The 72,089-nt window shown below is 40.4% G+C and overlaps 2 protein-coding genes and 1 long non-coding RNA gene across 3 annotated transcripts; 2 read left to right on the forward strand and 1 right to left on the reverse strand.

Moving 5' to 3' along the window:
• Nucleotides 1-15,343: 15,343 nt before the first annotated feature.
• On the reverse strand, nucleotides 15,344-30,762 carry LOC114354813 (uncharacterized). The gene is made up of 3 exons (XR_003656053.1): nucleotides 30,506-30,762; nucleotides 29,742-29,823; nucleotides 15,344-15,386 (listed from the first exon to the last, which is right to left on the reverse strand). It is a non-coding gene; the product is annotated as an uncharacterized LOC114354813 (long non-coding RNA).
• Nucleotides 30,763-30,981: 219 nt separating this feature from the next.
• On the forward strand, nucleotides 30,982-46,093 carry cnk (connector enhancer of ksr). Its single transcript, XM_028307376.1, has 15 exons — nucleotides 30,982-31,205; nucleotides 31,274-31,437; nucleotides 33,982-34,157; nucleotides 34,847-35,012; nucleotides 36,129-36,314; nucleotides 36,840-37,018; nucleotides 37,460-37,600; nucleotides 40,203-40,299; nucleotides 40,629-40,712; nucleotides 40,870-40,999; nucleotides 42,636-42,804; nucleotides 43,503-43,718; nucleotides 44,745-44,883; nucleotides 45,708-46,020; nucleotides 46,065-46,093. Exons 1-15 carry the CDS (start codon nucleotides 31,148-31,150, stop codon nucleotides 46,091-46,093), a joined length of 2,247 nt encoding a protein of 748 aa, XP_028163177.1. The 5' UTR covers nucleotides 30,982-31,147.
• Nucleotides 46,094-47,762: 1,669 nt separating this feature from the next.
• Nucleotides 47,763-57,288, forward strand: LOC114354809 (uncharacterized). The gene is made up of 12 exons (XM_028307377.1): nucleotides 47,763-47,815; nucleotides 48,542-48,736; nucleotides 49,239-49,337; nucleotides 49,506-49,655; nucleotides 49,984-50,322; nucleotides 50,780-50,902; nucleotides 53,573-53,670; nucleotides 55,136-55,244; nucleotides 55,657-55,724; nucleotides 55,874-55,949; nucleotides 56,459-56,605; nucleotides 57,277-57,288. Exons 2-12 carry the CDS (start codon nucleotides 48,560-48,562, stop codon nucleotides 57,286-57,288), a joined length of 1,398 nt encoding a protein of 465 aa, XP_028163178.1. The 5' UTR covers nucleotides 47,763-47,815; nucleotides 48,542-48,559.
• The last annotated feature ends 14,801 nt before the right edge of the window (nucleotides 57,289-72,089 follow it).

Below are 72,089 nucleotides of genomic sequence, written 5' to 3' on the forward strand. Positions count from 1 at the left end.
AGGTTGTTCATGTCCTTCCCTATTAGCACAAGTTGTACTCGGATCTTGAGTCGGCCAGTCTGACACGTTCACCGTTCCGCTAATGCCACTTCAAAAACTCTATGACTATGTTTCCGCGACTTCGTACGCGTAAAAAACCCTTATCACCTGAAAAATACTTTACTACCTACTGAATATTACATATACACACAAAATTTCACAAGAATCGGTTGTTTCTGGGGAGTTTATTACAAACACTGACAGTTTTATTATTAAGGCTGGGTTTTAAACAAATGTCAAAAGTACTCATATAAAAAATACCCGTTATGGTTATAGTCACGGCTAAAATAAAATAAGGTGGTGCAACTCGGCATAAATGTGTAAAATAAACACAAATCTAAATATACAATTAAGTTATATAACTCAAAGGTGACTGACTGACTGACTGACTGACATAGTGATCTATCAACGCACAACCCAAACCACTGGACGGAGAAAGGATTTTAAGAAACTCTACCCCTAAGGGGGTAAAATATTACCCCCTTAGGTTTGAATAAAGTCCGATATAGACGAAATACTTCTCAGTCTTTAAAACTTTGGTACAATACAAGTAACTACCTCGCTTACAAATGAGAACCCATTCACTCATTATATAAATACATTATGTAAATACAGGGTGTTTCTCCTAAGAGATAATTATAATACCTGATGATTAAAAATGTGTGTGAACACTCACAGAAGAAATGAATTCAGTGTATAGATTAGCACTGGATGCAAGCCCCAAGTCCTGTCACAAGTCCGTTCAATTGGGAGCGGGACTTTTTGCGGCGTGTCGAGCGGCGACGTCTTTGTGCGCGCCCCCACTTAATTAATACGACTGCTGGACCGACTCACCGGCAAACAAATTTGCCTGCCTGTCCCGCTCCCCGCCACTCCCCGACACCACTCCGAAACGTTTAATTAAATTTATCGAGCTTATCTCTCGACATCTTGCGCGCCCGATGGGAATCGAAAGCGCGAGCTCTCCCAAAAAGATTTTTAAAATTCTGAATTTCGTGTGAACCTAACCGAGTGTGCGAACCGAGTGAACGGTTAAATTGTACGTAAAACGAATTCGACGGGCGGGATCAAGTGATACAACAGAGGGGACAGGTAAACAATTGAACAAATTGTAACAAAAACGCAAGAGACATCAAGGTTCAAGCTGCTTCGATTCCCTGCTCTCCATTAAGTGAGATTAACTTAAAAAGTTATTGTTTGTACAGTTCTACATTGTAACAGTCGAGGAGAAAGCTGTATATCGCTGTGTATAAAGTATTAATTATGTCATCTGTGGTTTATGTCAGCAAAATACAGCCCTAATAACCCAGTATTGATAGTAGCGCCCTATGTCATAATTAATATGGGACACAATTCAGATTTGTCTATAAAAAATCGGTACTGTTATTCCAGTATGATAGTAAGGGTGCTACTATCATACTGGAATAACAGTTGTCAATGTCATTCTAGGACACTTCGGTATTGTAGGTATATCTATACCCAGGCTAGTTAGTATGACTGTTTTCATTGTGCAAGTATCTGTAGGTACTGATCTGTTAGCGTGATGAGTAAGCAAAATCTGGCAGTGATGTCTATTTTTTTGTGATTGGTTCATTTTTCATCAGCGCAGGAGCAGTGACAAATGGTTACCTAGCGCAAGATGCGGGGCGCGGGGGAGGGGAGCTGTGGTCCGGTGGCCGACACGAAGATTGATGTCGCGGCGAGCGATACCGATCTAGTGGTTGTGTTTTATCGAGGCGCAGGTTCGGTTCTCAGGCCACGCCGCGGGACGCCGCGCGCCGTCCATTCGTCTTGCACTGTCACCACGTCGCGTCGCCTGCGCAGCTCCATACGAATTAAGTTCGAAGTACCAAATCTATGAGTTTTTGTTGACCGGGCCATCAGAATAGTCACTTTTTTACCTTTTAGGCAGATCGTCATCTTCTGACCTATAATTTTGTTTTAGTTGTAAATATAATTATTTATTAGGATAAACTATGCAATTTATGTATAAAACAAAATAAAATAAATGAATAAAATAAATACAAGAAACGTAAAAACTTAGAATACTTAAAAACTAAACAAAATTTTACCTATAAATCTACTATATAAAAATAAGTCGGGTTTTCCTTCCTGACGCTATAACTCCAGAACGCACGAACCGATAGCATTATTTGTTCCACTAATTTTGAACGTAGAGACCTTGAGTTTGAGTCGATTTTAACGATTTTTACGTCATCAGTCGATTTTTCTTTCTGTAAGTTTACCATCAGGTACGATACAGGCCATGAGCTTCCTCGTTGTGGATAAAAAAAAAGCTTCTTTCTATGGGATAGGAGGCAAAAGCGCAGACGGATCACCTGACGGTAAGTGATTTTATCGCCGCCAATTAGTGTCACTAAAGACATGAAAGAAAACAAAATTCAATATCGAATCTGCAACTGTTGGTCTATTACCTGTAATATTTAAAGAATTATCCACCAACTCTTAAACGTTAAGGAGTTTTACCCTCCATCACCAGCTCATGATCATAAAATTAATACTACCTGATGCAAACACAATATTTTACTGTACTTCCTACGTATCTATAATATTTAAAGAATTATACTTCAACTACTATGCGTTGTGAATATACAGATAGACCACACGCCTAGGTGTAGTAAAATGGTGTTCCCGACGTGATAAAACCTTTATTTGGTAATTATATTTTTATAAGCTATTTTTTTTAAGAAATATTATTATTAGTAATTTAGTATCTATAATTATGTATTACTAGCTTTTGCCCGCGGTTTCACCGGCGTGAAATTTAGTTTGTCACATATTGTCATAAATTGTAGCCTATAATGTTATTCTGGGTTATCTATAGTACCTACTTATAATAAATCTGTAGAGAGGTCAATTCTGTACATGAAATCATGTACCTGCTACTGCTATAGTTTCTGTTTATTTGTTCTCAGCACTTGCCAAATGTTGTTCTTGAAGCGCTGGTATTGTAAAAAGATTATGACACATGTAGAGGCTCTTTAAGAGTAAAATACTTGACGATTTGTAACTACTATTTAAATAGTCTATACAAATAAAGAAATGTTGACTTTGACTTTATGTGCACAACTGATATAGGCACTACACTAGGCACCCAATTAAACGTAAACACATTTAAAATGAAACGGCAAATATATAGAACTAACTACAAGGCGTTATTAATGCGGCGGGACGTGCGCGCACTGCGCTGTTGACAATAAATCACGCGTGAAATTAATAAGTGCCGAATTAATGCGTGCCCGGCCGGCCCGAGATGAGCCGGATTACAGGCAGTCAGTACCCAATAATTGAAATGAACAATCGTAATAATACTCGTATAGCCACAACTATCTAGGATGGGTTCTTATGGATTCCATTTTCCAAACCTAGATCCAAGATGTAAAAAAAAAATGATTTGAGAATTGGATTTCGATTCTTAAGTACGTTTTTGGTATCACTTAAATATATATTTTTTAAACAAATAACTATGTTTTAAAAATATTTTAAGCGCGAAAAGTATATTCAGTTCAGTATTATTCTCGTATGTAGATGGTATCGGAAGCTAATAACGAAATCAAATGTTTATAAATACGAGTACCTGTGTAGCTTACATACGTTTTCTCAATCATATTAAATATTCTAACTGCATATGATACTGTCCTGTTTTGTATACCTAATAAAATAAATAAATAAATATGTTCAAGAAAAATAATAATGTAGAGTCCGTAGTGTAATTCGGGAATGTGTTATGACTGACTGTTATGAGACTTAACTACAGGAGGATCAAAAGATAATCCTCAATGAGTGTAGAGACACAGTAAGTAATGATCGTGAGATCATTATAGAATCACATAAATCGAGCTTATCGCCCATATCTGAGGACTTATTGAATCTATTTACACATCATATGTCAACAGCAAAAAATGTAGTAGGTGTATGTCCCAAGAAAGATTCAATAAACAAGTTCGTTTGATACCTTGAGATCTGTTAGATGACCAGTCTTTATTATTGAATAGGTACCTCCGTGTGTTTAGGATTCCGTACCTCAAAAAGGAAATGGATTTATTTATTTATTAGGACAATACCTGTCCTGAGCCTATCTTGTGTCAGAAAAGAGCTATTTATCTATATGCTTTTGAATGAAATAGGCAATAAGCATATTACAGGGTGGAATTTTGTAATGCCACCTGGAGGGAAAGTACTCTTAGTCTTAATACTGTAGATAGAAAACTTTACTGAAACAAAACATTCCTTTATTTTTGAAAAGAAAGAGAACTGCATTCAAATATTTTCGTAATTTTTTCGAAAATTCACTTCCATAGATACCATACAATTTTCTGTAAATAATTAAAATAATTTAAGATTTCATGGTTTTCCTTTATTTTGATTTATCAAGTTTGTTAGAGAGATTTAATTTTATACATAAACCTGACGATCGATGCAATAAAAATACAGGGTGTAATTTTGTATGTCTTATAGTTGGTTCGATTCCCGGGTGTGGCAAGAAAATTTTGGGAAATCTCTAAATGCAGTTCTATTTCAACAATTTTGTGTGATTGTAAGTGGGTAGGTACTTATATCTAGTAATGAAAATTATTATAGGTAGGTGGTATGTATCAGTAATACAGCAAAACAATTCTAAGCACAATTGCTTTTTAATATCGTACTTAATTGTATCACCTGACACATACTAATGAGATGCGACAACAAGATTAAGTAACAAACATCAAAGTATTTCCATTAGCTGAAGTAACGGCTCAATTTCTTTCATTACAGTTTCGGGCCGCGTCGGCGGGACGACACCGCGGTGCTTGAGGCGCTTTTCATTTACATAATTGTGCACTACGCTTCGGCTCAAGTTTGCAAAAACGATTTGGAATAATCGCTTGTACAAACAATGTAGTGCGTTTTGTAGAGTAGTATCAGAGTACAAACTAAGTACTTCTGTATTGAATTTTGTCTCTCTAAGTGACAGAGATACTGAGATATTTAATAGGGTCAGTCATTTACTTCAGACCACACAGCCAAAGCGGCCAAAGACCCACGTTTACAAATTAATGTCATAAATTAAAGTAGCAAACCCATAATAAGCAGAAATCGTTGAAACACATGGCGATTTGAGCTTAACACTAAATATGAAACCCAATAAAGAGTACCCTCTGCACTACACAGACTACACTCGACAAATTGCGATCTGATTTCAATGCAAACAACGATATTAAATATTTGCCCTCTATTAAAAACGTTATTCATCCCGTCCTGCACAAAGGACAAAGGCGCACTTGATGATCGCACGTGCTCCGGGAGCCCCCGCGCCGCGCGGCGCCGGTGCTCCTAAACAGATTAGTACGTCGAGCGCCATTTAACTAATAGTGGAGCACGCGGACAATATTAATTCGGTTTTATGACATGCGAAATTGCTCTCAATATATTGTGCATCGGAGATAGCAGGTCCGACGGGACGGGCTATCAGGGCTGCCACGACATTCTCTGCTGACAATACAACTTTTATCAATTTTGTTGTTTATCGTATCGGTTCAGAAAGAATTTGTAGTAACAATTTTTTTTGTTGAAATACTATTGTATCATCAATGCTGCTAACATTAATAGAGAGGAGAGATTTGTTCGTTTATTTGTATTGAACTTCTGGACCGATTTAAAAAGATCTGTCACCATTAGAATTTAGAATCTACAACTACATTATTTCTAATTCGAAGTTCGAAAGGGCAGCTATTATAAATAAACAAAAAGTGAAAGCTTTTGGAACATTATCTTTTAGGTACATTTCTAAGATCTAGACTAATATTTTTATTTTAATAGGATTTTTTTGTTCAGTTTATGAATAACTGTTCCGAGGCATCCCTAGTGAAGGGACAGGCGCGGCGGGTAGGGCGCACACGTGCGGCGTTATTAAACTTTTCATTACCCCCGCGGACAGGCCGCGGCCCTACACTTGTCCTTTAGGGCTGCCTGCCCTTTGTGTCACATGTTTTGCTGCCCCGTGAACAGGGACCACTTGTTCTTTTGTGAAACAAAGTAAAAGATAGAGATAAGTCTGTGTATGTAAGGAAAATATTTATTTCGTTTACAAAAGTATCGTAATAAGTATGTAATTCGAAACTTTATATGTATAACGTAACATAACGTTCAGACGACAGAACACACACCACAAAAATAGGTATTATACACAATTACATACATGTTTTTAAGGAAGTTTAGAACTAATAAGCATAGTAACTCTATAAGGAAACGGAAGTCGCCTTAAACGGCAACGAAACAAACAAAACACTCAACCCTACTCGTCGACAAGTGATAATACGGGTGACGGGGTCTAATTCGCTATACACAACATTATTTGATTTTTAATTCGGCTCGGTGCAGCCGGAATGCGCTTATTGACTGGTCGAGGGGCCCTCACTGGCGAGGCGGCCCCTCTCGAGAGATGCGCAGCGAGCGTATGTTAGGGCGGAAATTTTCTGCGATTTAAATTGAGAATCTGCCGGATGAATTAGTGACGGTAGGCAGCGAATATTCAGCAAGATACATCGCATGCCGGAGCGAGGGCGAGGCAGGAGGGTAGCGAGACCGATATATTTGCGCGTGTAATATGGGCTTTTATTAGTTTTTTCGCGGCGACAGCCCCCGTCCCGAGCCGCGTGCCCGCTTTGAAGCCGCCCTCCGACCCGCGAGCCCCGCGTCATCGTCGCGCGCACCCATTCATCTCCACTGTATGCGGACTCGCGCGGCGGCGTCGCCTCTCCCGCGCGCTGAGCGAACGCTGCGGACGGAATGTCTGCGATGGCATTCTACGAACTCTCTCAATTAACGTCGTCGTTCGGCTGTTTGGCAAATTTCTAATTGAAACAGTGAATATTTGAAACGGCCGGCGTGTGATGTCGTGATGTACGACCTAACTCTACAATGGGATTGTTGGCAATGTTCCAGCACTGCACTGACCGCTCGATGTTGCGGAGACTCGAACCGGTCGACGCGACAGCACGTTAATAATAAACTGGCGAATGATTAGCGCTGAGGACGTGGGAATCGATATCGTTTATAAATTGAAATCAATTTTCGATAAAGGAACGGCCGCCGGTTCTGAGAAAGCTGCTGAGACTTGAAATTAGTCACTCGCCGCTGAATATAAAAGCGACAAAACGGTGTTCTAGCGTCGGATTCCTCCGAACTGTCGCAGTTTGCATGTATAGCGCGGTCGAGGTCTCGTTCTCCGAACAGGATAAATTACTACCGATCGCTGTCCAATCTGCGGCCTATAAATCTGTCACGAAATGAGAATAGGGTTCGTTGCTCCGAAAAAACAAAGCTTCGCGACTAGAATTCTAATTTAATTGCGCCATCTCTATGTTAACGCGTCTGTATTATTGTATAGATGGATATATCTAGTGATGTTTGGTAAATTATAGGCATCGAATTAAATGCTCGCATACCACTTAGTATTTGCGGAAAAACAAAGCATGAATGTGTCGCGCTGAAATACGAGCGCTGGGCGCGCAGCCGCAAATAAAGCAGCCCGCGGCCGCCTTCGACACGCCGATAAATAAAGCTTAACGCAATTAGATAATAAAACATGAACTCAGCTATGCTGTGTTTTTAATAACTGGATTATTTTAATTAATACTACTTAAAGATTCAAATAACAGCTGTGCCTGTGACTTGGTACGCGTGAAAATCGTTTGAGTACTCTTCTGTTTTTGCAACTTTCCAGACTTCAATAAAGGAGGAGGTTCTCAATTCGAGTCTGACGGAATGAGGATCAGTACTGTTGTAGAAAATTCAATAAAACTAGTATCTACGTTAATCTTTAAGACATAAGAAAGATATATCTTTTTGAATTATCCAAATCGGACCATTACTTACGAAGATATTAAGTAATAAACATAGGCCGTTTTTGCCGCTAAAAGTCAACGTACGCAAGGCCGCGTGACGTCATTATATCCGAATCGAGCGCAGCCGGCGTACTAATGGGATGGAAAATATTTTTTTCCGGCTAAACTATCAGTTTTAGAAAAAAACTTTTAATAACATTTATTCTTCAAAATAAAGTAACCTATCGACCAGTAATTTTTAAAAATAAAAATTGTGAAAAAATTAAGTGTACATCGAAATGATTTTCATAGCAATGTCATATTGTAAGAAGTTATACCTTATTGTTAGAAGTAAATAAATTAATACTTATACATTTTTATATTTTACTTGGAAGAAGATATGACTCTAACAACACTTATGTACACTTTATTTGAATAAATCGCCAAATATACCACCGCGGAGACCCCAATCGCGTCTCTGCGTGCCATTGAATCGTATGAGCGTATGGATTTTTTGCGTTATTTTTCACAATTTCCATTTTTAAAAATTACCTATCGATAGCTTACTTTATTCTGATGAATAAATGTCATTACAAGTTTTTCTCTAAAACTGATAATTTGGCTAGAAAAAAATATTTTCTATCCACGCAGTACGCCGGCAGCGTTCGGATCGGATATAATGACGTCATCGTCCCAGCGCCGGGCGGTCAGTGAACTTTTTTAGTAATTTGGCCATAACTTCGTCAATTTTTGTCGTAGAACAAAAATTTTTGCACTGTGTTTTAAGGATTTCTTAGCCCTATAAATCTGCATTCACAGCTAAAAATCGAAATGATCCTCATTGACGACGGACCCAGTTGCCGGAAAAAAAAATCAATCCGGTGACTGGTGGAAGTGGTCCCATTGTCACCAAGTCAGGATCTGATCCTGAGGAAATGGAGGGCAAATTTTATAGGTCCGTATTACGGTTTTCATAACTTTTTTCTTAAGTTGTTCAAGTATTTGCGTCTGGATTAATAATAATGTGTATGACGTAGTTAGATTACCTACATCGTCGTACAATCTTTATCGTGTATGTTCTACCTAGCTCTGTATCATTTTATGTAGCATGATGTAAATAGAATTAAATTTGTATCTGTATAGGAGACGACCCGTTAGCGAAGTATTATTATTCTGTGCCGTAAGTATCAATGACACATGGGTTACGAGATATAGCTAAAAATAGCTTGTGACGGCTATTGTGAAGTAGGTACTTTAGAAGTATTGGTTGTGGGTGTGATCGAATCAATCACTGCACTTGTAGGCGAGCCGGCATGCGTCGTACGACACGCTGCGCCGCGGCGCGGCCGGCGCGCGCGCTAGAATGCCGCGAGTGGCCGGCGTTTGAAGTCGCGCGTCCATTGATGCGGCGGCCGTCCCTCGCGCGCCGATTGATTTACCGCCTCGCGGTAATTTATGCGCGGTTAATTAAAGTATCAGCAGCCGGAAGCGCGATTTATAGCGGAGTATTTGCGCGGGCGTTGATGGATCTCTATAGACGGCCCGGCACGACGGCCGTGATGACTGACATTTGAGTCGGACAGAGACGAATCCACCGATTTTCTGGATGATTCCCAATATTTGCACACTAAGTTTAGGTTATTACTTGTTAAAAATGTTTTATAACTTAATACGTACATAATATTATAATATCAAATGCGAGTGGAGTTAATCTCAAAAACTACTGGTCCGATTCGAAAAATCTATTTTATATTGGAGAGAGTTTATATTGGAGAGCCCACATACGAGTATATCACGCTACGACAAATACGAGCAGAGCATCATAGAAAAATGTTGCAATAATGGGGATTAATGTTTTAAAACTGCTAGTTCTAGATAATAAAACGTTTTTGACTGTTGTTCAACAGTGCGGCCATAAACGAAATCTGTGTGACTCTACTAGGATAATTTTAATGATGGTTCTTTGTAATGAATTGGTCGTTTAGCGATTAGGTATAACTTCAGTAGATAAGTATTGGTCCTTTTATTTAGTTTCACCTGTCCGGTGTCTGTAATGAGATATTGCAAGTTAAAGACCCACTTTCCGTGTGTTCTTTCAAATGGAATGTCGCAAGCATGTATAAATCGCGTGACAAAGCAATATTATGATGACAAGGAGCTGATCTAATAGTAGAATGGAAGATGGCCATAGAACACAACTCCATCTAGTTTTGCTCAAAACAAAAACATTATCATGTGGGTTCTACGAATTATTACGGACTACGGAATAACGCTGCTACGAACTACGCCGTAGTAAATGCCGCATCATAGATACTAAAAAGTAAAAATAAAATGACTTGTTTTTTAACATGCTTTTATATGGGTATCCTTCCGTTTGGCCAAATTACTTTTCGCCAAATTTCACTTCGCAAACAACTTATCGCCAAAGTTTCATTTCCCAAATTAACTTTTAGCAACTGTACTTTTCGCAACTAATTCATTTGGTCAAATTAACATTTGGCCAAATTTTACATGGCAAATGTTTATATAGCAAATGTTTTATTTTGCCAAATATTATATCCCAAATAATTTGCTTGGTCAAATTGACACTTCACATACTTACGAGTACCCACCGTTACCCACAAATCAAAGCATAAGGCACATGGTCATGGTTTTCACAATAATTTTATGTAAAACAGAGAGATTGCAGAAAATAGTATGGTTGCAAAAAGTAGGTATTGTAGAAAATAGTAGGTTAGGTTAGGTTAGAACAGTGACCCTTAATGCGCGAAGGCGAGCGAAGCGTGCCGCGGCAGCGGCCGCCGAGCGCTAGAATCATCTCTATTGTTAATGAATCATTTGGAAATTTCGATAAAAAGAATGAAATATGAAAATTTATTTAGAAAAAAATTATATTAACTACCCACTAAACAAAATAATAACCACAAGCTAATTTGTATTCCATTTTATGCACCAATCAAATTGTTTTGTAAATAGTTTATCGTGAAATATTTTTGCCAAATGAAACATTTGGCAAAACATACTTTGCCAAACAATAATTTGCTAAACAATAATACGCCAAAAACGACATTTGCGAATTAAAAGTTTGCAATAAGTTGTTTTGCCAAATGAGAATTTGCCAAATGAAAATTTGCGAAACGTTGTTTGCGATGTGATAATTTGGGAAACGTTTTTTGGCCAAACATTAGTAATCCTTTTATATGATTTACTAAAAATAATATAATAATATATAAATTCTATCAAATCAATGTCAATTTATAACATTAATTTCAATTTACCTATATGATCATCACAATTTGTTTGAGTAAATAAAAATATTTACATCTAAAACCTTTTGCTATGAAACAATCGTGGGTGGCAGATCCTTGAACGGGTACGGAATCCGTCACTGCATAGAAATTTATTTAATATCGCACTGAGTCTCCGCTGGCGAATCTGACGAGCGCTACATTGTACCCATTCCGCCCATCGTTATTCTGTCGTCGAGTTAATTGCGGTGACAAAGTCGAGCGCGATGATTTAGCACCTGCGACGAGTTCTACAAACCGCGGCATCTTTTACGTTTGCGACTAGAGTCGATATTAGTTTTTATTTATTTGTCAAGACCAACCAATCCATTATTCTGTGTTTGGGTGGAAGTTCAAGCTTCCGTTAAACACACACAGTAAACATTACCTACATAGGCCTACGGTACGAAATTGCAGATTAATAGAAATTGAAATGGCAGGTTATATGGTATCATTTTGATACCTATGCAGAGCATGGATACCGCTTTACATTTCAGACCGAAAAAGCACTGCGACAAATCTAACAATCAAATCTTCCTATCTAACAAATCACAAACCTGCGACTTATCGCAGGAAAAATCTCAGCCCTAATGAGGAAAATCAAGGAAACTCTTACTTAGCGTCGTTCCCGCTCCGAATTGTTCGATAACTGTGAAAAATTGAGGCCGTCCGCTAACGGTGCAAATTGAGTGAAGTAACCTGGCTGTAATACAGCGGGATCGACAATCGGGATACCTGATATTAAAATATGTTTGTAATCGTTAGCCACAGAGCAGTCGGGTGGCGTATACGTGTGTTGTGGGTATTGTAGTAAACAATTATTTTTGACGATAATATTTCATACTGTGACAAGCCACTCCTGGTGGGTGCCGACTCCCCAGCCAGTGGGCGGCTGCGCGGTGGAGGCGATGGGGCGGGCGCGGCCGGGCGGGCGGAGGGCGGGCGGAGGGTCGTGAGCGACGGCTGTGAAATTGATCCGTTCAAACTTCATAATCGCGGGATCATGCTTCGCCGCAGATATTGTGCTACACAATATTTACGCCTTTGATCAGTTAATGCACGCTGAATTTGATAGTGCTGAATCTAACTCTACACGGATGTGTTGAATAAACGACTTGATATTATTATGTTTTATGAATAATTTACTGGTTTTTATTTTTGAAAAAGAAACGAATATGAAGCAGTTGGTTGATATTATTATTTTCTAATTTAGGAAACTAGGTCAGCAAGTGTATCGTGAAGATTGACAGGTATTACGTTTCTAAAGAAGTAGATTTCACCATTTAGGAACCTTTTACCTATTTAGCAAGAGCAACTTTAACATACATTTTATCTACAAATCAAATTAAAAACGGCGTAATTCTCTCGTAATGCCTTTAAGCGTGGCTGCATGCTGCATCCCATAAACCTAATCCGGAGCGTAGCGCTAATGTGTGCGCATAGATCGCGCATTATGCCCTTACACGGCGCGCGCGCTTCCGCGAACGCGGGAGATATGTTGGACAAGTATTATCGACGATATGCCATTTTAATTAAACGATTCACATTATCTATTGACATTGTAAAGTCCTATTAACAACCTGTCATAAAAATCCATTGCCATTATTCATCCCAACTGTGCCTTTATTGACCTATTTTATTTACTACTTGCGAGTCATCACAAGCTCCTATACCTAGTATTACTTAATTTATTTTTATTTACTTAAGGCAGGGTACTGGCTTCAAGTAGACCGAAGTAAACGGCATCTCCTATCGGAGGCCAAGACACACTTTGGGTCGCTGACCATATGAGGAGTATGTAAGACAACGCAAAAAGACAATAACTTACGTCATGTTTATTGCAGCGAAGTTTAGAAGTATGCAAATATTACCTTTACCATTGTTGAAAACTAATATTGTTAAAATTGCCAACATGAAAACGAGTAGGTAAGCATTTTTCCGCGATTGATACCTACCTTATGTCACAGAAGTTCGCTGAGCCAGCTATTGTCAAATATGTAATAGGTATCAAGCAGGATACGTTCTTTGAGATTTGTATATGTTACCGGCAATGTTTATAATTCAGGTATTCTATAAAATAACTAGGTTTTTTATAGAATGCCTAGGGCGTCTGAGCAATGTATAAAATATTAAGAATATTATTTTTTCCATTATAAAATTCTTAGCTATTGTATAGAATACCGGCAAGCGCAAGGCGCAATGTGTAAAATAAATATATTTTGACCTGTATACATGTAACTACCCAGTTAGATAATTTTAAAGTTGCCGACCGTTTCCGGTAACATATTATAGATAAGTAAGACAGCTTTTTATTGGCGGTACGAAGTTTGCCGGGACAGTTAGTAACCTACAAAGTCATTCAGGTTTTTCTGTCTTTTTTGTCATGGGATTTTTTATGTGATAAAGTCAGGGATACGAAATATATAACCCTTTTTTTCAAAGATTGTCGACTGATATGAGTAGGTATATCCCGTCGATAATAGTATTGATGTATTCGCTTGAATAAGTACTTTAGTATGCATGTATTCGCGGCATTGAATGCGGATCTGGCGCGGCGCCGTCGCCTCTGCATAATGCTGCGCAGAAAAAACATCCCTTGACTGGTGAGGCGTGTGTTGCATTGACGAACTTCTTACAAAATGTAGGGACTTAAATGAGTATTGCCGTCTGACATTAATTACAAAATGCTTTATAAACGGAGTTTCTAATGAGTCTAATGACATGTAAAAGACATGTACCTTTCAAACGACTCCTACATTTTAACCCCCGACGCAAAAAAAAGGGATGTTATGTGTTTGACGTGTCTCTCTGTTTATCTAATGCTATTGCATTAGGTCTGTAACCTGTAATGATGGTGTAAATGTGTGAAAATAAATAAATAAATCTTCTTGTCTTTGTGTCTGTGGCAACGACTGAAGAAATTTCAATTTCGTAGAGAAACACCACTTTTCATAGGGCGCTGTGTAACTTTGAGCTTCCTTTATAGGGCCTATAGTAAATAGTAAAAGCCACGCTTCAGTACCATGATGTTATCAATGGTAACACACACTGAAGATCTCGACCGACCGGCCAATTTGAAGTCTATCATTGGAGAGGCCTATGTTCAGCACTCGGTTCAGCAGTAAACCGATAAACTGTGAATTTGTTTTTTATTCGAAAGTTACTGCTAGTAAAAAAAACATATCCACATCGACTCGATTTCACATTGTCCTTAATCACCTTCTCAATATGGTACCACATAGAAAGTTAAACATTTTCTACTGGGAAATGCAACAAACTCGTTAAGTGCTACTTAGTTATATTCTCACTGCTGAATAGTACTGTTGAGTCATGTTTTAATGAAGACAAATTATGCTATTGTTCTGGGGCCGGGGATTGGCGAAAAAGCGCCTTTCCCACTGACGTTTGCTACAGACGCTACGTTGTCTACACGCGAAGTTAGAATATGAACCTCGAGGCTTAAGTTCAAAGAAGACTGCAAAGTCGATTTTGATGTGTTAGGTACTGTGACTTCAATGATGTATGTGAATCGACTTTTAAATAAAGCCTTTAAAAGAAAAACCTGTTTTAAATCCTTCGCTATACTATTCACAAGCCCCTTGCATCTCTTAAGAGTGATTAGTAAAAGGTAGAGTTTAGTCAATGTTAAAAATGGCAAAGAGTGTTTTTTTTCATTACTAGATTTTTAAGATCGACAGTAAAATAACGTAAAAAACGATTAAATCCATAGTTATATTACTGTGGTGTGAGTATTTTTGAAAAAAATCGTTGAACTCGAAGGTCACGCGTGTCATGCGCATGCGTTCTTTCGGCTCGGCTGTCCGAGCGGTCAGCCGGCGCGATCGGCGATACCGCTCCCAGCTGGCGCGCATTGTGTGCTAATGCCGCAACGGCCGCGGCCGGCGCGAGGGCAGCACCCAGCGTGCAGGCCACTCGATATACTCAGATACTTTTAACTTCAACCGAGTACCTACCTACAAGTTTCAGTTCTCAACGCGAGCTAGCAGATGATTACAGTTGTCACCTAGATGTAAGAAGGTAGGTATTTGATGCAAATGATTTTGCTCTACAATAAAATAATCAAAAAATATCTGTACCTGTACATGTTATTTTGCAGACATAATTGACGATTGATAAATCTAATAAATAGCTTTAAAAACTTAAATCTAGCACTTACCTCGCTCTCTACCCGGGACAGCAGCAACAGCATCGCGGAGGGGAGTCTGGTCGCATTCTGGAACAACACAAACCATTCACTGACGCACTGGTGTACATATAAAAATAAAATGCCAATGGAAAAACGGATAGATGTGATTAAACCCTACGATAAAAGCAATTTTTCGCCTTTTGTACCTAACTCTAATTAACACTTAACATCAGGTGAGATTGTGGTCAAATACCTGGCTTGTAAGTAATGCATAAAAAAATGTTTTAAAATTATAGATTTCAGGTACGAGATACTAACTCACAATTTATTTCCAAAGGTAATAATGTTATAAATGATGATTAACTTAATGCTATTTCAGTGTAAGTACATTTTTTTTAAAAAGAGCTCTTAATATTTGTTGAAAAATGTCTTTTCTTCGAATTCTTCAGAAAAAACGTCAATTTCATAGGTACGGAAGGCTTTTTCATAGGTACGTTTTCACTAGAATTGGAATGCCTTCTTGAGTCCATCCCTGCGCTCCAATCGGCAGCCGGTCTTACTACAAATGCCCTAATGAGTCCAAAATACAAGCTATATCTGTTTTTGCCTCCATCCGATGTATTTATCGCTGTTTCTATGTCCGTTAATGTGCCTGGCATTCATACAGTTTCGAAAAAATATTTTTTTTTGCTTTACTCCAACTTTATTACCTGCTATATCATAGATATTTGTATTAAACCTAGATGGTTAGGTAGATAAGCATGAAACTTTGTCAGATAAAATACAATTTTAACACTAATACTCGTACCAGTTATGAGTATAATATATTCGTACCTACTTGTATTATAGTGTTGAATTGTGATTAGAATCTAGGTTATGCTGTAAAGCATAAACTAGATCCTTAATCACAAAAAAAGCAAGACAACGACATCATAACAAAAGCAACTTAGCCAAGATAGACCGAGAATAACAGAGGGTATTTGTAATCTAGGTCCAGTCCAGAGCTAGTGTGGTGGTTATGCCCTTTGGTGTAATCGGATTGCGCTCGTGCCGCTGGGCGCTAATGGCCCCAGTCGATGAAAGTGGCTGCATGCAGGTGAGAGTAAGCCACAGCTTCATTTACGCAATAGCAGCAGACTACTAGATACTCTGCTCAGTCTAAAATCAAAGCTTGATTGATGTTCAGCTTGGTATCGAAATAACTTATACTTAGTCACCAAAATTTTATTAACATACGAGTTAAAAATAAATTATATTACCTACTAAAGTTATTTTGAGTGCTACCGCCATTGCCTTGGTCTGAATAAAATAAATATCCAATACCTGGTATGGGCTTGTTGTTTTACCTATTTTATGATTGCTCTACAGGTCTGTGTTCAGAGTTATATTTTTACTCTACCACTGCTAACCATCAGCTCGGCAACAGGAATCGTGTCGCGTGTCATTATACATATTATTTATTATCTGTGCTCGTGTCATTATCCGTATCAAGATAATTATTGGTAATCAAGAACTATTCAAAAGTCCCTTTATTATAAGTACATAATATCAGAAATGGACAGAATATGTTGCGTCGAAAAACTAGATAACAAATAGAGCATGCAGACCACTGGTATTTCCGAGACGGCACCAGAAAAACAGAAGGCCAGAAACAAATGGAAAAACGACGTTCGTCTAACTTCCCTAAGGTTAGCCTAACATGCTGCAGAATACATTACGTTTCTTGAAACTTTGAAGACAGTTGGAGAAAGCCTACCTAAGAGCACACACTGAATATAGAGACATTTTATAATTTAACAATATCAAGGCGAAAGTTCGGAAATGAACATGCTATTTTAATGGTTACATACATAGGTAACATAAATGGGGCCGGTCGTTGAACCATCGTTGGTCGTCCGACGGCAGGTGGTAGCATAGAGCACGACATAAATATCAGCGAAATACGCGAAATATGGAGCGGCCAGTGGCGGCTGCGCTCACGCATCGGTCACTCGATTTAAAAACAATAGAGTTCCGGTTCCGGTGGCGCGGGCGTCGCCTGCGAGACCACGCGGCGCCGCGCACCAGCTGGCTGGCTCGCCTGTCGGCACTCCAGAGTATAAATATTGAACTTGGAGCTGTAAAAAAAAATAGCGCGATCCATCCGAAACATGATCTGAATCTAATTGTCCCTAGAAATCGATAAAAAAAATCATTAATAAAACATTGTATTGTTAGGTTGTTTGCTACTTGGATGTTTTAATTTTAAATAATAAGTTTTAATACATACTGTGTAATGAGGTATATTTAAAAGCATGTACCTACCTACATATTATTTATACTATACAAAAAAGCAAAAGGTGTGACTGTCACTACTGTCAGTGACTCATTCATCATCATTATTTTCAGCCATAGGACGTCCACTGCTGAACATGGGCCTCTCTCTCCAATTGATTTCCACTGGGCTGACTCACTCACTCACTCATCACGAAATCTCAGAAACTACAAGTACTAGGAGTCTCAAATTTAGCATGGGGGTTCCTTTTAAAACGTAAGTGCTCACTAAGACGAGATTTTGCAAAATTCAACTCCTAAGGGGTAAAAAGGGGGTTGGAACTTGGAAGTTTGTATGAAGGTCCTCTGTTTTTTAAATAAGAGATTTGAAATTTAAAATGTATGCTCTCTAGATGTTATGAGATGTAGGTACTAATAATGTGTCTTTAGAAATCAAGGGTAAATCCCCCCTAGTAAAAGGGGGGTTAGGAATTTTGTATGAAAGTCCTATGTTCTTAGAGTAAGAGATTTGAAATTTTGAATGTAGGCTCTCTAGATATTATTAATAATCTTAAGAAATCAACCGCCCTAAGGGGGTAAAATGGGGGGTTAGTAGTTTGTTTGAAAATCCTATGTTTTTGAAGTAAGAGGCTTGAAATTTAAAATGTATGCTAAGAACGGATTTTACGAAACTCCACCCCTAAGGCCGGCGACACACTTGACGGAAATGACGTCGCGGGTCTTTTGCCAATACAAGATATTGCTATTCCGCAACGGCATTCTCGTCAAGTGTGGCAAAGTCCTAAGGGGGTAAAACAGGGTCCACCTCCACGCGTACGAAGTCACGGGCGGGCCGCTAGTTAACAATAAAACGTGACATCAAGAATGTCTCTGTTACTTCTGAAGCTCATCCAATTAAAATTAGATTTCACAAAAACATTTTTCAAATGCAAAATTTTATGGTTTCCTGTCCAAATAACTATTTAGATCAATTAAGAAATAGATGAAAGCTTGTCCGCATTTCGCGGCCTAGCCCGCGGCCGCGCAATTACTCTGCAATTAGTGATGTTGCATGACGAAAGCGCGTTACTTTTTTAATTTCGAGAAACGGCGGGCAAAATATGGAAATATTTAGCAATAACTCCACGCGGCAGAGTAATTGGCCTTTGGAAAAAGTTTCCGGAATGTTGCGCGCGGGCTGGGCTAGTGACGCCTCATGGATACTGTAGCGTCCCATCCCACTACAACTTCTCATGATCGTTTCGTCCATAATATTATATCCTCGGAATTCACGTTATCAATACAAAATTGTAGGACCTACTTTTATTACATTCAAGCACTCGTATAATATGGGCAAATGGCGAGTAAATTACTGAATTATTTACTATTTCTTTTTATTATGCAAAACCGTAATAACAAGAAAATTGCAATTTTTGTTAAAGTTACTATGTTACACTTGGCGACTGGTTTATCCAGATAGAAGAGTAATTCGCCTGCGCAAACGAAAGGTCGTGGGTACAATTCCCGCATTTAGGCAGCTAGATTTTTTCAAGTTATTTGAATTAGTATTATTAGTTACATATTAGTAGAGAAGTAGTTATCTTTTATTAACACGAATTTGTGCACCAGTGCCTGGTAGGTGTCCTGAAAGACGCAGCGGGACACCCCATCACTAGGTATCAGTATCAGGCGGGGATGCGTGCGAGTCATGAGTATTATTAATTTCCACTTGAACTCGCAAGTTCGCTAATGGAGCGCGGATTAACTCCCGATCCTACTCGGAGTAATTATGTGGACGGAAACTTCACCTGCGAGGGTCCCAGTTTTTAATACACATCTTACGTTGGTATACGCTAGCAGACTAAGTAATATACGTATCAAGTTAAGTGTTTCAAACATTTGAGGGAGTGGTGAGTAAAATGAAACTCAACCATAAAAATAATGGTTTATTCTACTTTCTTTGTTCACCTGGGTGATAGGTGATTATCACCCAGGTGAACAAAGTGTAATAAACCAAAATAAAATAATAGTTATGTTACATATTTAGAAGCAAAAATCAGCCTGTTGCAGGTTAATATTCGGAAACTGGAGATCGTTATCTCCAATTAACAATCATCAATGTTAACTTTGAAACAAAACAGTAATATTAATTTAATTTTATTGATTGTCATTAAGTACCTATGTAAGTAGGTATTTTAGTAAACAAGGTTCTATTTATAGGAAGAACTGAATATTGAAAGAACTTCCGGTTTAGTTTCACTTTTTAGAAAACCAATGATAAAATAATAAGAGTCATCAATCGCTAAAAGATATTACCTACACAAATGCTTATCGGTAGGTAGGTAGGTAGGTAGTTATGTCATTTTGAGGACAATTTTATAATTTACAGAAAATAATTTGTTACAAACAAATAATCTTAAGCGGCTTAATGTGTTTAACGATCCTGTTAATGGCGTCCCTTGAGCGAATCTGTCTTATTGGCAAAGTATGTTAAACAACGAATTCCTAAAGATTTTGGTGAACAATAAAGCAGCAGCCTAAAGTACAATATAATAATTATCCCTCAGGAGCGGCATTGTCCCGCCGAGGCATCCGATTGTCTCCGCGCGCACGGCTTTGTCTCGCGCGGCGCGAGCGCGAACCGCGTACAAAGGGTGAAAGCGGAACACGACACACACTTAATTAGTTTTATTTTCACGGTAAAAATGTATTTACATTCCACCCGCGACCCGATTGCGAGCCGCGATCTAAGACACTTTTATTGAGATTAATATGAGCAATAAACTTTATTTAATTAGGAATAAATATTTGCGTCCGCTCCCACGAGGGGGCGGGCCGAATGCTTCGAAGTGTTAACTGCTTTGTTTAATTTTATAATATTAATAAAAATTCTCAGTTTTATTGCGTTGCAAATAAAATATAATTATGCTCACATAAAACTATATATTATCATATAATAATTAAAATTACATAACTGAAATATTTCTTCCCAAAAAGCGGCTGACATGACGTAAATGTTAGTTAATTATAAGTAATTTAATTTAAATTAAGTACTTAAAGTATGTAAGTAGGTACTATTTTTGGGGTAGGTAGTGGGTAACACAGGGAATATCTCTAACATTATACAGACTTACCTACTCATAGTAGGTACCCATGTAACCCATACAAACCGAAACCGAAATATTAACTCAAACATATAAACAAACAAGGCAAGCTATAAAACCGATTAAAAACATTTCAAGCACTGAGTAAAATTACGACAAAATCTGATTGCAACTATAATAAGTACTACCTTAACATAATAATGTAATTTGTTTTTGTAAGCATTTTAAATCCATTGAAAGCATTCTGCATATTAACGACGCCGGCACAGAAATTATGAAGCTTGTAATGAACATGATATTAATCCTCTACATTATCACGGAATTTGAATGCCTCCTCCGGTTAAGTCCAATGTTCATAGCATAACAAAGACTACTGTGTAATCAAGAACTGCTATCGATGCCGAAATAGATGAGCATTCAGAACACGCGTTTCTCCAAATCGATTAGAACTAATTCGATGTAATTAATACTCGATCTTTGCCGGCCGTTTCGGCTCCGGACCGAATTCCGATAGTTTAGATAGCCAGTATACGTATGTGTACATTGTCGTTCGTGATGGTGGTTCTTTGTCGGCGCGCATTCCAGGCGCGGGCGCAGCGCTCGGTGAGGCGGGACGTTTGATCTCGCCGCGACACGCCTACTGCCATCGCAGTATCATGGCCGAATTACCGTGAGCGTACAAACATTAGCGCCAATTTAAAAATTGTAATAACCTCGTGAGTTAAAAATAAAAATTAAAAAAAAGTTCTTACGTACAAACCTGTAACTTACCCAAGAACAGAAATAAAATTTTAATGTAGCTAGCTCTACTTAGTAGTTACGCGTGAAAATAAGTCCTCTCAATGTCTTCTAAATCCATATTAATTGAACGCGACAAGTTAAAATAGTCGTCAAGTTTTCTGAAATTTTCAGATTTTATAATAACCTTAATTTTCCGGAAGCACAGATTGCCTCCGGAACTTCTAGAAAGTCGACTTTTTTCACACCTCATTTCAGGCACAAGATTCAACCAGAGCGACACCATATAGTGTACCTTCCCATTTTAGTTCAAACCAGATATATGACCAAACGGTTATTGGCTAAACACTGAAAGAACCAAATATAAACCGTTTGCTAGTAAGTAGATAAGTTTCCGATAACGAAACGATATTATCTGCGCCCTAGATATACCAGTGATAAGACATGCGACTCCGCCGCGCCGCGCTTATGGTATAGTATTTTATTAGTGACACAAAGTATTAAAAACTTACAGCTCAGTAGTTTTTGCGTGAAAAAGTAACTTAATATTATATTTTGACTAAGGTGTAATAAAGTTTGTTTAGTAAGGGCGTGTATGTATAAAATATACGTAGTAGTTACAAGCTTGGCTCTACATGTTCGTTCGTTCGTTTCAGCCAAATGACGTCCACTGCTGGACAAAGGCCTCCTCCAAGGTTTTCCACAAGAAGTGGGGCAGAAAAGTTCTCGAGTGGCGACCACGGGCTGGAAGACGTAGCGTGGGCAGGCCTCCTACTAGGTGGACCGACGATCTGGTAAAGGTTGCGGGAAGAGCCTGGATGCGGGCAGCGCAGGCTCTACATGTACTTCATATATTTTATTTATAACTTTTTACAATGGGAGAGTCAGTAATATGATCTCGTCTTGGCAACAAACATTCAGTTCTCATAGATAAAAATATTACATTAAAATTTTTTGACTTTCTATTCTATTTGTAAGCTGTTATTATTAAAATCATATTTTTATTACAGTACCTACTTATGTCCGGGAATGTAGTTGATCAAACTTTAAAGGCGTGATCTATGGACAATTAGTTCTTGTTGTTGTTTCAGCCGATTGACGTCCACTGCTGAACAAAGGCCTATCGATGAAAATATGTACTTAAAATCTGGGACTAGACACATTTCTCACTAAATTACAAGGATTCAAGTTTTTAATTTTTAGTTTTTACCTCTTCATTATAAAACAAGTGATAGCGTGAGCACCTTAACACTAAAGCAAATATTTTATAATTTTTATTTCATTAGAAAAAAACATGACAATTCTTTTTCAGTTATTTTACAACACAACCGCGCTGTGGAATCGCTGGGAAGGGGTATCTTTGTTCAACAATAACGACTGATAAAAATAACTGAAAAAGTCACGTTTTTTTTCTACTTAAATCCAGTCTTACTCCCTTAAAATGTATGAAACTTTTGTCTGTTTTCTATTTCTACCAATAGATAATTTTCATGATATAAAACTAGCTTTAGCCCGCCGCTTCACCCACGTGAAATTTAATTTGTCACAGATCGTCATAAATTATAATAGCCTATATGTTATTCTAGGTTATCTATACTTATAATAAATCTGTAGAGGTCGATTCTGTACATGAAATATATTTTCAAAATAACTATCAGGAGGTGATTAGTGATCGATACTGATGCCAAAAATGCAATCAGTAAATTTTTTATCTGTCTGTCTGTCTGTCCGTCTGTAGGTATGTTCCTTATAGAAACAAAAACTACTCGACTGATTTTAACGAAACTTGGTACAATTATTCTTCATACTCCTGGGCAGGTTATAGTATACTTAGGAATTCCCACGGGAACAGGAATTAGCGGGAAAATCCTTTTGTATGAAAAATCTACACCGCTTAAGTTAGACGCTTGAAATTTGGCATGCAGATACCTTAGTAAACTTAAAGCTTAGTTACAACAGAATATTGCAAAATTCCCACGGGAACGGGAGTTAGCGGGAAAAAACATTTGTATGAAAAAATCTAAACCGTGTAAGATAGATGAAGGAGGTAAAACGGGATCCACGCGTACGAAGTCGCGGGCGGCCGCTAGTAAACAATAATACTGTAAAATTTCATCAAATCCGTTAAGTAGGTTTTGCGTGAAAGAAACATGTTAACAGACATCTAAACATTCATAAAAACTTTCACATTTATAATATTAGTAGGAAGACTTTGTTTTTGAAGGAAGAGGTGAATATTAAAAAATAAAAACTTAAATCCTTGTAATTTTGCGAGAAATGGGTCAGAAGCCCCTTTGAAGTATTTTTAGCAATAAAATTGTCCATAGATTACGCCCTTAAAGTAAGTTTGGATTACTACATGCCCGCACACACTGTATAGGTACTATTATAGGTAATATGATACATTCAAAACTCATCCGGTCAAAAAACTCAGCAGAAAAAAGTGAAAAGTGGTTTTGTGTGATTTAAAACTCAGACTCGGTCAAAATTCACAACAGCTTATAGGCTATGTATACAAAAATATCTAAAAAATTATATAACTATAATAAGATGGATATAATGTTAAAACATTTGTCCATCAAAATGTAACGCTCACTTGCCCAGCTAGCTTGTAATATTACTGCGTCATCTTCATATTTTTGATTCACTCAACATACTGTTTGTGTACCTAACTACCTACCTATCTAGATTGTTGTAATCTACTTTCATTACTGTGTGTATGTTTTCGTGTAACACTTTATGTCAATAAAGAATTTATTTATTTATTTAAAAGTAGTAGCTACGATATGTATAATTATGAGTACCTATTGAAAAAAAAAAACTTTTTACTCTAAAGAATAATATGGTTACAATTCATAAATAACTAACTACACTGGACGGCAAAGAAAAAGGATTGGTTAGAAAATCTTCAATATCTTCAAGAGTAGTGAGTACCAAGAAAAACATTTAAATATACGTTTCATTTTCAATAACTACAAAATGTTTTGTTTCATAAAGCTAGCTAAGTAGTTCAGGTAGGTTTTTAATACAGTGTGAGTCACGTTAAAGTGTACATATGAAAATAGATGAAACTAGACCTAATTTTATCGACAAAAAAGAGGTCAAAAATTTTTTGAGATTTTTTTAAAAATTTTTATAGAATTTTTTTTCTTCCAATTACTTATTGTAAAGAAAACGTAATAACTTTTAAACTAAGCGGTATATCCTGATAAAATAAAAACAGAAATAATGCTAAATAACAGGCAATACTAAAAAAATACATAAAATACACAAAAAAGGTCAACAAATAATAAAAAATGATACTTTTTGACAAAAATCTGCTTTTAAATTCGTGTTTTTTCGGTTATTTGATAAATTTCTCCAAAAAATGCCGCTATAACAGGTGGTTTTTATTACTTTTTATTATTCTCTATCCTATTATCTTTGTAAAACCAAAAATCCCATGTCTCTATCCCTATCATAACATTTGCTATGATCGTTTGAACAAAGGCCTGCCACAACATTATTCTCCGCTACAGGTAGAGACAATTTTAATTTTAACTAAAAAGCTTATTTTACTTCGAAATCTTTTGTTTTTATTTGAAATCTAACTTGTCTTTATCAAAATTACAAATCTAGAGCCATTTTCAGTTTCGTTGATAACGAAGCTTTGAATGGCGCGCCCGGAGAGGCTTAGTTCAAACGATCATTGTAAACGTTGTGATAGGGATAGAGATATGCGATTTTTGGTTTTACGAAGGTAATACGATAGAAAATAATACAAAGTGATAAAAACCACCGGTTATAGGGGCGTTTTTTGGAGAAATTTATCAAATAACCAAAAAAACACGAATTTAAAAGTAGATTTTTTTTCAAAAAGTATAATTTTTTATTTTTTGTGTATTTTATGTATTTTTTTAGTATTGCCATTTATTTAGCATTATTACTGTTTTTATTTTATCAGGATATACCGCTTAGTTTAAAAGTTATTACGTTTAATTCTATAAAAAATAAAAAATAAATCTCAAAAAATTTATGACCTCTTTTTTGTCGATAAAAATAGGTCTAGTTTCATATATTTTCATATGTACACTTTAACGTGACTCACACTGTATAATATGGAAGATTTTGTAATTAGACATGTGGGTTTTTCTCTAATTATGCAGACAAGTAGTGTATAATCAACTTATTTGTAATGCTAATGGAACGGCTCGGTGCGGGTGCTCATATTGCGACATTCAACTTACTGTACCTACCTAGGCCATAAGTAATTACCTACATATTAGTAAAGTACGATGGTTACGTAGATAATACGGTCGCTTATAAGTCAGCAGCAATGGAATTACTTTATTATAGTACAACGTACAAAATATGTATTAGATATTCTATCTATATGTGATTTATGTAATTCGGACAGAAATATCTGGAAATAAAGTCACCGATTACCGAAACGAATAACTGTATGTAGGCCTATTCCAACCGACCCATGCCCACCTGAAATCAGTGGAAAGGGCTAGTTTTAGCAGTGGACGTCAAAACGTCAAAACAAAACGTAGCGAATCAGATAACTATTTGAAACTCTAGCAGGAATTGATGGAACTTGTATTGCATTTGCTTTATTTTAAAGGAGCTACTTATTTATTCGTATAAATGTAACTACATATTTCATTAAGTTTATTACTACATTAGTTTGTTTTATACTTAGGTATAGCATTAACATTCTACCTATCTTTATCTATTTTGGTAAGACTCTACATTTATTTTAGGTAGGTACCTACTCCGCGGCACCGCGGGCGGTTCCTGAAATTGTGCTGTTTGTGTTTTATTTTGCTTCTATAGATTTTACAAAACTTTGGGTGTCTTAATCTATTTGACGCTGACTGTATGTATAAAAAAATCGTAGATACCTACATGCACGTTTGCGATATTTAACTACATAAATTAATGTGAGTTTTATACATCACACACATCGCAATGCATCTATCTAATTAATAATTAGATATTATTGATTTAGATAGATCTAGCGCGCAGATTTTATCGCCTCGTTAAAGAAAACTTGCCTAGCCAGCGGTTATGCCTTGGTTGGTTTTATTAAGAGAATTTTATGGCTAAAATAACGCACCATTATTGATTGATGCCTGTCGCAAAATGCTTTTGACAGCGCATGGGATGCGCTCACGTTGATCAGTTGTCACCGGCTACATTGGACGCGTCGGTACCTAACTCCTGCCCGGCTCAGTCAGTGAATGGGCGCGCGCAGGATAGTTTCGAGATTCCACGGACTCCGCCGCGTCTGTATTGTGTGCCATATGCAGCGTCGTGCGTTTGCATCCGTGGCAAAAACGTGCGTGTACCTAATTATAAATGTACCTAAGTACCTACTGTGGAAAAGTGGGTTTATCGGAGTGGCGTTACCAATACCGATACAAATTCAGGTGCTAAGAATTCATAGATGCCATACTTTCACGTTCTTAGTAGGTACGTGGTGCATTTATTCAGTTAGTTTTTCGTAAATTCAAGTTACCGAGCGGCATGCGGCGCAGGTAGATGTCCAATCGCTGGAATTGAATCGGATGCCCTCATTTTGGAGACATTCGGTCGCCGGCGGTTAGGTTTTTGTGAGAGGACCAGTTTCGTGGAATCTAATTAAGTTCAATTAATATTTATTACATTCGTTGAAATTTGTTGTTACATTGTAGGTACCTATTGGTATTGTGTAGGTTAGGTAGTAGGTACCTTGTACCTAAATCGTAGACATCATAATGTGTCCGCAACAATAGAACAGTTTCTATTGTCATTTTTTTTCGATCATAATACAGAATCTCATAAATAAATTTGATTTTTGATTACATAATAGGTGGGTACATTGAATTGTTGTAAAGTAAAGTTAACGATAAATGGGATATGATGGATATAACTAGGTATCACACACAAGTCGATTTTCAGATTCAGATTTTTTTAGCAAGTCTGACGATTGAAAAGTGTTACAGAATAGGTAACGTACCTACATACAAGTGACGCCATCACTAGTATACAAATATTTACAAAATTGACAGTTTCTATTGACTCGGACTAACATCGTAGATAAAAATTGCAATCAGGATTATTAAGGAATTAAAAACTGTTCTCGTAATGAATTAAAATGTGCTTAGGTTTATCAGAGATTTGCCACATCGATTAATCAGCGGTGCATTTGTTCGCGGGAGTGTTGCAGTGCCGCTAATGGCGCTAATTAGATTTGTCTGTCCCCGTCAGTCGCCGAGGCCCACCCACCGCGACCGCTAGATTCCACACCGTATTTTTTACACCCTAATTAAGCTAATTTATCGAGACAATAAGAGAAATTATCGGTAGCGGCTGTGCGGTGACTGCCCGCTTTATGAGAGGTATTAAACTGTCGGGTTTAGGGGCTACCGCGCTACACCCAGCCCGCTTTGATGCTCCAATAAATATACAAAAGATCCCATCAGATAACCGCCGGACGGGCGCTCTTAATGAAAGCTCGGCTGAAGAATTCTTTTGACAATGCCTTAAAATGCTAATAACACGACCGTGCGGCTTCTAGAATGCGTTCCGATAAGGAAGGTGGCGATCTCGCAGGTGGACCGATTAAATGTATATTTTATGGGAGATTAAGTAAACGTGCTCTCAGAATGGGTGTTTATGGCGCGCGTGCTCCCAGTGCGGGCGCTCCGGCGGCCAAGCGAACTCGCGCTCCGCGCTGAACAACTTACTGTGCAAAGTAGGTAGGTACCATCCTAATGAGGTGATTTCATTATTAAATCCACTTTTTTATTTTTAATTATTCAATTCATCGAAGCTTACTTATGCTCTATGGCCTAATTCACTTAGCGTGTCCCTAAGTAGATAGGTACCAACTTAGGTCAATCACTTTTCATGGCACATAATTACCTACTATGTAAATTCATGTCATTAAATTAAATTGACATCGCACCGCACCACGGATCTTCACGATGCATGGAGCCTCACTATGGATCGCTAGATTAGGTATTACCTAATATTTTTACACTCTACTTTGCATGTAGATAAAACACATTGTTTCTCAACGTAAAAGTATAACTCAAGACTATGATAAACTTAAAAACACAAGTGCTAAGTACCTACTGTCTCATGAGCTTCTGAGTAATCCTACCTATCATGGAGATTCATGTTAATAATTTATCATAAATAACACCGGTCAACAAAAAAAAAATTTTTTTTTGCGCATGGATTTTACTTATTATATTCTGATTATATAAGCAAATTTATATAAAAAAGTGCGATTACAAATCGAAAATATTTGCTTTTTAAGAAGTTATAGCGATTTGAATTTTCCATCTTCATAGTAGAATATCCCTAAAGATGCACGTCACATTCTCATTGGGATATATTTATAGATAATTATGGGGGCTTATTCGCAAGAACAAGGGACACGCTTTCATCAAAATATAGTGGGATTTAAGAGACGACGTTACCAAGGCCAGTATACTGAAAGCATGATAGAGTTAGATTTTTATAAGAAAAATCTTCTATGGAACATGACAGGCAATTAGAACTTTTCATTTGTAATAAATATTTGGACTCTATTTTAATTTTTCTCTTGTGAGAATGAATCTTAAATGGATGTTTGGTATGTTTTAGAAAGAATGAAAGAAAGAAAGAAAAAAATATATCTGGCAACAAATTAAATTATCTCTATGTTGATGTTTCATACATTCATTGATATGAATTTTTCTATTTTTTACACATAAAAGCAAATTCAGAACAATTTTTTGTTGTTATTCTTATTTCTAGCCTATAAAGCAATAAAAATAAGTTATGCATAACCCGTGCGCAAAAATGCTGTAGACAGTTGTAATTTAAGATTTCATGGTTTTCCTTTCATTTGATATCAAATTTGTTAGAGATATTTCATCCTATTAAATTACACCCATAGTTAGTTAACCCTGACGATCGACGTAATAAAAATACAGGGTGTAATTTTTAACAGATTTTAGTTAGTTCGATTCCCGGGTGTGGCAAGAAATATTTGAATGCAGTTGTATTTCTTTTAAAAATTTTCTATCTACAGTATTAAGACTTAAGAGTACTTTTCCTCCAGGTGGCATTACATAATTTCACCCTGTATACTTAGCTACCTTGCCACAAGACACCTTGGTTATCCTGCAGGTTAATCTAAAGTAGAGAAAGTCCTACCTAACCTTAGATTAAATAATCTACCTAACAAATAATACTTAATTAGAAGGTAGTTGAGTTATGACAGTAGACACTAGATTAAGATTATCATATTACTAACACCTATGGATCTATGTTTAAAATAAACGTTTTATTATTATTATTAGTTATTAAATATTTTATAAAATCTTACCTTGCCTCATCAGATTCAGGGTTCTTATTATTTTTTGGTCACTTATCTTGCTCTTCTGCTCATAACTATTTTGTAGGTAATCCTAAAACAAAATAGGTAAGTAGGTAAGTACATAAGTTTTTTTTAAACATATTTCAGGCAGATAAATAAGTAACCTAAGTTATTAGAGACATAACATTACTACATTTTAGACTGTTTACTTAAATGTATTGTAGTAGATAACTATGCCAGGTGAGTACTACCTATGTTGGTAAACTTAGCTAAAAGCCACCTATTTACACTTACTTTAAGGCTCACCTCTATCGTGTAGGTAGGTAGGTACCTAATTATAATCATCATAATAAAAACTTTGTAGGATAAATATAATCCATAGAAAACCTACCTAGGTAGTAGGTACCTACCTGTATCAACTTGTATTGTACAAGAAAGTTATGTAGCCATACCTACCTAACCATCATAATTATATCTTATTGTAAAAGTTGGTAGTTAAGTAGGTACCTAGTATGGAAAAGGAGTAAAAATCTCAGTTTTTAAAAGAGGGTCGCGCCCGAAAAAGTTTTTCTGTGACAGACTTAGATTAATAAAATCTAAGGTGACAGACAAAATTTCACGCGGGCGAAGCCGTGGGCGGAAAGCTAGTGATGAAATAAATCAGTCTTTGTTGTTATTTACCTTAGATTATATTAGTCTAAGTTTTTACTAACAAAACTGAAATAACGTAAGTACATACGACGAGTAAGTACTTTAGGTACTTAGGTACTTACCAATGTAAAGTGGTGAAAATTCGATTAAATAGGAGTCAGGCTTTTTGCTTCACAACAAGTGTGTAACGTAAAATCAAAACATTTTGCACGATATATGGAGAAATTCTACCAGTTACTGTAGACACATTAATTATTATTATTAAAAAACAAAATCAAAAATTAAGTTTTAACTTCTAACTTCTAGCGCCATCTTACAAAATTATCGTCACAACTCTAAGTAGGCTGTAGCGCCATCTCGTGGAATAATATTGGTTGTTTCGTTCCACGTGCAGATAAAGAGTATTCTACATGAAAATGTTTTGTTGACTTAGTTTGTTGATAAACAATTAAACAATATTTATATCTTTTATCATATTTTAAGTATTCATTTTGAGTCTTGCACACACTTAGAATAGGATTGTATTTTTTACGCTTTTGAAAAGGGGCAGGTTCTCAATTTGGCGTATTTGTGTGAATTGGAACGGTTGTCATTTACGTCATGGTGGTGTACTCTGTGAACAAACTGTCACGCATGATGACAGCTGTTGTAAAAACTGTGCTTTTTGTTTTCATCTTGTTTGCAACCCTTCTTTCTAATCTCTTCCACTTTCACGAAAACGAAAAACACGGCATCTGCGCAAAAAATGCGCGTATTTTATCCGCATGGCTAGTCTGAATGTCGCAGAATGGACGCCGGATCAGGTGGCGGAGTGGTTGTCAGGTGCGTGTGGGGTGCTATGAGCGGTGGGTCGCGCTGCTGCGGCGAGTGAGTCACGGTCGTGTGTGCAGGGCTGGGGCCGCCGGTGGCGCGCTACGGGCCGGCGCTGCGCGCGCGCGGGCTGGACGGGCGGCGCCTGCTGCTGCTGCGCTGCGACGACCTGGAGCACCTCGGCCTGCGCGTCATCGGCCACCAGGAGCTGCTGCTGGAAGCCGTTGAACATTTGAGGAACTTCGTAAGTCATACTTCATATTTAATCTTAGTAATGTTGTGAGAGATAAGCTGACGATGATGGTGTACCATGGACTTACTGCGAAGAGTGCTAGTGCTCCTAATACAGTGATTTATGAATTGGCTTTTACAGAAAATTGATCTGATACTATTGATCCTGCATCAACTATCCTATTCTAATCAGATCCTGTTTTGTTAACTTAAGTCTGTTTCCCGTATTCAATCCTCCGATTTAAACTGTCAAAATTGAATCTGTTTTCGATAAATGTATAATTTTTGATGCATTTACACTTTAATATTGCTTTAATAGTCTTTTAAACAATATGAAAATCTAAAAACATCAAAAACCATAGATGTTGACCAAAAACATATTGAAATTTGACAGTTGACGGACGGATTTAGATTAGGATTGCATATAGAAAACCTGCCCCCCTAGACAAAACGCACTTTTTGATCGAATCGAAAATCGAATCTGTCAAAACGGGGAACAAAACGTCCATACAAAAAAGGGGCTTTTCGACCACTTTTCAACTGATTTGCGATTATAATTTGCACTTTGTATAGACCCACAGCATTAGACTGTCATACTAAATTACCTACACAATGGACATCCAATTGATATTATTTTTATTAACTAAAAAAAAGTTTGTCATCAATCTTACTTGATTTAAGATCTTGATAGTGCTTGATATTCAATTATGAATCTCAACTTTAAAAATTATTTTTAATGCAGATTTTGTTTCATTATTCTATGCTAGCTGTGCCTGGGAGTTTGCAAGTGTGAAAATAGTTTGAATAATATTTCGTTTTTGCAACACTTTTTTTCACTTCTGCTTAGGGTTGCCAACTCTTGAAAGGACCAACCCGGGAGAATTGTGGGGGGGGGGGGGCTTGCTCCATAGTTGCTCCATCACACTGAATACACGCTCGAATGAAGCATTAATAGAGACAGGAATGGAAAGAACAAACGTGACCATTTTTTTTAATTCAGGATTTCTGTCTTTCGATTTCGTAAAGAAGTCAACCCAGCGTAAATCCACTCGGTTGCACCTCACGCAAAAGTCCAACCTCATCGTACAATTTGTCACTATCTATGTCAATATTTAATAATTCCTGGAGTTTAGTAATCCTGGTCCATGAGATTGTTAAAGATAAAATTTATAAACAAGTACGAGCAGCAATGGATGCATTTAATTTTTAGAAATACCGGAGAAAATATTGCTCTCCGGGAGGTCGGGAGGTTAACCATTATTTCCGGACTCCCGGGTAATCCGGGAGGGTTGGGAACCCTACTTCTGCTCCTATTGGCCATAGGGTGATGTTATATAGCCCAAAGCATTCCTTGATTAATGAACTATCAAACACAAAAATATTTTTTCTAATAGGACCTGTAGTTCCTGAGATTAGCGCGTTCAAGCAAACAAACAAACTTTGCAGCTTTATAGTATAGACGTGTAATTCAAGAAGGCAATAAGTTTGAGTCATGGCATCCTTAAGTATCTCTTTTGATTGCCACCAATGTTTATGATGAGGCTGAGTCATGACACTGTTTGCATCACTTATCTGGAAGCTTATCTGTGACATTGGGCTTCTGAACATTGTTTATGTGGCATTGTTTGCTGTTATCATTTCATACTGTTAAATATATTTTAATAATTTTAAGCTCAAATGATAAAATAAGTGAAAAGCTATGTATTTGTTCCTACATTAAATGATATACTACCTAATTTATATTTTTTATTGATATTTCAAAATAATTGAAAATTAACAGTAGCCTGTGGCTTCTCCCATGTTTATATTGATTGTTTTCTGAAGGTCTGTAGACTGTAAGTCCCCATTTCTTTTTATGACCAATTTTAAAGAAAAAAGGTGGTTCTGAAACCTTAATTCTTGGCAATTAATCATGACGTTCACAAACAGTGCTTCATTTGAAATATTATTTTTACACTTATTGCAGAAATTACCACAGACATCCATTGACATCATAGAGCATGTCATAGTGAAGGATGAAATAAATAGATCAAATAGGGTTTAATATTAATAAATAAATAAAATAAAACAACTAGCCATTCGGCTAATCATTAGATATCATAAGCAACACAAATTCAATGTTTTTGAAAAAACTTTTGGCTCTCATTGCTTTTTATTTTGTGAAGTTTCGCCCTTATCCTAGTTCTAGCAGAGGTTAAAGAGGTCCTGCGCCGCTAAATTTGTTCATTTTGCCGCTTTACATCGATTGCTAAAACATCACGTGATGGGGATGTTATGGATATGTAGTTTCGGTTATGGATATAGGAATAATATTATACCGGTTTCGGTTACGGTTACGGATATTTTTTTATTTCGGATATTCGAAAGTTACGGATATCCATAAAATCCCTGGCGTGAACGGTGCATTCCAAAAATGCGTCAACGGCGACAAAATGCAGCATTCAAACCACTTAACCACCACACATCGAACGCGGTCACGCTCACCGAGCTCGAAGGCCGCGCTCGTCGCTCCGCGCCCGCGCTTGTCGAGCTCGGGTCGTCAATGGTTCCGTTCCAGCAATACGAGTCGCGGCGCGAGTGCGTGCAGCAGCTGGCGGCGCGCGTGTCGGGCGCGGCCACGGCGCTGGCGCGGGCGCTGCGCCGCGCGCCCGACGCGCGCCTCGACACGCAGGCGCTCGCCGACGTCGCCGCCACCGTGCGCGCCGTCAAGCCGCTCGTCTGCTGGCTCGACAGGTACTCAACTTAGAAGAAACTTTCAAAATTCAAATTTTCAAATTTCAAATTCAAATAGTGTTTATTGTGAAATCACAGGTACATAAGTCAGGTCATTAAATTTGTATGATAGATCAGCTGTGTTCCGCCGCATGGGCATACAATAATGGTAAGATACATGATTTTAAATTGGTCAAATTACATTTTAAGAAATTGATAGGTAGTAAAAATCCATGACACTGTTTCGTATCTGTTTTTTTTTAAATTTATTTTATTTTATTCGGAAAGCCAACAGCGACCGATACGAATAATTCAAAATTAAATTATATCTAATACTGAACTGAGCCGTTTACAGGTAAAGCCTGGTCCGTGAGCACGTAGAATTTTGTCCAATGACCCCAAGCTAGCCATCCTTATCGCTCGCGTGTAATTATGTTGCTGTCGCGACTGTGCGACGGGCGCCCGCAGTGAGTGTGCGAGCGCGACAGCAACATAATTACGCGCGAACGATAAGGATGGCTAGCTTGGGGTCATTGGACAAAATTCTACGTGCTCACGGACCAGGCTTTAATCGCAAACGGAAATCTAGATGTGAACAGACCATTAGCCGGTACAAGTGATTTCTAGATTACAAGGTTTATAGAACGCACAAATAAAAGCGGTCATGAATAGTTTTAAGCGTCGCTCTGACTCCGGGCGGGCGGTTGCAGGTGGCCGCTGCTGGGCGGCGTGCTGGCGGAGCGCAAGGCGCAGCTGCTGCAGCTGGCGCTGGAGGCGGCCACGAGCGCGCAGCGCGACCGCTTCGCCGAGCAGCCCGCGCGCGCCGTGGCCGCCGCCGCCGCCGCCGCCGCCGCCAGCGCCGACTACATCGTGCAGGTGAGCGGACACACTAAAGGACAATGACCAAAAGTGGTCCAAATGTCCACCACTAATGAGATCTATATTGGCTTATACCTTATAGTCCATTAAATAGAGATTAACTTTCAGTATGGGACGAAAAAAAATATAAGCTGTCAGTAAAAAGTTATGACTGTTTGAAAAATTGTAGTAGTTTACGCGCTAATCTCAGGAACTACTGGTCCGATTTGAAAAATTATTTTTGTTATGTTTAGCCCATTTTTCAAGGATGGTTTTACGTTAAATAACATCACCCTACAACCAATAGGGGCGGAGCAGTAAAGACAACTATTTACTACTTAACTATTTTCACGCGTACAAAGTCGTAGGTACAGCTAGTATAATATATAATATTTAATAAAATTCATCTATAAACCCGCGCCACATGCGACATGACATAACATGCGTAGCTTAGTCCAAAATGTGCAATGGATAGAATGATATCAAGAACATTTTTCGGATGAAAACTGACTGACTGATTTACTGACAGCATATTTTTGATTGCGGTTTGGTTATAATGAAACAGTATTTAGTAGACTATTTTACTACATAGGTCTCGTTAGTGGTGGACATTTGGACCACACTCCATACATTTTTGGTCATTGTCCTTAGCTGGCATTTTTATGAGACAGCCTGTCCAGTTGCAATGTTTGTTAGAGGTCAGTGTGACACGTCATAGAGGTTTACCGTTTTCGCGCACACTTGTGTGTCATTGCGGCAGCCTGACGTTAGACTGGCCTGGTATTTAACTACTCTAACGGTTAGAGTAGTCAAATACCAGATATTTATTATTATTGACGGGATTGCTACCATGTACCTTAATTTTGAGTTTCTGATATTTCGGCATGATAGTGAATATGAAAATTTAAAAAAAATATATTACCAGGTGTATTAACTTTTTTAATTCAAAGTGTTCAATAAGCTAATATCTTAATTCAAAGTTCTAATCGTAGTAAATTACTTCTATAGTGCCACGATTCTGAAACGTCAAGTGACAAAAATCAAATACACAGTATCGATAGAAGCGCCCTCTTGACAGACTTCTGTGTTGATTTAAATGTGGAACGTTATATCAGCCGCATTACCATCCGTCAGGACGTGTCGGACCCGATGATCCTGCAGCCGGCGTCGCTGGACGCGGTGACGCTGCGGCAGGGCGCCAAGCCGCTGGGCTTCACCGTCGTGCCGTCCTTCTGCGGCCACCACCAGCTCGCCGACATCCGCTTCGGCTCGCCCGCGCACGCCTCGGGCGCCGTGCACGACGGCGACGAGATCGTGCAGGTCGGCCTCGTTCAAAGTCAATCGCACGAGCCGAATGAGGGTTTCGCGAATGAAAAATCCGCCAGATGGCAATACGTAGACGCGAGGTCCAAATAAATAAATAAAATACATAAATAAATAATATCTTTAGAAATTTTACACTGCGCTTCTAGTTCCAAACTAAGCAAAGCTTGTACTATGGGTACTAGACAACTGGTATAAACATACTTAAATACTTTTTTTTTGTAAATACATACTTAATATACATAGAAAACACCCAGTCCAATACAAACAAATATGTTCATGGCATGAACTTCATGCACACAAATGTTTGTACTGTGCGGGAATCGAACCCTGCTGAATCGGGAAATGCTGCATGATTGGTTATTTTTGACATGACATTGACAAATATGTCAAAAATCAAAATCCACCAATCACGCAGCAATCGGACCCCACGTCCACGTCCCGCCATCTAGCGGATCTTCGATTCGCGAAAACCCTCATTCGAACGTGACGTTATTTATTTTCCCGTTTTCGCGTCGAAAGGTGGGGTCGCAGTGCGTGATCGGCTGGAGCGGCGAGGCGGTGCTGGCGCTGTGCGGCGCGAGCGGCGCCGAGCTGGCGCTGCGGCTGCGGCGCCGCGCCGCGCGCCCGTCCGCCCTCGCCGCGCCGCCGCTGCTGCGCGCGCGCTACCGGCTCAACCACCTGCCGCTGCGCCGGGACAGGTGAGCGCCCGCCGCCGGTGCGAGGGAGAGTCGTTTCAGCTCGGAATGACAACTTCTCAAAATGACAACCGAGCCGCAAAATGTCCACTTCTCGAAATGACAACTTCTTAAAAGACAACTTCTCATAATGTCTATTTTTCACAATGACAAATTCGCATTTGGTCTACTTCGCATAATGTCAACTACTTGTTGATATTTTATTTTCATTATTTCTAGAGTTCTAGTTCTTCTAGAGTTGTCATTATGTGAAGTTGACCAAATGCGAATTTGTCATTGTGAGAAATAAACATTATGAAAAGTTGTCTTTTAGCGAAGTTGACATTTTAAGAAATTGTCATTTCAAGAAGTGGACATTTTGAGAAGTTGTCATTCCGAGCTGAAACGGGAAGTCGTTGCGAGGATCCTCTGTCGCCCGACTGACTCCTTTTGTTCCGTCCGCAGCTTGATGTCGACGGTGCGCAGCGTGCGGCCGGCGCCGGCGGAGAGCGCGCCGCCGCCGCACTCGGCCGCGTCGTCGTCCGACGAGAGCGAGCCGCTGTCGCCGCCCGCCTCGCCCGACCACCTGCACCTGCCGCACACCCGGTGAGACCCGTTGGCGTATCTGGGCTTCTGACCCTGTATAAACCTCCCATGAAACTTGTTTGTGTTATTTGCCGAGAGATGTCACTGCTCTTTGAGACGCGTAAAGCTGTACCGCGGTGTCCAGATTTTTTTCCCCGACTTTATACAGGGTGTTAGGTAAATAGGTATATGAGCCGACACTAGCCCATGTTATAGTCTATCCAATATAGCTTGATTAGAATGACAGCTGCCATCAAAAGTAACGACATAACTTTGTAGTAGCGATCAATGAGAGCTAAATATTGGCGGACAAGAAATAATTCACGTCTGACCTACAAACAATATTTTCGACGACAGTGCTTCCAATAAAAATGTTAATTTCGTGTAAATGCAGCCTTAAATTACACCAATAAGTAGTAATTCGAAATTATAAAAATCAAGCTAGAGTATTAACGACGTCTCTACAAGGTTATCTCGAGATACAAAAATGTTAGTGTTGGGACATATCGACAAATGTCATATTAAATTAAAACAAATTGTTTAACATATTTAACAAAAATTTTTTCTAACTATTTTTTTAACATATTTAAGTCAAGTTATACGTTTTTCTAAATGTTCACTATCAAAAACCAAAAAACATTTCATTTTTAAATAATCAAACATCGAAAATCAATCACCGGTAATTTTTTGGGTATTCATAGCTAGAGATTTCCACCCGGGTAAAAACCCACATGAGGGTAAAAACCCAATAAAAACCCGTTTCATTCCACCCGTGGGTGTTTACACCGGGTGAAAACAAATAATTTTATAATTATTTCAATTGGTATCTTTTCTTTATTTTTATTGAATTTTTCTCATTTAAGTTTATTGATTAATAAGTAATAAGTCAAAATTAACACTAATATGCATTTATATCGTGGCCAAATCGTAAAATTGATCACGTTATGATGATGTGACCAATTATTTTATAAAATGGTGTTATTTCAAGAATCGTTGAACCGATTTAGAAGAAATTTAGTAGGAACACAGTAATTTGTGATCATGGCAAGGACATGGAGGGGGAGGGGGGGACGATGCCAAAGATGCCAAACTCTCTCTTTGATGACATTACGGTATAAAGTTACAAATAACAACACCAACTACAAAGTACTTCTGCTTAAAAACTTGAAATCGAACCGCCCTTCCGCCACTGTAACGCATTGTAACGTTTTTCAAGACCTCCTCTCCCCCCAGATTGCATTACGTAACACTAGAACGCCCCCTTAGCAACAAATACCACTTCTCACTTTTAAAAAACGCTATTTTTGTTTTCACCCACCAGAATGGGTGATAATGGGTAAAAACCGGGTTTTTACCCAAATCACCCGGTTTTAACCCAATCGGGTGAAATGGGTTTTTACCCACTACCCATCTCTATTCATAGCACCGTTGCTCTAGAAGAGATGCCCACCGCCCTCTAGCGAGAGGAAAAAACCACTGAAGAACACTGATGATAATGACTACGACTTAGGTTGTACACCCTTGACATGAATTTTAAATTTTACTGTCTTTAAATTTAAATCATAATTGTCATTTTTATGAATAAAGATATGAAGAAAAATTGGGTGCATTTTTTTATATCATTTTTTCGAAAACTTATCGATACATCTATGTGAACCGTACGAAACATACCCAGCACTAGTCACATTCGTTTGACAGCCGTCATTCTAATCAAGCTATATTGGATAGACTATAACATGGTCATATAAATGGTATGGTGAAGTCAGAGAATTGATATCTTCATTTTAATTATTTTAATTTTCATACAAATCGGATTTTATAAAATTTATTTTGTATGAAAATTTATAAAATTAAAATGATGATATCAAATTTCTCACTTCACCATACCATTTATATGACCATGTTAACATGGGCTTGTGTCGGCTCATATACCCATTTACCTAACACCCTGTATACCTGGACGGCTTTGACATAATTAACCTTTGACAACCAATGTGAACCATTGACAACCGTTGTCAAGCAATAAATTGTCACCTAAATATTCACGTCTTATTTAAACCTAGATAAGAGTCCCTTAAGTGCGCCAAGAGTATCCGTGGTTTATTCAGACCCTGAAAACGCAGTATTTTTTTTACTAGTTTCGGTGTCAGGGTTCACCCCTTCTTTGACCCGAATGCTTAAATTTTATTGTTATTGTTTTTCAGGGGGGCCTGGCCCCTGATATGCCTTGGCGATTAATATCATAGCTCATGAGTTAGTACTCTCAACTATATTCTTCAAATCAGTAGGTAGTCCAATATCCTGCTGCGTACCAGACCAGGCCACTCCGGTCCCTCCGCTATACATATACGCGCATCGACTCGGCCCGACCGATAAAGGCCAAGTTTGTCCAGGTGAAAACTTAATTAACTAGAAACGACGAGATTATCCTTCCTTCCTTCGAATTCCATCTCTCGATAGATGCGCTCTCTAGGTTATCACCTAGAAGTCTGACTTTTAGTCTTCATCGTCGGCAGGTCGATTCGTCTTCGCCGTCGGGACACGACCTTGTCCGATGCAGAGGTGAACTTGAACGGCTACGGGGACGGTTCTGTTCTTACAAGGAAATATTTTTGTTTGTCAGAATTTTCCCGCCGAAGCCGCGCTCCGCCGTCCAACGCCGCCACACGATCAGCTGCGGCAGCCCGCTGTCCAAACGACCGAACCTTCCGATCGACCAGGTGAACGGACGATTCGTCGTCTTTTATTTACAACTAGCTGTGCCCGCGACTTCGTACGCGTGAAACCCGTTTTCGCAACATTTATCATTATTGCTCTGCTCCTATTGATCGAAGCGTGATGTTGTATAGCCTATAGCCTTTCTCGATAAATTGGCTATCTAACACTGAAAGAATTTTTCAAATCGGACCAGTAGTTCCGGAGGTTAGCGCGTTCAAGTAAACAAATAAACAAACAAACTCTTCAGCTTTATAATATTAGTATAGATATAGATTCGTCGTTTTGTTTCGTCCGTCACCCTGCACGATCACAAAAATTATGGCCGTTTCAGTTCTGGCGTCAACTGCGGGAGCACAAGTGGGAACGAGGCGACCCGTCGGATCGCGACGACTCGACCCTCTATCGACGAGATAAGGTAAAATTTGTAATCATACAATCTATCGTAATAAGCGGATCGGATTCGTCCGAACGACAAGCTTTCGGAGCCATCGCTGGCGTTCGATCGTGCGGCCCGTGATCCGTTGCGAGGGATTCAGGGTCGTCGTCAAAGATATTCTCGTGTGGTGTTGCAGGCGGTGTCGTACAGCGCGGGGCTGGAGCGCGCGCCGCGTGCCGCCCTGCTGCGCGCGCCCGCCCTGCCCGCGACCGCCGCGCCCGCCCCCGCCCCCGCCCCCGCGCCCCCGCCCGTGCCCGCGCGCGATCGTGAGTGATACATTATAAAGCCTGCTCCGTGAGCACGTACAATTTTGTCCACATGATTTGTATAACGTAGATAGTTATTGTAATTTGTATTATGTAATTAGCACATTATTTTTATTTGTTGTATGTAAGTATGTAGAGATTGAACATTGAACCTGTATTAACGTAGATAATAATTTATGTATGTTATTGTAGTTAGCGCATTATTTTATTTTTTCTTATTTAAAGGGGGGGGAGTACTGTGCCGGTATGCACAATACTTAATCTCTTCATATCTTATCTTGATCACGTTCACAGTGTCAGCACATTTATCACGTATAGTGCTGATGCTGTGACGTCATTTACCTTTGATCTTTATCGTATAAATAGTCGCGCAGTTCACATTAATAAACAGATTAATAATTGAGACTAACTACAACCCGTGTCTCATTCATACGGTCTCCCAACATGGCACAAGTTCATAACGTACGATTATTCTGTCAAACGCTTGAACTGTCAAATGATTACGATTGCTTTACACAATTCCACCTCAGGCCTAAGTTAATTAATTTAAAGTTTACATTTTAATATTTTTTTTTCACGAAGCAGACTCATCACAATAACAGTCACCCAAACATTAATTAATATATTTAGTCCNCCCCCGCCCGTGCGCGCGATCGTGAGTGATACATTATAAAGCCTGCTCCGTGAGCACGTACAATTTTGTCCAATGACCCCAAGCTACCCATCCTTATCGCTCGCGTGTAATTATATTGCTGTCGCGACTGTGTGACGGGCGCCCGCAGTGAGTGTGCGAGCGCGACAGCAACATAATTACGAGCGCAGATTGTTATTTTATTGTATAACTTATTTTAGCTTAGTATTATTATGTTTCACGTATAGTCAGCGTCGAACGGTTCGTGACACCCGAAGTAGGAAAAAAGTTCGCAACGCGGCCGTTCCGACCGGAATGACGTTGAGTCGTCGACTCGTCCTAACTTCATAATGTCACCATATTTAATAATAATATGTTGCGTCAGCACCGATAACTTAGATCAGTGTGGCATGGAAGAATCACGATTCTTCTACAGCCCGGTCGCCGAGCCCGAGCAAGTAGAATTTCGTCCAATGACCCCAAACTACCCATCTTTATCGCTCGCGCGTAATTATGTTGCTGTCGCGCTCGCACAGTCGCGACAGCAGTATAATTACACGCGAGCAATAAGGATGCGTAGCTAGGGGTCATTGAACAAAAATCTACGTGCTCGGCGACCGGACTATAGGCGTGTAACGACCTCATATATCGACAGAAATGTCATTCGGATCGCTCCGATTCCAACGTCACCGCGTCATCTTCCTCGGTCGCCCGCCCCGACGTCGAGAATCGGGAACGGTCTCGTTTCCAAAGTTTTAAGGCCTATTCAGACCTAAGCGGTATTCGCTACCGTTTGCGGCAGAGAAAACCCAGTGGGTATGCGGTAATGATACTGTTCAGACCTAAGCGGTATTCGCTACCGTCTGCGGCAGAGAAAACGCTCTAGCCGAGGTACCATGATACTAAATACCTGAGCGAAACCCGCGTGGTAATTACCTCTACCCACAGCGGCAGCGAATATCGCTCAGGTTTGAATAGGCCTTTAATTTCGTTCCGGTTCCGCAGCGGCCGGCGGCACGAGCGGCGCTCAGCGCGGCCGCCTGGACAAGAGCCACTCCACGCCCGCGTACGACTGCGACGACGCCGCGCCCGCGCCGCCCGCCGCGCCCATCCCCGAGTCGCCGCCGCCCGCCGCCCCCGCCACCCCCGCTACCCCTGCCACGCCCGGCGACAGGTACTGATTCATATTCAACCTTAGATTAATAAAACCTAGATGGATAGTCTTCATACAAACGCTTCGTCAAGAGTGTCAATTTTGTTGAGGAGTGTAAACAGTGAAGGCGATTTTCCCGAAAGTAGGGAAATTTTTAATACTTTTTAAATTATTTTATAATTAACAAAAACAAAACGCATCATGTAGGTACTTACTTATTTATTGAATTCAAAATACCGACCTAATTACAATAAGATAAATCGACTTAAAAATCTCGATTTCATAAAAAAGAAAGTGTATTTGTACGGCGAACAATTGGGAAATAAATTTTCTTGTTACTGGTATCATTCCCGTATATAATTTTTGAAAGCCAAATTCAAGCAAAATACACGTCGAATTGTAGTACTTACTTATGAAATGTAACACTAGTCACTTTCTTTCGTTTTTCTGATGTATTTTTGACACCCTTTCCGGGCACAAACCGTTTAAATTAATTAAAATTCGTCGGACGTGTTTACCAATTTTTCACTTTGACAGTCAACGGTTGTGACGTTTACGGGTGAACCGTTCCGGCTCACTAAAAACTGCCTCACCTTTCGTGCTCTATCTATCTAGGTCAACGCTCTTTTACCTCAGATTGATATCTTTTTGTACGTCCGAAACGGACAACCGTCGAAACCGACTCCGTTACGTTTATCCGTTGCGTGTTACGATTCCAGTCCGACGATATTCGTCCACTCCGCCGAGAAAGCGGATCAAATATTGGACTTCAAGAAGTCGAGCTCCCAAATCGGGGAGGCGATCCTCCAGCAGCGCAGCCGCCGCGCCGCCGACGAGCCCGAGCACGACGCGCCCGAGCCCCGCCGCCGCTCGCTGCTCGCGCCCGCCGCGCCCAGCCCGCCGTCCAGCGGCGACGAGCGCCGGGCGCCTCCCAGGTGAGACGCGCGCTCCACAAAATATAACAGAAGGTAAACTCCATACTAAGCGCGCTCGAGTCACGCACACATAGACACCGCTCACGTACTCGTTATCAAGACTGTCTCGGACGAATGCGAGGCGCGACTGCGTTCGCTTGAATGACGCTGCTCACGCGTTTGTGAAATTATTTTTTTGTGCGAAAATGAGTGAACAACAAAAAAGGGGTATTATAATGTTATACAAATGCAACCATCTACTTAACAAGTTTGTTAAGTAGATGGTTGCTTACACTCAACATTAAAAACTAAATTTTCGTTTTTTAAACTACCAATTGATTTCGGGAGGTAAGTAAGGTATTTATTTGTATTTCAATAGTTCGTTTAACGTTGACAAATTGAAAGCCAACTCAATTATTAGGAATATCGAAGTGTTTTAAAGAGGTTTTAGGAATTATTGGATAATAGTGTCAACCATCCAACTACATACTACGTGATACCACAGAATAATAATAAGTACTACGTACAGAAGTTTTACTTCGCGAAGGTATTTAAAAAAATTTATGCTCAATGTCATTAACAATATGGTGTAATTTAGCCTGTCTCAAGAGTCAAGCACCATTTTGTTGACAAACGTCAGTGATCGGCACTGCGCCGAAGTTATAGGGCTGACTTCGGTAAAATGATGTGACGTGAGGTGCCAAACTGCGGAAAATGGCTGAGGAAATACATGATTTAGCATGAATTATCATGAATATTATTAACTACTCATTTACCTCTCAGTGTCTTGAGGCAACTTAAAAAAGTACATTCTGTGTTTTTATTATTATTTAGGCAGTTAAATACTGCACAGTATTTAGTACACCATTTTCTTTATTTTCTTCCATCATACACAAGAATACGCGTGCGTGAGTCAATGTTCGCTCGTATGTGAGGCCTTGTCGATTCATAGTATCGTGGAGGCGGGCCATCGTGCGTGTTTTGTTTTCGATGTAAACTCGTGGAGATGAACAGGCCTGGTAAAACTCACGAGCGCGTTCGTTTCAGACGGGCGCGGCTGGAGCGCGCGCCGTCGCCGCCTGCGCGGCCGGCGGGCGGCCCGGCCTACCCCGTGCTGCGGGCCGTGCCGCGCGAGCCCGCCGCGCCGCCCGCGCCGCACCGCCCCGCCAAGCTGCACGCCGGCCAGGTACGACCGGCGGCCCGCCGGGAATCGAACCCGCATCTCGTCAAAATCTAAATTATCTTTATTTGTTTAGGGGCCATCCATAAAGTACGTCACACGAATTTCATGATTTTTTGACCCCCCCCCCTCCGTCCTTGTCACAGGTGGTCACATTTCTGAGACCCCCCTCCCTAGTGTGACGTCACATGTTTTGCAATTTCACATCGAAAAATTATTAAATTAACAGCAGTTCCGAAATTAGTTTTATTTCCACTTAAATTAAGTAATTTTTTTTATGANTTAGACTAATTAAATTAGTACTTGCAAATCGTCAAATGCTCTTAAGGAGCCTATACATGTCTCATTCTTTTTTGCCCTATCAGCGCTTCGAGACAAACATTTGGCAAGTGCTGAGAAGAAGCGCCGCAACGAACTCAGTCTCTGTCTGCCGGTTTAAAAATATAAAAAAGTAGGAAGTCACAATACATTCAGAAGCAGGTTACTTACTTACCACGCGCTCCCGTTGATAGAAGGTGGCCTTTAAGACTCCCATCTAGCACGAGACCGCGTGGCAGTTTTGAATATATTTCTTTAGTGCCGTGCTAATTTCTAGGTTAATTGTTGCGTTTTGATACACATAATTTTATGTCAAGTATATCTTTCATTGACCAGTCCCCGAAGGCAGCGCCTGTTCACAGACATGACATGTGAACCAGCCATCGCTTCACTCGACCATATTATAGGGAATGTAACGACCCGCCTCAATCGCCGTCGCTCGTAGAATTTGTGTGCGGTCGAAGAAAAACAGTGCTCGTTTTAAACGCTCTTAATGTCGTTCCGATCCGCAGATATCCCTGCCGCTCCGTCACATAACGAAGCACGACATCAAGGTGATCCCGAGCGAGCGCCGGGAGCTGCCGCCCATCAACGCGGAGGCGGAGGCGCCGGCGGCGGACGGCAGGCCGGAGCGGCCCGACGGCAGGCCCGAGCGGCCCGACGGCAGGCCCGAGCGGCCCGACGGCAGGCCGGGCGGGCGCAAGGACAGCGGCTCGGAGGGCGAGCCGCGCGGCCTGACGCTGTCGCCGTCGGCCGCCGCCGTCAAGAGTATATTCCCCACCTCCAAGTCGAGGAGTTTGAAGAAAAAGAATTCCATCCTTGCGAGTACGTTTTTATTATTATCAATTATGCTTTTTAACATTAAACAGTGTTCGCCACCGTGGTGGTGGGAGAGTAGTGATTGTGTTTACCTACATAGTTTTAGGAGGAACGAAGAACGGCGTACGATAAATGTTTATTATGGAATTTCAGTTATCGTAGGTAATATAATATTATTTTACAAGCTTAACCATCTTGAACGCCAGGTCACTGGGCGACTGAACGACTGAACCGACATGGTAGCCCCTTTCATTGTTCTTGGACTGGACCTGTCATTGGCCTATGGTCACGCCGGCGATGGCGATCTGCACGCGTCGGTGTGGTCGAAGCATAACTCGGTCAGTCGCTAAGGGCACGGGAGTCTAACGTTGATGTGTCTAAAACACTCGTGCCGCTCCCACACCTCAGGCACTGATTGAGTTTCCCGCTAGACATACTTACATGGTGTTAGTGCTCATCCTTTAATCTGGTAGCTCAGTATCATGTATAGTCCAAAACCGATGAAAAAAAAAATCTTATTTAACCTTTTTGTACAATAAATAGGTATATTCCGTCCGTGTGTGTTCTAGGCGTGCCAAACAAAATGTGACCCCAACACCAACAAACAGAAATGGTGCTCCATTCACGCTACCTTAATGACTACCTGAACCCGGATATAGTGTTTTCACAAAGAATCTTAAAGAAGAAAAGGAATTTAAAATAAAATAAAAATCTGTGAATCTGTGTTTTGTTTGTGTTAAATTGAGGTTTGCTTTTACATTATGATATTGTTTTAAGAAGTAACTACCGACATTGTCACGAGTTTAACATTGAACGAGCGGGAGTAACTGACGGTCTTGACGTCACCGCGAGTGGCGTGATGCGTACGTCACGCCGCGCGCGCTTGCGTCGTACTGCAGTGCAGCGCGGTATAAATGTAGGAATGTAAAAGAAAACAAATTTTTTTTTAAAATTTTGTTGAAACGTTCAAATAGTGAAACGGTAAAATAAACCGAATGAAAGGAATGAATGAAAGGTGCGGGGCTCGCTCTCTATCGTCCCAACTGCTATGACGTGCGAATGTGCTCCGCTATTATTTAATAATTTTGGACAAATACGGTAATTTTCACCAATTTGAAAGTTGAGTTTCTCTGGAGAACCCCCGGCCCTACATAAATGTAAGTTTAAAAATAGCATCACATATATTTTACATCTTTTTTAAACTTCACTACAAGGCACTGTTGCGAGAGCGTCGACCGGATGCGGGTAGCTTAAGTTTCAATCAAAGTTTTCTTAATCTTAATCAACCTTTCGCGTGCCTCAGCACTCATCGGGTCGCAACACACTCACTTTCGTATCGCTTCTGGAACCTCTGTATTCGGTCGGTCAAAAGGAGCGGGCGTCGAAACGTCACCGCACGTAGTTCAGTGGTTCTAGACAAAGTGCAAATTATAATCGCAAATCAGTCGAAAAGAGGTCGAAAAGCCCCTTTTTTGTATGGAATTTTGACGGATTCGATTATCGATTCGATCAAAAGGTGCGTTTTGTCTAGGGGGGCAGGACGAATCGGGAGCGTTTCAGACATTCCGCACACTCGCATTTGACACCGACACGCGCAACGTATTTATCGAAAAGATCGCAACTCCATTGTCGCTTCTCGTCCCCAGAGCGGCGGCTGGTGCCGGCGCGCGCGCTGGCGGCGTGGGGCCCGGGCGGCGCGGCGTGGCAGCGCGTGCGGCCGCGCGGGGCGCCCTCGCCGCGCTGGGCGCGCCGCCACCTGCTGCTGGCGCACGCCGCGCTCTACGCCTACCGCGCGCCCGACGTGAGTATAGGGTGTACAGAAGGTCGAAAATAACAAAATATGTTCACCTATCCAGCCATCAACAATAGCATGCAAATATATCGAAGAAATATTGATATTACATATAATTATTACGGTATTAGTCATAGACCCGTGCCATTAAATTAACACCTAATGCTATCGAGTGGCACCACTGGTGAGTGACACGACCTTACTCTACAGTGGCACTGACTGATGACGGCAAATACGATAGCTCATAATCAAAACACATTATTTACTATTGAATTACTGAATTTGTGATTGGTGGCGTGCCCAAAATATTATGTCGCGTGCCATCATTGGCACGCGTGCCATTGGTTCGCCAACCCTGACCTACACCATCCACCGCCACCAGCCTGGCTCCCAGGCTCGATGCGATCGCCGACTGAAGTTTCACATTCGTCGTCGTATGAGTGAAACAATAGGACCCGCTTCGATTGCTCCAGCGAAATCCCAAATTATTTTCCAAGATTAAATCTCTAGGGTGTAGTTTTTTAAAAAGTTTTGATAAGTCACTTATAAGCGTTATCGGTTATCATCACAATATCAAAGGGTCTCGCTGGCCGCTGGAAAACAATTAACAGTTTTGCTGGAGCGATTGAGGTACTGTTATTATACGATTTGAAAAGTATTAAATACGACGAATTTTGAACTTAAGTTGTCGATAGAATCGAGAGTAACCGTTTCAAATTCCGTTTCTGTCGGCAGTGCAACAAGGCGGACTGCATGATCCACCTGGAGGGCTTCACGGTGTGCGCGGCGGGCGAGGTGAAGTCGCGCGAGCACGCCTTCAAGGTGTACCACACCGGCACCGCCTTCTACTTCGCCTGCGACAGCCGCGACAGCATGCTGGCCTGGATCCACCTCATCCACCGCGCCACGCTCAACTCCGGCCCGCCGCAGGTGCGTGCCGTCCGCGTCCGGCGGAGGACTGACCGAACGTTTGCTTGAATTTTCAGCAGCGTACGAAAGGATAATTATCAATGATAATTATCACGATAAATATCAATGAAAATTATCACGATAATTATCATGATAATTATCTTGATAATAACAGATGGATAATTATCAGTTGATAATAACAAAAAAAATGCACTTGTGAAAGTGAATTGTATTCGAAGTTTTCGAACGTGTATTTTCGCACTTGCGTCTAGTGGTGGGCGCTAATCAACATAGATAGTTATAAAACTTAATTGTTTAGCTCGAGAATTATCACTATTTAACTAGCGTCAAAATATTAAATAACGGTAGAACTTGACAACAATCAGCTACAAAAAACATAAAGTAACATTTCCCTTAAAACAATATGACAAATGTATCTTATACTGTTGATAATTATCCGATAATTATCTGATAATTATCGTGGAGCGTAATTATCTTGATAATTTCGAACCCTGATTTTCAGAGCGACATATCGAAGCAGTTCTCCGAGACGGACTACTCGGACACGGAGTCGGACACGGACGGGCCGGAGCGGCGCGAGCGCGAGCGGCGCGAGGACAAGGACAAGTCCAAGTTCGGCTCGCTGCGCAAGCTGGCCGGCCGCCGCAGCGACTCGCACGAGAGCGTCGGCCACGCCTCCACCAGCCTGGACAGGAAGTACCTGCGCTTCTTCTCGCGCAACAAGACCAAGGACGACACCAAGAACGGCAAGGTGAGTCGCACGCTATAGGACAAGTCCAAGTTCGGCTCGCTGCGCAAGCTGGCCGGCCGCCGCAGCGACTCGCACGAGAGCGTCGGCCACGCCTCCACCAGCCTGGACAGGAAGTACCTGCGCTTCTTCTCGCGCAACAAGACCAAGGACGACACCAAGAACGGCAAGGTGAGCCGCATGAGCCGCGGCGAGTCGCACGCTTTTTGACTGAAAACATTGTGACGAAATATTTTTAAAACCTACTTTATTTTAGGGTCGACGAAATCGTTCATTCGGCTAAAGCCCAGTCTGTGAGCACGTAGAATTTTGTCCAATGACCCCAAGCACACACTCACTCCGGGTGCCAGTCGCACAGTCGCGACAGCAATATAATTACGCGCGAGCGATAAGGATGGGTAGCTTGGGGTCATTGGACGGGATTCTACGTGCTCACGGACCAGGCTTTAGTACTGTTATTGAATGTGATCAAAACTACTTTTCTTCGATCGACCCCCAGAGCAAGCATTCCGGTGTGCCCGTCCCGACCGAGCACTACCGCAGCTACCGGCGCGTGGAGGCGGCGGGGCGCTCGCCGGCCGCCGGGGCCCCGCCCGCTACCGGGGCCCCGCCCGCCGCCGGGGCCCCGGGCGCGCCGCCGGCCGCCGCCAAGATCCCCAAGCCCATCAACTACATCCACGCGTCCAACCCGAACCTTCTCGACTTCGAGAAGAGCGACTTCGTCACGAAGCCGACGCTGCGGGTCCCGCGGCCGCGCGCCAAGCCCGAGCCGAGCCCGATGGGGCTGGTCACGCTCGAGGAGTTCATGCTGAACAAGCAGGCCGAGGAGCGGAAGCAGGTGCGTCGCTTTGGAATTGCTACTGTTCTGAACTGGCGTTGAATTCCAAAATGATATTTTGCTAAATACTTTTTGAAATTAATCTAGGTATTATATCAACTTTTATTATTAAAACTATTTTGTACTGTCCCTGCGTCCATAATATTTGGAAAATTTTGCAGTTCTATTTCTTTTAAAAAAGAAATTAATGTTTTCTTTGAGTAAAATTTTCTATCTACAGTATTAAGAGTACTTTCCGTCCAGGTAACATAACAAAATTCCATTGAAATGATGATGCTTTTATTTAAGTTTTTTTTTGTTGTATAGATAGACATCATCCTTAAGTTTGGTACGCTCTTTATGGGACACCTGTATACCAAACTTTTATAATAAATAATAAATAGGTATCGGGTATTTTCGAACCCTGCTATTGATCTCAAGGCCCAAACATAATACGATGGAATGTGCACGTCCGCAGGTGTACACGAACCGCGTGCTGCTGGGCGTGGAGCGCGACCGGCCGGCCGACCTGCAGCTGCGGCTGGACCGCATCGTGCCCGACGTCATCTACGGCGAGCTGCGCGCCTGCGCGCACATGCAGGTACGCAATATACTGTTTAAAGGCTGTTCGCCGAGAGTTGATAAAAAAAAAATAATATCAGAGGTTCTAAACTCATTATAAATTGCGGCCCGCTAATTATTTTTGTCGATATAATGAAAAAGTTGGTAGATTTTCATTATTATCTCTTTTAAATTTACGGGAATTATTCCGGTTAGGGCATACGTGGGGATACGGATCGAACACGTGGCGTCCATGTGTTGGATAAAAAGTATTTCATTATTATCAAGTGGCTTATAGTGTATCCCAATGTTGGGCAAAGCCCTACCCACTGTCATACCATTCATTTCGGTCTTATGTAAAATAAATCTACTGCGTTTCACACATTGCGGCCCGCCGGCCGGGACGCTTGACGACAGCTGCGTGGCTCGTACCATGGTACTCAGTGCGCGTTGTGACAAACGACGCCCGCCATACAGAATGCGATAATTAAGCGACAGTCGCTATTGCAAGACATTTCATAATATTTATCAACTCTCGGCGAACAGACTTTAGCGCCATTTGGGTTTTGTTCCCCAGTCGATGAAGCACCTGATGTCGTGCCCTGAGTACCCAAGCAACTGCACTCGGGAGGATTTGATGAGTGCTACTGACAACGCCACTCTTGTGGCGGAGTTTTGGGCTGACACTGTGTAGGTTTGTTGTCGACACGAAAAAAGAAGATTTAGCGCCCATCTGTTAACGTACTCAGTAACTATTTGTAAGGCGCCATCTATGACTCTTATGCTTTGCCTTCGAACTTCTTATACCAAGGGACGAGCTAGTTCATACATTAAATCATAGATGGCGATACATCGATACGCGTACTGAATAATGCGCGTATGTAGTGCATTCTCGCTAAAATAATGTTTATTTCTTAATGTGCTTATACTAAAACGTTTATTTTATTTGTATAGAGAACAATAGTGCCTGGACAAACCTCAAGAGGATTTAAGACACTATTTAACCAAAGATGTAACGGCTAATTATGTAATAAATAAATAAATAAATAAAATATTATCGATTCGGTCCGCCACTGTAAGGCCCGATTTCCACTTTTCCACCAAGGCGGAGCAGTGTGGAGCGGAACATAGAAGTTTTGTAAGTATAACCAATTAGATTCCATTTTTTGCACATCTCCATTCGTTTTTCTGTAGAATTAACAATGCAGTGCGGAGAAAAGCGGAGATGGGCGGAGCGATGCGGTGTTTCATGGATAACAATAGGCTGACAGCTATGCACGGCTCACACATCTCTTGTCTCCGAACCGCTCTGCTCTTCTCAGCTCCGCTTTGGTGGAAATAGCCTGCCAGCTTCTTCTCTCAGTCAAAATATATTTATTTTGTAAAGTCTATTTAAATAATACTCAGACTGCAAATATATAAATACTCACGTCTCCGCACAGTTCCGCCTTGGTGGAAACCGGGCCGAAGTTTTTCACTGTACAGTTAGCGTCAAATAGTTTGTGACACTCAATGTGGCCAAAATCTTGACAACACAACCTTATTCCAATTCCAACAAAGACGTGTTGCGAACTTATTGTTATTTTTTAATAATCACGAAAACAAAACAAATAGTGAGGACAACGGAACTTTTTTGGTTTCAATGTCCACCACTGAGGGACAGAGCAACACATTTCTTCTCAGTGTCCACCAGTAGGGCCCAACGGGAAGATTTCAGTAGCTCTGTCCCCCACTGGTGGACATTGCAACTTTTTTTCTCGATGTCCACCAGTGGTGGACAAATAATGGGGGACATCGGGAATAAACGGTTACTTTGGGTGTCCAGGGCCGGATTAACCATCTCGGGGCCCCTAGGCACAACTCGTTTCGGCCCCCCCCTTTTTCATACCACAACAACGCAATTTGGAAATTTTTACTGTCTACATTACGAAATTGAATGAAGGTACCATCATTATCAACAACAGACTTTAGTCATAACATTGCAAAGGTATACTTCTAATTTTTTTAGATACAAAATCGTTTAAAACTTCTTGAAAATTATGTTTTTTATTTTTCATTTTTTAATCGGGAGTGCTGGGCCCCTGGTCATAGTGGGCCCCTAGGCACTGGCCTAAAGTGCCTTATGGATAATACGGCACGTGTCACGAACTATTTGACGCTGACTGTACCACATATCTACTGCGTGTGGGCAATACACAAATATCAATAGCGTCTCTGTGAGTTTTGTTCCCAACAGTGACACCGTTCAGGTGGTGAGAAGATTTATGCTGGATTTCTATATTCAATCCTAATCCAAATCCGTCCGCCAACTGTCAAATTTCAATATGTTTTTGGTCAAAATATCTGTGGTTTTCAATGTTTTTACATTTTCATATTGTTTATAAGACTATTTAAAGAATATTAAAGTGTAAATGAATCGAATATTTTAAATATTTTAATCTAAAACTGAATTCAATTTGACAGTTGTAATCTGGATTTGGACAAGGATAGAATTATTATGGGAAACGGGCGATAATCTAAACATGGAAGTGCCAAACTACATGCGTCTCTAGATTTTATAACTTTACAGTTCGTCTTGAACTTTTGTCATGAAAATGTTTTTGGTGGGATTTTAAACATTCAAAGATAAATTAAATAAAAATTTATTGAAATAGATTGTTTATTTTTGCAATTGAATCTGTCGGCATTTGATCGGTCCCTCGTTCCGCAGGGCCGCAGCCTGCCGCGCGCGCCGGCGGGCGGAGGAGCCGAGCCCGCCAGGCAGCCGCGCGACGCCGTCAAGCCGATCTCTGTCAAAGGGAAAGACGGGTACGTTACATTCAATATAATCAAATAAAATAAATCTATAACTACTGGATATCTTTAGGTTAGGTTTATTTGCTCTGACCTAAGCTAAGCCTAGGCGCAGACCATCAATTTTTCGTCGGCCGATAGTTTAGTCGGGCAGTTGATCAGTATGGGCATGTATGGGAGTGCGCACATTACGCCGATTCGATTTAGCCGATTCTTCATACAAATTAGAATCGGGCCCTACTATCGGCCAATTAAAAGTCGTTAGTCTGCGCCTAAATCAATGAGGGTTTCTATATTTGCCTTCGCAAGTTGGCGCCACTGATACATATACGATTGTTCTTTCACGAGCGTGGTGCCAACCTGGTCTTGGTAATGCGATAGTCCTGCCGCTTCAGCGGTCACTAGTTGGGGTTCCGTACGTTTTATCGAAAATCGTTTCATCGAATGTTATAACAAACAAGATAAAGACTTTAAACATAAACTTCACGAATTCAAACTAGTTCCGTCTCCTTTTTGCGAGTGTTCCACTGATGATATCAGTCATGAGCAGTCTGCCCATCATATCTTGTGGGAGTGTGATCTTTGGAAACATGAACGTGATATAATGCTTAATTCAATACAACATACATCTGTTTCCGCAATTTATTACACCGATCTTGTCGCGACAAGGAAAAATTTCCGTGCTTTTAAGCGATTTTGTGAAAAATATTATTGGCAGGTAGTTGCTAATTGCTCATAAGATAGGCCCCCTTAATTTAATTTATTGTCCGTGGTGCATAATCTTTTTCTTAAAGGTTTTAAACCTTTGTTTGTCACCTGTCATCCGCTTTGCAATGGAGGGAAGTCGAACCTTAATTTCGAACTCCTCCTATGTTCTTCTAATTAACTTCGTTGCGGTTCCAATGACAGTTTAATTTTCCCCCGGGACAAACTTGACCTTCATTGTTTGGGTTTTTGTGGCGGTCACGCTGTAGATCCTGGCTACACAGGAGTTGCAGTGGTGGGAACGAGAGGTGGGAATAGTCCCGTAACAAGATAAAGACGAGAACAAGACGAGGAGTAGAAGAGAAGAAGCCGAAGTAGAAGAGAATCAGAAGAAGAAGAAAAAAATTAATACTTATGATGATGATGTGGAATAGGCCTCCAGGGGACACCACGATAAAAAAACGCGTCACTCACTCTACCTCAAGGTGGGGTGGGAATGAGTTATTTGTCAAAACGCATATTGAAGCATACTTTGCGGCGCGTTAGTGGTGTGTGAGTGAGATAAATGACCGTTAGCTGTAACGGGTTCGATGTTATGACATTCGATGAAACGACTTTCGATAACGGCGACAGGGGGTGCCTACCGGCGAGCGCTAATGCGGTAGCTCATTGCACGGAGTGATTCCGTCATCTTGACGTTCATGGTCGCGTTGTTTTCTGGGCACATGCCGTCCGTACGCAACGTGCTGTTCCCTGAGTCATGCGTTCCCCGCAGGTACGAGAAGCTGGTGTACCCGTCGGAAGCGGCGGCGCTGGGCTACGAGAGCATCGACGAGCCCGCGCCGCCCGAGCGCTGGCGCGACTCGCTGCGCCGCAACGACAAGGTACCCGCGTGGGGACGCGCCACTTTCAACTAAAGCCTGGTCCGTGAGCACGTAGAATCCCGTCCAATGACCCCAAGCTACCCATCCCTATCGCTCGCGCGTGATTATGTTGCTGTCGCGCTCGCACACTCACTGCGGGCGCCCGTCGCACAGTCGCGATAGCAAAATAATTACGCGCGTGCGATAAGGATGGGTAGCTTGGGGTCATTGGACAAAATTCTACGTGCTCACAGACCGGGCTTTAGACTATGCCATTACGAGTATTTATTTTTTCTTTGATTGGGATGCGCGCCATGACGACCAATGTATGGGATAAGCCCATGTTAAATCGATGAAATGCCTTTGTTAAAGTATATCGTAGCGCGCACCCTAGGTCTACTGGGCGCTGCCTCATGCCGCTTTCCCTGCGCAGGTGCACTCGGCGCCGCGGCGGGCCGGCGCCGCGCCGCTCGTGCACGCCTCGCCGCTGCCGGCCGACAGGTGATACACAATACTCCTTTTTTTGTTTTAGTTGATGAATGTTACTATTGTTACTTTTTCTAAGTCTTAAGGTATTTTTTGATAACCGGTATCATAATCTTAATTCATTTGTGGCATAAAAATGAAACGTGACGAATATGATATTACAGCTGGAGCGGCAGCGGCAGCGGCGGCGGCGGCGCGGAGGGCTCGCGCCTGCGCCTGGTGCTCCGCCACGCGCGCCAGGTGAGCCACCGCCGCACTCGCTCGTCTAGGTGACGCGTTCGACTCGGCCCATTGGGCCTCGCCCCAAACGGGACGATCGCTTTGACAGGGTTCTCCGGTGACGGGGCGAAGCGCCCGGCGCGAATCGGTCCCGGAGATCTCTTCATGCATCGTTTTTCACCGACCGACGGTCCGTAGCGCAATACCGCACACGATTTTTTCGACGCTTAGCCTAGGCGCAGACCACCGACTTTTAGTTGGCCGATAGTTGAATCGGGCTGTCGATCAGTATGAACATGTATGAAAGTGCGCACACTACACCGATTTGGTATCGACTGATTCTTCATATAAATTAGAATCGGGCCTAACGATCGGCCAATTAAAAACCGGCGGTCTGCGCCTAAGCTTAAGATTCGTGCCGAAGATAACACGAACGAACGCCGCGAAACGTCCCGAACGTCAAACGCGCCACCCGGACGAGCTCGAAACGGAGACGACGAATTCGACATCGAACCGGTACCGTTCCCCAGTCGCCGCCGACGAGCCGCGCGGAGCCGGCGGCGCGGGCCGGCGCGGGCGCGTGGGGCGTGTACCCGCACCTGCAGTGCCCGCCCACCTTCCAGCCCGAGAGCTACTCGCTCGCGCGCCTCGCCCCGCCCCCGCCCGCGCCCGCCCCCGCCCCCCGCGACCCGCCCGCGCCCCGCGACAGCTAGCGCCGCGCCCACGCCGACGACCAGGTCAGTGACCGGAGCCACGCTCCGTTCCATATCCGACGTGAAACGAGACCACGAGGGAACTTCGGTCCGCGAATGTCCTCCCGTGGGTCGTCCGTTGACGAGGTCGGTGACCCCGCTGGGGGATGATTCGTCCGCTCGCTCTCCTCCCGCTCCGCGGAGCGTTTTATTAATTTATTTTCGAAACTTAACCGAGCACGAAGTTCGAAATGATACAAATAACGATCCACACGAGAAACGATTTTACGATTTCTATTAAAAAATGGGCGACCGGTCCCCAGGTGAAATGTTGGTTATTACGTTATGATCTTGACATATCTTCGACATGATCTATGATAAATGGGCTTTATAGTTTTGTAAATGTTCAATTTAACGAATGATCTTATGAACTATTGAATGTAACAAAGAGTGACTGATGTAAATATTTAGATTACACACACTGCCCTGACAACTTGGTGAATAGATCTGAAAAAGTAAGATTTGGCTACGACCAGCTAATTGAGAATAAATATGGTGTCACATAATGGCTACCACGATTATCTAAGTACGAGCACGTACGAGTGAACGTAAATGTGTGCTTTACTATCAGTAGCTTATTCAAATGTTGGGCGCAGAGTGAACAGTAACAAGTTCATAGGGTTTGAGGTAGAACGTCCCATTCGCATTGCGTCACGAATCAAAAAACGGTCACATTCGCATTCGGTCCCATTGGCATTCAGCCCCATTCGCAAAATGGTCACATTTGTTTCAAGTTTCAACCTATTGTTTTTAAGTTAAACTATTGTTTCAAAAATATAATGTGTAATATCTGAGTGTTACCATTTTGCGAATGAAAAAAAGCGAATGGGACCAAATGCTAATGGGATCGAATGTGAATGGGACCGTTTTTTGATTCATGATGAAATTTGGATGGGACGTTCAGTATTAAACCCGTTACAGGTTTCACTCATAGAATAGGTTATTCTGACCTGTCTATACAGGGTGTTAGGTAAATGGGTATATGAGCCGAGACCAGCCCATGTTAACATACTCATATAAATACTATAGTGGTGTCAGAAAGTCTGGGAAAGGTACCATTATTGAGTAATCAGCTGATTCAGTTTTTGTCGCCAAATTGCTTCGTGACACCCCTGAAAATTAATAGTACGACAAACTAGCGTAGATAAAACAAATAACAGAATTCATTATAATTTTCTGCCTAAAAATTTGTGTCTGAGAGGCAAAAACCTTAAGCAATCCCCCAGGAAAATCAGTCCATTTAAAAAGATTTAGCACAAGTCAAATACCCCCTTACCTTATTTGATTCGATTTGGATTTTGGATAAGTAAAAGTAAACAAAGTGGTCAAGAATTAATTTTACTTCATAGACTTACTTATTAAAATAAACTGAATAATCAGGACCGTTCATTGTGGACGTCATTCGGCTGAAATGAATGAACGAACGAATCATTAAACTTGATAACTTTGATTAAGGAAAATGAGACATTGTAGGTAATCATTTAAATTTTATCATCGTAAATCACGATATTGTGTACTAAAAATACCTTAACTAAAAATAAGACACCATTGAAAAAAAACCTTAGGCATTAAAGAAATGTGTCCAACGCACTGTTTAATCTTTGAAGGACAACGAAATGTCAAGAACAACGGAACCGGCACGTGTAGTGCGAGTGAGACGCAAGACGTATCGCACGGCGGCTTTCACTTGCAAGAAAGAGTCGGAAGATCATCGCGGCGCAGGAGTAGGGATGTGTAAGGAGGTGACATTGAAGGCAAAAAATCGATTAAGATTTTTCACGTGTTCAATAATAAATCGTTGAAGGATTTTTTTTTCTACAAATAATCAATTTAGGTGCCATTAATTCATTTCCAATCATTAATGGAGACGACATGTGGTTGGGGTTAAGTTTTCATTTCATGATTGACTAATGAAGGTCGAGGTGCCGTAATTACAATCCAGTTGGTCAGTACAGTAGTCTTGCCGATTGTCTATCAATAGCCTATCGAAAGGCCACCCAATCACTCATATTATCGTTAATAAAATATCATATTTTCTAAGAAAAATAACAGCGTTTATCGCAAATTTAGCTAAAACATTTCCAAAAGCATGGCAGATTACGGTTTTCTTAATTTACCAAATAAAACTGTGTTGTTTTTTTTTCAATGTCTTCTATCAATGCAATGGTATCGTTAAACTAATTTAGACCCATCGATAGTATGAGCGATTTCAGGTAGGTAGGCAGTGCCGTATTATCCATAAGGCACTTTAGGCCAGTGCCTAGGGGCCCACTATGACCAGGGGCCCAGCACTCCCGATTAAAAAATTAAAAAAGAAAATGTCAAAGATTATTTTTATGCAACAAAACTCAAACCACCTTTAAACTTCGCCTTATTTTGGTTTACACATTCAATCGTCATATTTAGATATTGTGGAACCTAAATCATTTTCGTGACGTTGGCATTACTGCTTTGGTTTACATGACAGGTCGACAGTCGACGCAATTCAGAGGCTAATGCCCGTTTTCACCATCAATCCCTAATGTTTAAGTGAGCCCTTTGAAAACAAAATACCTGTTATGTGTTACCATAGGGGTCACTTAAAAATTAGCGATTGATGGTGAAAACGGGCATCAGCCTCACTGCGGAGGCTAGGAAGAGGGGTGAGGGTGTGTTGACTGTATCATTCGATATAGCCAACGCTTTCAATACCATCCCTCATTCCACCATACTCGAGGCACTTCAACATCACAGAGTGCCTCAGTACCTTCGAGCGCTGCTGGCCGATTACTTACGGGACCGCGAAGTCCTGTACGTTAACAGAGACGGCCAGCTCAAACGGCGCGGCGTAGGCAGCGGGCTTCCGCAGGGTTCGGTGCTCGGTCCACTCTTGTGGAACCTAGGCTTCAACTGGCTCCTCCAGGGCATCCTACTCGCGGGCATGACTGTCATATGCTATGCGGATGACACTCTGGTCACTGCCCGGGGGAAGACATTTGGGGCCGCGGCACGGCTGGCGTCGGCGGGCGGCACATTAGTCGCTCGTAGAATACGACGCCTCGGCCTGAAAGTCGCGCTGGAGAAAACTGAGGCCCTCTTCTTTCCGGGGCCTCGCCAGCGCGACCCTCCCGACGCCCACATTGTGGTTGAGGACGTTAGGATCGACGTCAAAGGCCAGATGAAATATCTGGGTCTCACGCTTGACGGGAGGTGGCATTTTAGCCCGCACTTTAGCGGGCTAGCGCCACGCCTCCTCAAGCCAGCCGACGCACTGAGTTGGCTCCTCCCGAATTTGGGAGGGCCACAAACGAGGTGTCGTCGACTTTATGCTAGCGTTCTGAGGAGCATAGCGCTGTATGAGAGGGAGAATGCTGCCCTTCTGGGCAGGCCTCAGCGAGCCATAGCGCAGAGGGTCACACAAGGACCTACCGCACGGTAGGGCACGCTGCGGCGTGCGTCCTCGCTGGTACTCCTCCTTGGGAGCTCAGCTTCTAGCTCCCAAGGAGGAGTACCAGCGAGGACGGTTTGTCTGTCATCTATCGCTGGATGGCAGACCAGAAGGCGCGTGGAAAGCGCCCAGCCCCGGAGCGGCGCGGCGCCGTCAGGAAGGAAGACATGACTCGCGCGCAGTTTGGCCGCCGCACTCTGGATGCCATTAGTCCTGTTCTGAACCAATGGTTGGAACGACCGCACGGGTTCCTCACGTTCCATCTGGCGCAGGTGCTGACCGGGCATAGCTGCTTCGGTTCGTACCTGCATAGAATCGGGCGAGAGGAATCCCCGCTGTACCACAAATGCGGCGCGGCGGATGACACGGTGCAGCACACCCTCGCGGATTGCACAGGCTGGGAGGAGCAGCGCGGTGTCCTCACTGCGGTCGTGGGCCGGGATCTTTCGCTTTCGAGCCTGGTCAACGGTCATGCTAGGAAGTGAAGGATGCTGGAAGGCGGTCGCCTCCTTTTGCGAAGAAGTCATCCTTCAGAAGGTGGCAGCGGAGCGCGAGCGGGAGAACGATCCTCGCGCCTCATCGCTCCGCAGGCGGAGAAGGGGGTGGAGAAGGCGTTTGTTCGACCGTTCTACTCTGCCCTCAGGTGGCGGCCAGCAGGCTGGGGGTGCGGGGGCACCCTTGTAACCTCCGTCTGACGGGAACGGCTTTGCGTTTCGGGCCATTCCCGTCGGATCCCCACAAAGGGGGCGTGTAGGGTCCGCCGTGTAGGCGAGCTGTCGCCGGTGGTGTCACGGAACTCTATGGCTACGGCCGGATACTCGCGACACCCCCACTTGGGCCATCACGGAACGCCGCGGAGGTACTTTTAGTGGGTATACCCACCCCGTCCTTTTCAGGACGGAGCAGCGCCCTTTTTAGGGCACCGGGTGTCCCACATACTACCCTGTTCCCCGGCAGTGGTGACGGTGCGCAAAGCATTTCCTCCGCGACAAAAAAAGGGGGGCCCGAAACGAGCTGTGCCTAGGGGCCCCGAGATGGTTAATCCGGCCCTGTAGGTAGGATCTATCAATTAATCGATAATTGATTGATTTTAAGACATTCCTATTGATTACTCAGATGGTTTTCAAACAATTTGATATTTTAATCGATTTTTTGTAATATCAATATCGATTACCGATTTTATGGAAAAAATAATGACCCCGCACTAGTTGCACCGCGCCATGCGGCCATGTTTATTTGTTTACATTATTTTGTCAGTAAATAATTTGCGTTCGTTGCGATGTTTTGTTGTTGACGTTCTGGATAATTAGATATTCAAATAGCTAAGTAATACAGTGAAATTATGGTGATGTGTGTTGAGTGGTGTTGGTGCAATAGGACTTTGTGTCTTCTTTAGTGTGATGAACGATTTATTTCCGGGAGACCTTCCGTTCCACGATGCCTTGTAAATGTTTTCGCGGGTGGGTGAATCGACACCACCATACCACCGAAGGGAGACCCGGAGATCCCGTTCTTGAAAATAGGATTTCACTACAAGAACCTACCCGGTCACTTGAAAGCGTGGGAAGGTGAATTAAGTGAGTGGATGGATGTGATAGATGTGTTGCGATTCGTTTTGTGAATTAGAGTGAAGTGTTACCCCCTGAATANATTGGTTCAAAAGTAATAATAAAAGTGGGCGGTGCCGACTCGCGTCAAAATTTATGAATGAAATACCGTTTGACCACGTTTGACCTAGGAGGGAGTTGCGCGATCGTAGGGCTGTCCAAAAATTTAAATAATAATAATTTATTTAGTTTTGTATGGGAAAATATTTTTTATTAAATATTACGATATCCACTTTCTGACACCACTATAGTATTTATATGAGTATGTTAACATGGGCTAGTCTCGGCTCATATACCCATTTACCTAACACCCTGTATAGTATATATTTTTTTTATTTCAGACAAACGATTTATACATGGTTGTGAGTGAGCAATCGTTTGTGTAGAAATTAAAGTAGATAGAAACAAATTGTGGTTTGAAATTATGCATATTATAGTAATTGAATTGTTTAGGGAGTATTTTTACAAGGTTGTTTTAGTAAAGAACATTTAAAACGATTACAATGTTGAAATTATATTTTATTACATTAGAAAAAAATACTCTTATATCTGTCGAAGTGTCGCAAATGATTTGTGTGTAATTCGGTTTTAAACTTTGTGATTATAAGCGTAGTTGAAACGCTCGCTCCAATATAGTTGCTCAGTACGAAGCACAAACTACGATATACTACTGTACATTATAGTTACGTATAACTAACTAGCCACAAAATAATGTTATAAAACTTAAATAGATTTGTAGGTGAAAAGAAATGAATAAAAAGCTGTAAGAGTTGAGGCTTACTTATTAACTGTGGTGCTGACTGTGTCCTATTTTAGATATTTGATAGATCGAATGCTTTAGATACGTGTGCGACATAGACGTACTAGATTTCAATGTTGCGATTATTATAATTGGACATATGCATGAAATTATCTTTGTTATCAATTTAGAAGAAATAAATTATTATTTACCAACTATGACCTTCAGAGACGTTTGAGTGAAGATGTTACGCTAAAATAATGTTATTTTTACTTACTATATAACATTCCGTTTTTTCTTCTAAAAAGAAACTGAAGGCAACTATTCTTTTTTTGATAAAGTTCTATTTCTGCGTTTGTTGTATTATTTTCATGCATATTCCGTGTATTATTATAATAAAAAAACTATCGTGACACCAAATTGTACTAGAATGTAAAATTAGCTAAAGCAATAAATGCTTTAGTGACGACGGAGCGTCGAGTTCTAAATAATAATAATAATAATTTTATCAATGCACTACGCGTTGAACGTGTTATTTGAAGTAGTGGCCTGTCACGGATGCGCGTGACTTTGACTGACGTCCTTGGTCAAAACCGCTTGACTGGAAAAATCAGTCAAAAGTGATATTGACCAAGGAACGATTATGTGTTTTGACTGTAACTTAACTTCGGACCTATTTACACCAATCCTACCTGTACTGGACGCAGACTCGTGGCAGGCGGGGCCATAAGTAATATTTGAAACAGAGATGCACACTCGCCAATATTATAGCGTTTTAATTTAGTTCATTATTGTGACAATTAAATTAAGTTTTTGTGCTTCAGTTTAACAACCGTAAATATTTACAGGTTGGTAAAATTCAGGGAAGATCGCGGCCCTTTTTTCATCTTTTAAAATGTCACACTTATATTATTGTCATATTAAGTTTTCGACAAATTTGAGATAGATTGTCAACTGTCTGTATAGATAATTAAAAAATGCTAAATAATAAAATGTTTTAACGAGTTATGAACGATATAACATTTATATTTTTAAATGAAGAATCGTTTTTATATTGTGTATATTGTGCTCAATAGTTTTAACATGATTCCTCTAACACAATATGATTGCCAAGTAATGTTACTTTATTCGTTATAGTGTTAGAATATGTATTTTTATACTTTAGTGACTCATCAATAAAAATATTGTGTCTAAACGTTGTAAATGCGATAGTCTTATTACAAAAATATGTATATATGCATAATAAATCTAAAGCAGTGAAAATCAATACTCGTTAGTATTGAATTTGTATAATATAAGTTGGTCGCTCTGTTAACGCCGAGCAGTTTGATAATATCGGTTTAAAATGATATAAAATAAATAAGACAGTATTTTTTTGCAACAAGACCGAATACGATTTTACAATTAGGCATTTTGTTTGTTACATAAGTAAAAAGTGCTTTTCAGGCTCAAAATTGGTTGCTAACATAATATTATGTAATCAAATAAATACAACTTTGATTCGTTAGAAATATTTGGACTCGGGAAGAAAATCATGGTGCATACTATCGTATTCTTTCTATAAACTCCAAATTACAGATTTGCTTGAGTTTAGGTCAGGCGTGCGTAAGCGTAGCGACTGCGTAAAAAAATGATAGTATGACAGATTGCACAGCGCCCCTAGCGGCACTTTCAAAAACTAAAGTCCTCATAGATTTTTTGACGACCTCGCTCGCTAGCGACCACACCTAACATAAACACATGGTAAGCACACATATACTGATATGTTGTTATGTGGATTATTTTTATATATCATGATATATTTTCGCTTATTCCTAACGAGTCACACTAAAACGAGAAACTGTTACTCGTTGGGGGAAAAATCCCACCCAGTCACACCCTTACTCGTTAACCTGTATTTTCTTACTGTAAGCTTTATATTACCTATTTTTTTTAATGTATTTCGCACATTGATTCTTTATAATGAAAGCTATCTTTAACAATAAATAAAGGTATATGTTTGTAATCAGTTCCAGTGTGACTGGATGGGAACAAGCGAAAATAACATATTCTTAATTTTGAATGAAAGAAAATATAATATATTTGTAAATTAAGCAGATTTTAGTTCTGGAAACAATTGGTGAAATAGGTTTATTATGCTCACCAATAAAACGTTATTATAAGACGGATCTATAAGTACACGGTGGAATTTTGTAATGACACCTCTTGGGAAAGTGCTCTTAATACTGGGTGTGGCAAAAATTCGTTTGCCACACCCGGAAACAGAACCGACTAAAATCTAATAAAATTACACCCTGTGCATCGATGGTTAATTATAAGGACGGAATCTCTCTAACGAACTTGATAAATCAAATGAAATGAAAACCACGATATCATAAATAATTTTAAATATTTACAAAAATGTTTTGGTATGGTATGGTGCTGTAATCTTTGAATGCCGTTTTCTTTCATTTCATAAATAAAGGAATGTTGCCTTTGAGTTAAATTTTCTATCTACAGTATTAGGAGTATTTTCCCTTCAAGTGGCATTACAAAATTCCACCCTGTATGATTTTAGAAATAAATAAAAAGGTGAATTTTTCAAGTGGACATACCTATGGTTGACAAGACCCGAAACTTATGAAATAACGAAACGTTCTTAGACGTATTGTCGCAGACATGTTAGGTAATAAACATTCTCAAAAGTTAATTGTAACTGGCGGTAATTTAAAGTCTGTTTTAAATTGCAACCGTTTAAAACTGTGACAAGTTGTACAATTTATGAAAAATTTTCACCTGGAACACCTGGAAAAATTCACCCGTAGGTAAGTATACGAAATCTTCATTTATAAGCGTTTATGACTAAGTTACTCATATTGTAGTGTCCGGTAATTTCAATTATTTAAACGAGTTTAATGTTTAAAAGTTTCCAGTTAAAGTTGAGGGTGCCAGTTACCTAGCAATAGAGGCTATAAAATAAACCTAAATACATTTAAACGTTGTTGCCCTTTTCCGTTATGTGTTTTCCTGTTTACATACAACATATTATTTTTTGACAAAACTGGTGTTTTAAACTCTTCAGTTTATTACTCATATTATGTTAAATCTGTAAGCAAAATAATTATAATCTTTTAACATCCTTCGGTATTTATGATAAATATTTTTTGATATTTACATATATTAGTATATTACCTATGTTCCGATATTTTATTGCGTTTGTATTACATACCTGTCCTGTTAGGCTACTAAGGATATTATTCTAAAATATAATATTGTATTATCATGCATGCAAAGCATGGACTTCCATTATTACATTATATTCGACTATAAAATAAATTTTATAAAAAACATTTATCCTGTATTTTTTATTAATTGTGCCCGTTCTCATTTCATTGCAGTCAATGAACAAGGGAAAAAAGTTTTATACTAGAAGTTTTACGTGAAGTTTACCAAACAAATAATATTGTCTTAATTGACACTTATTGTTGTAATTTGACCAATTGTCAAACTTATAATGCCAACTGAATTATACCCGACATTATAAATAACTTGAAAAAATAGAACTGCCTAAGACAGGAATCGAATTATTTAGTTCATTTAAGTATTAAATCGAATTTAGTTTGAGAAGCGACTCTAAACTGATTAGGCTACTGTACTTTTTATTTTTTAAGTTCACATGTATTTTAATAACTATACCCGGCATGTTCTTTTGATGTATACCTAAACAATAATAAATACAAAGTTTGATTCTTTATATAAATTAGAATCGGGCCAACTATCGGCCGACTAAAAGTCTGTCTTTATACAAATTAGAATCGGGCCCAACTATCGGCTGAATAAAAGTCTGTAGTCTGCGCCTAGGCTTAATGTACAATATTAAACCTATGTAACAATAGGAAACATCCGAGAGCCTTGTTGGAGACCGCAAATACGTAATCATAGTTTATAACCTAGTAGTAGAGTCCAACGCGGATGCTGAAACCAGTTGCAGACGGAAAGCTCAAATTAATTCAAGGCGAGAGTGACAGAAACGGCAGCGTCGCAGTCGTTTAATTCATTATTAGATTAGCTAGCGAGCGGGCAGGGTTCCGTTTGGACCACTGGGGAGAAATCCATCTGAAATAATAGGACTAAGTCTTAGCCTCTAATAATATAATAGATCGATTCTAGAATAGATACATATAAATAGAAATATAATTTGAATTAGAAGAATAGTTGTAGGTGTAAATGTTTTTACTACATAAGTTTAAAACAGTAGCTGGTAGCTAGTAGTCTTTTGTATTTATTTATTTATTTATAAAGGTAAGTAAAGTACACCAATAGCAAGTCATTCGCAATATTACATTAACAGGGTTTTAGTTTCAATAATAATTGACAAGTAACTAGGTACCTACTTGTGATTTTGAAAGAAGCAGCTCAGACAGATGACAGCAAAAATATAGAAAAGGAAAAAATAGCGTATAGAGTAAGACCTAGTGAATCGCCCCGGGTGCCAACCCATGCTACGCCGCCACTGCCACCAACTATCAAATTTACTATCACTAGAAACAGTGTAAGCAAGTTAAGGTTGTATACCTCTAAAAAACCTTTATAAATACAACAAATACTTAAAAAAAAATTGTAGATATGTAGTTATATTTTGCCGAAGGCATCTTGTAGGTACCACAAGTACAACCATATCCAACTACAAATTAAAATCATAGTTTGTGGCAACACTTGTAAGCTTGTAACGGGTTAGTTGCTGCGCGAACAGAATCAAAATAAAAATTATGTAGATCTACAGAATCCACAAATCCCGAGTAGTGATCCGGCTTGGCCCTTGGCCTTTTTTATTCCAGACCAGGTCATGTCTAGTCGCTTACTGCGCCTTATTATATTATTCACGGAGGATAATTGGGTGTCTGTGCGAAAGTCCAAAGAAATCCGCCAGTAGAAAATAGGTAATTGAATTAATACAAGTAGGACGCGTTCGAGATTGCAATTAGTACGAGTAACTATAAGTAATGACTAAATATGAATAAATGCCTTTAGTCCAGTCAATGAATGTTTTACGACCGTGTAGAGGGACCGTTGGTTACTCTGGGCCTCATAAGAAGGCTCAAGGTCACCCAAAGGGCGATGGAGCGGGCTATGCTCGGAGTTTCCCTGCGTGATCGAATCAGAAATGAGGAGATCCGCAGGAGAACCAAAGTAACCGACATAGCTCGCAGAATTAGGGGTGTCCACTTTGAAAAAACATCGATGTTTTACTACATCGACTCGATATTTTGAAACTGTACATCGATTTCTTCCGATGTATCGGAAGAAAACATCGATGTTTTGTATAAATCGAGTACTTTTTAAAGATTTTTTATAATCCACTAATTTAAGCATTGTATTATTAAAAAACAGTAAAAGCCATACATGAGAAAAATCTTCATTATACAGTGTGAGTCACGTTAAAGTGCACATATGAAAATAGGTGAAACTAGACCTATTTTTATCGACAAAAAAGAGGTCAAAAATTTATTTTTTTATAGATTTTTTTTCTTCCAATTACTTCTCGTAAAGAAAACGTAATAACTTTTAAACTAAGAGGTATATCCTTATCAAATGAAAATAGTAATAATGCTAAATAATAAGCGATACTAAAAAAATACATAAAATACCTTTTACTTTTTGAAAAAAATCGCTTTAAAATTCGTGTTTTTTTGGTTATTTGATAAATTTCTCCAAATAATGCCCCCACCCCCATATGGGTTATACAGGGTGTTAGGTAAATGGGTATATGAGCCGACACTAGCCCATGTTAACATGGTCATATAAATGGTATGGTGAAGTCAGAAAATTGATATCTTCATTTTAATGATTTTGTTTTTCATACAAATCGGATTTTATAAAATTTATTTTGTATGAAAATTAAAAAAATCAAAATGATGATATCAAATTTCTGACTTCACCATACCATTTATATGCCCATGTTAACATGGGCTAGTGTCGGCTCATATACCCATTTACCTAACACCCTGTATATGCATATGTTGTGATAGGGATAGAGACATGCAATTTTTGGTTTTACAAAAGTAATACGATAGAGAATAATACAAAGTAATAAAAAATACCTTTTTTGGAGAAATTTATCAAATAACCAAAAAAACACGAATTTAAAAGCAGTTTTTTTTCAAAAAGTACAATTTTTTATTATTTGTTGGTATTTTCTGGGTATTTTATGTTTTTTTTAGTATCGCCTGTTATTTAGCATTATTACTGTTTTTATTTTATCAGGATATACCTCTTACTTTAAAAGTTATTACGTTTTCTTTACGAGAAGTAATTGTAAGAAAAAAAATTCTTTAAAAAATTAAAAAAAAATCTCAAAAATTTTTTGAGCTTTTTTTTGTCGATAAAAATAGGTCTAGTTTCACATATTTTCATATGTACACTTGAACGTGACTCACACTTTATTTAAAGTAAGAACAAAAAAACATCCGCATTTATTTTTATAAGTTTGTTATATCCATACTTAGGATGTTATGATCCAGTGTTCTTTTGGAAGACTTTGCAAAAACAACAGTTTATTTAAACGTTTGCCTTTCAGGCTATTTCTTTGTTGATTGACACAAACAAACTCGCCAACCGACACGCGTGACGCGACATTGACATAACAGTTTTTTTTTATTGTCACCTAGAGACACTACTCACTGCACTCGTACGCAGTGTTGCCAACATTTTTAAAATACAAGTTGGGTTGTCCGTATAAGTAAAATTTTAGTGGTCAGACTTGAGTTTTATGAAATTTTAATTGGTTATCATCGATTCGATGTTTTAACACTGAAAACTTAAAAACATCGATACATCGAGTATTTCAATAGCTTTTCAAAACATCGGATCCATTCGATGTATCGCATTGTAAACATCGATGTTTACGATACATCGATGTATATCGAATATCCCTACGCAGAATTGCTAAAATCAAGTGGCAGTGGGCGGGGCACATAGCTCGTAGAGACGATGGCCGTTGGGGCAGGAAAGTTCTCGAGTGGCGACCACGGGCTGGAAGACGTAGCGTGGGCAGGCCTCCTACTAGGTGGACCGACGATCTGGTAAAGGTCGCGGGAAGAGCCTGGATGCGGGCAGCGCAGGACCGTTCATTGTGGAAAATCTTGGGGGAGCCTTTGTCCAGCAGTGGACGTCATTTGGCTGAAAAGAAAGAAGAGGGACCGTGTGTTAGGTATTGACGTCGTATAGTCTCACTCAACTACAGGAGCACGATCTTTGTGATAGCAGAGCCAAATGGAGGATTTGACTTACACTCCCTATGCTGGCCAGATGACTTGGTAAGCTTGATGTTCGCATTTTTAATTTTGTTCCTTAGTCGCTTTTTCCCAATTAGTCGACATCTACGGAAGAGTGGTTCTATTCTACTCGGCGAGAACAGCAATGTTAGGTACTTCGGTACTGATATTACGTACTAAGTAACTACCCGTTAAACGCCTAATGCAATCTTGCGTTACTTTGACACGTACTTAATGTAGGTAAATAAATAGGCAATGTAGAGATAGCCCTTACATTGAATTTCATGGAATCGTTCTGTTTGTGACGCGGCCTTTGAGCAGGCTGCCACTGGTCCGGGCTGTGTCGATGCCTACGCACTGGCATTAGCATCGAACAACGGACACTATTCAAATGAGGACCGTTTTATGTATCGGACACGGAATTAGCGTGATTTGGGAGCGCCCGGAGCGCCCGGGCCGGCCGGAGCCAGCCAGTTGCCACGCCGTGTTTCAGTAATGACTATATTATTTGGGGTAAAACGATAGATGGCTTTTGAGGCATGTCTAGAGGAAGGATCCAAATATTATTTCTTGACTTCGATGTTAGGTACTGTACTCAGACTAAAATAAGCATGTCATATAGGATTTGGTTCTATTTAAATACTCATGTACTATGACTTGGGTATAAGGTAACTAACCTTAACCTTCCTCTATAGAGGAATGTGAATGATGTGTAAGGTTATTAAAGTACCTACATAATTAGCTTTAGTAGAAGTGGAAGTTACGAAAATACGCTATAAGAAGTCATGTCACGGACAAAGGGCGAGATACGCAAAGAAAACATAAAATAATTGCACTAAGTAAGTAGGTACATAGACGTGATAATAATATAAGGATGACCGACGACATTATAAAGGTAACGGGAAGGCGCTGGATGCAGGCCGCCACCAACCGGCCATTGTGGAAATCATTGATGGAGGCCTATGTTCAGCAGTGAACGTCCTATGGCTGAAATGATGATGATGATGATGATAGACGTCACCTAGACTATTCGTTTTTTGCCAATCACGAGAACTATGAAGTCAGAATAACCATCAAATGCGTCTCCCAGCACGTCATGTTCCTCTCCCATCGCCCGCTCGAAGGAGGATTGTGTGCCGACTCGAGCGTGTGTTTGCTCCCGGCCGGTCGCTCGGCTTGCAAGTTGCAACGGACTGCATTTACGGTGTTATTCCTGTGTACACTATACATACATACTTAAGTCACAAACGTAGGTACGTGCATTTGCTGCTAGAAAATTAATTGTCTCAGATAAACTAACTGTAGACTAGCAAAGATAGTGCACATAATGTAAAGGTAGAATACAAATCAGTTTTCACTAAAAGAAACTGGGTATAAACTCGTCAAAGTCAAAATCAAAATTATCTTTATTTGTATAGACTAATTAAATTAGTTACTTACAAATCGTCAAATAAAAAAAATAAAAATAAAAAAAATGCTTTTAAGGAGCCTATACATGTCTCATTCTTTTTTTGCCCTACCAGCGTTTCGAGACAAACATTTGGCAATGCTGAGAAGAAGCGCCGCAACAAACTCAGTCACCACTGTCTGCCGGTTTATCATCGTCATCATCATAAACATTACGTCAAATGAAGATACTTTCCTGTTTTCCATGCAAAATAATAGCGAGGAATGTATTATTATATTACATACAATACTGATTCTACGGAAACATGGGGTCGTGCCGTTGTTATTTGTGTCCTCTGCAGTTCATACTTCGGCTGTGCCTTCAGAAGCGACGGTGCCGAGCCTGCCCGAGCTAGTGCACTCAACTCGTGTTTGCTAACTACTCGTTCAGAGTGTGCACAGCATGGCCGCCTGGGCTGGCTGAAGATCGCTAAACAATATCTACTCAGTAGGCAGTCCGTAACGAGCTATGCGTCAGACAGAATTTGCCAGTTGCATTTAGTTAAAAACGCAATCGTACCTATGTTTGTATAAATTGCTAATACATAGTAAGTACTAATGAGGTGAATAAAATTGGATGGCATCATGTAGGTATATTTGTTGGATTACGGAAAGGCTAAACATTGAATCTCCGAAGCTAATTCGAGCCCCGCCGCGCCGTCCGTATCATTTGGCTAAGGTTGTGGGCACGTTGTGTGGTTTGTTGCAGTGTACGAGCTCCTTTGTGCGAGCTCTGCCGGCTGCGTAAACATCGCAGGGACGCGATCAGTCGCGGCACTACGGGCCGACGGTTGGCGGCACTGATAAGGCTTCATATTTTAGGTTTTTATAATTTATTTGGTATTGTAGGTATAGGTAGTCTAAAATACTAAGCAATCCACAGTTATCGAGGTGGTCTCATCATGACGGTCGCCCATTGCCCAAGTTGCGATTGACA

This window comes from Ostrinia furnacalis, unplaced genomic scaffold, assembly GCF_004193835.3.
Source record: "Ostrinia furnacalis isolate ACB-3 unplaced genomic scaffold, ASM419383v2 OfSCF2163, whole genome shotgun sequence".
NCBI lineage: Eukaryota > Metazoa > Arthropoda > Insecta > Lepidoptera > Crambidae > Ostrinia > Ostrinia furnacalis.

What these genes read in the sequence shown, in the direction of transcription:
- cnk (XM_028307376.1), top strand. Translation starts at nt 31,148, where the DNA reads ATGGCTAGTCTGAATGTCGCAGAATGGACGCCGGATCAGGTGGCGGAG. An exon ending in CGAACCTTCCGATCGACCAG is followed by an intron (nt 40,300 to 40,628) that starts GTGAACGGACGA and finishes TGGCCGTTTCAG; the next exon opens with TTCTGGCGTCAACTGCGGGA. An exon ending in AAAGAATTCCATCCTTGCGA is followed by an intron (nt 46,021 to 46,064) that starts GTACGTTTTTAT and finishes AACATTAAACAG; the next exon opens with TGTTCGCCACCGTGGTGGTG.
- LOC114354809 (XM_028307377.1), top strand. Translation starts at nt 48,560, where the DNA reads ATGATCCACCTGGAGGGCTTCACGGTGTGCGCGGCGGGCGAGGTGAAG. An exon ending in AGGCCGAGGAGCGGAAGCAG is followed by an intron (nt 50,323 to 50,779) that starts GTGCGTCGCTTT and finishes GCACGTCCGCAG; the next exon opens with GTGTACACGAACCGCGTGCT. An exon ending in GCGCCTGCGCGCACATGCAG is followed by an intron (nt 50,903 to 53,572) that starts GTACGCAATATA and finishes CTCGTTCCGCAG; the next exon opens with GGCCGCAGCCTGCCGCGCGC.